Here is a 60948-nt window from a genome sequence, read left to right as displayed (position 1 = left end):
TTTAGGTTAAATGGAAGTTCATACACTCTTCTTAGAATCTACTCATACGATGATGTTTTCTATATTTTCTTCTTGATTTCAAAGTGAAATCTATTAAAAAGTTTATTTTTTTAAAATAACTAAGGGTTCTACATGGATTTCTCTTTGAACGGGAATAGGACCATGTGTTGTAATGTTCTTTATTTTTTATGGGTGCCATCTAAAATGACAAACCTGAGACCTAAAAAAAGGTGCAAGATGCAAACTTTTTCTTAATGTGTAGTCATGGATACTGTACAGTTAGAATTTGTTTTTATCTGCAATACGATTGTATTATTTTATCTGTCTATTACATGGTGTACTCATGTACTGTATGATATGTGTGCCCTTTAATGGCCCTTGTTCAATATACATATAGATTTTGGTTTCATAGTTCATAGCACTGTGCATGCACTGGCAGACTTGGATCAATGGGGCAGAAGGTCAAAAAACATTAATTTATTTTCAAGTGCTATAGTTATACAGTAATGTGTAAGCAATCTGTAATTGTTAGTTGTTTTTTTAAATATCAGAGAAACATCAGAAGACTAATAAAAGTGATATAAAAACTTGATAAAAACACTTCAGAAAGGACTCTGATTGCATGAACATAATTAAAATTACTATGGTATATATAGCATAATGACCTTTGCTATAAAGTGACATGAAACTTAAATGCTTCTTTTTGAAGAATAGAATTTTGTAATGTGAAAAACTTTATAAACTTAGTTATTTAATCTATTGAAGATATCACCATGGCATTACAGCCCCCAGAGATCCAAAACAGCTCTTATTAGCTTTGTGGGTGTGACCTGACCACATACTGGAAGGGGGTTGGGAATAGCATAACTGAATGGCAAATGGAATGTCTCATTTTTATTGGGTAGGAGAGTATATACATCTTACAGATTTTATAGATCTTTCTGCTTTAAATAAATATTAATGCAACAAAACTAAAATGAAGGACTCATAACAATACATAAAAACCAACATTGCTTGGGGGAAAAAACAAGGCTGGTTACATGATTATATTTAGGCTTAGACTACATATGTAACATTACTCTTCTGCAATTTTAAAGATTTGTGGAAATATATATACAATGATAACAATGCAATGGTTTAAGTTTGTGCATTACAGGAATAAAAATTTCAGTAAACAAAAATGATCATGCAAATTATGTATATCTTATATTCACTTAAAAAAATGTTCAGAGACCATGACACAGATTACAGACACCAAAGACTGGAGTGTTTACAATAAAAAGATTTATTTCAATAAGGCTGCCTGTTAAAGGGGAAATGCTGGTATTTTAGTATTGGTGACATTAGTGGACTAACAACAGCTGAAACAAATGCAGTTCAGTGCAGTAGTATAGGAATTAAACAAATAAGATGTGGAAAAAATCATTCAGATTTTCACTTTTTTTCAAACATAAATAATTCGTTTTAATTGTCTTAATTTTCTATTGTACATTTCAGGGACATTTAGTCTACAGTTTTATATTGCACATACATCGACACAATTATGTTTTAGAGACAGAATTAATTGAAATAATGTCAATTTGTTTAATCCTGTGTAAAATCTATTAGCATTAATCTTTCTTTTGTTACTTGTGCAGTGTAAATAATTTCCTAATGCAGCTTTTAGTTTAAGCATGAAGATAAACCAGTACTTTGCATTAATTTAACATGAGTAAATACACCATTTCACAATAGAAGCACTAAAAAATCCTACATCAATTAGATTTATATAATTTTACTAGAAAAAATTGGGTTAAACAGAATTTAAATGGCATACCTCTTGATAGTACAATTATAGTACATAAATTATAGTGTATAAACCCCATGAATGGGGTTCAGAAAATAGGAATACAGGAAAATATAATCTTTGAAATAAGGAGATAAATCACAATTGACATGACTGTGCACATACATTCAGAGATTTTTAACCACATCACTCCCTGATGAACACTTTTTAAACATGTAAGCATGCACAAAAAGCTGAGCTTTTGTTGAATTAAACTTAAAGCTCTTGAAACTTAATAAAACAAAAACATTTGTCTACAATTCACAATGTCTTCCAAAAAAAAGTTTATTGAAAGAGAAGTTATATGATTTTATTTATAGATAGCTTGTTTATAAATAAATAAACAAGCAGGAAAAGATAACATGCATGTGATACATTCAAAAAATAAAAACTTTCTGAACCCTGAACAGCATTTAATTCTAATTAAACTGATAAATTACTAATATATAAAAAAGAAACGGTTGAAAAAGGAAAGAAGAAGAAATTATTATATGTAATGCTGTACACGGGGTAATTCTGCACTACCTGACCAGTCCAGACCAATTCCTCTGGTCCAGTGTTGCATAAAGTTAATTCATTTTAAATCATAAACGATACAGTTTTCCGACGATCAACTGCAAAACTGTTTCATCTCCCATTTACTGCTCCCAAAATGGAGAGAGGTTGGGGACGGGGGCGGGGTGTTTAGGAGCCAATCAGAAACGCGTTCTCCTTTAAAATCTTAAGACGTAATAAACACACCCCCCGATCTCACGGCTCGCCTCCCATTTAAAAGTCTCTTTCCCCCATTTTGATTCGAAGAGGTAAAATCTTTCAGCTGTAACTCTTCTTGATCAATGTTTAATAGCAATTATTATGCATTCGTAAAGAGAACTGTTTAAGTAAATATGTACCAACAAAGTTCGGAGATCAGGTTTTTTGATAAAGAATGAGAACACTTTCTGTTTAATCTTGCTCATGTCAAGCCATGTCAGCTTTATTGTTGTTCCTCTCAGCACAGACTGATGCAACGTTACGAACGAAATGTAGTTCCCCCCAAATTAAAGTGCTACACGAAACAATTTCACACAAGATGATACAAAACACGGAGACAGAGAGGTGCAAAATTAAATACATACAATAAAAACAGACAATAGACACACAATAAAAATAATAATAAGGCATACAATAAACTGTACACTATAGACACAACATGCTCTGCTAAGTAGGAGCACTCTAGCCATTTTCAGGCTATATACCAAATATTTAAGTACAAATTATATTTACAGGGAAAAACAAATTGAACTGATATGCTTTATTTGGTTTCATTAATAGAATCTTAATATACACCATTAGACCATTTATTTAAAAATGATCAAACATTTGTGTAACCTAAAATGCCAAATGTCCTATTTGTATAATTAAACATTTATTCTTAACTGTTCCAACTGTCCAGGGGTTTGCCACAATGCTGCATTGTTGAAATTTCGTTTAGAAAACATATTTACAGCTTACACATCTCTCACTTCTGCATTGTTACATAACCTAATTTGGAATTAAATGAATCCTAACACACCAAATGTTGCTGAAATAACTTTAAGCTCTGCACTTGTATAAAACATTTGAACTTAGAGTTACTAAGAAGTTACTGTCACCTTCAGCCACATTTGTCTGCAGTCTATTGAGTGTGCTATATTAAACTGATATTTTTTATAGATAAATTGATAGATTTCATTTTTGTATTTTCAGGCTGTCCTGTTTTCCTGTTTTTGTACAACTTTAATAATATTTGTTAGAGATGTTATTTATAGCATTAGTTGTTATATGTGATAAGGAACTGTCAGCTCCATTTAACATTTGTATACCGCACCTCCACAGGTTACTGGAAATTAGAAACAAATGTATTAATTGATTCATTTAAGTGTATGTGTACATGTACTGCTTACCAGTGTTTTGAACTGTTAATGTAAAATTGTGTTTAGAAAATTTAATGTAAAACTAATAGTATATGTTATTTATTTACAGTACTAATATCTTAACATGCATTAATGGACCATTTTATTATGTGCTAATGTCAAAACATATGCACCCAACCACACACTTCTACAGATTAGCATAGACTATGAATACATTTATAAATAGACAAATCCAGTCGAATTGAAATTTTGGTGCATTCTAAATCTAAAATTGTTGTAAATTAAAGTTGATAGTTTGTGTCTATATCTACAGCTAACCCATGTCCAATTTATGGAGAACTATTATAGCATTTGTGATATTATTTATTAGTAGGCTTATGTGTCTTAACATATATAATTTAACAATATTTGGTCTACATGTTAACCAAGATGTAACAAAGAAACATCTGAGAAACATCACCAAATATCTTGCTAGAATTATCTTGCTAGAACCTTAAACTTTTGTACTTGTCTGATTCTAGCATTTCAGTGTTGTTTAGATGACGCCACACCATCACACACCAATATTTCAGATTTTGATTAGATTATGAACAGATTTTTAAAGCCGTTCAAACTGACCAGAGTTATGAAATATTGTAATGTTGTATTGTCTTGAAGGGTCGTTAATATGTTTCTCTATCTACTGCAAACACATAAACTACTTGGAGAATTATGGCAGTAATCATTTGTAGCACGCTTTGGTAACCTGGAGAAAGTGAAGTAGCTGCTCCCACCAAGCGGGCGCGCAAAGATAATGCAACTTCAGCAGCTCAAGCGAGAGGATAAAGAACATACAAAAGCCTACATACATGAACACACACGCACATGGACATGCTGCTAATCCGTTTCTTCCCAGCTGCATTTCATGTGTGCCAATAGTACTAGTGTTTTCGAAAGTAAACACATATCAAAACTGAAGTTTTAGCTAAATCTTTCCTCAAAAATGATGCTGTTTCATCATAATTCTGTAAAAGGTTAATCTGTTTAAACCACACATCTCTTCGTGTCTTAGTTTTACATTTCGTTTGTGCTAGTTAAACCCTTCTCACTGGACTATAGCAGTAACACCACTGGCTACAAACGAGTTCATGTTTTTCATTTCTTGTGTAAATAGAGATGTTTCGAGTACGTGTCTAGAAAAATAACCTTATACCTTTACGCATGTTATTCAAATGAATTAAGCGCAAGCGTCGTTTGAAAATGACAAAAAACTTATGTGTAAGACGTAAAAGAAGTCGGTAGGTGACTTATTTTCAGAGAACTAACAGGTTAAATAGTTACACGAAGACGTGAATGATCTAATCACCCATGCACAATTATTGTAATTCAACGACGCGATGAATTAATGAAGATACAGGTTAAGGAAACTAATAAAACGCATATTAAACTGTAATTAAGGCGCGTTATTTGCCTATATATAAATATATATAAATATGGGAATATTTAGTTAAACGTTTATAATTGGAAATCGGAAATACTACTACTATTAATGAGCACAGCCTGGTTAGGAGTGGAACCATTAGCTTGTAGTCCAGTTTGTTGCCTCTCAATGCGTAAAATGGTGTAATTGTATGTTTTGTTCGGGATACTTTAATCAGTTCACCTGTAAAACTCTTAATTTATTTGTAACTTCTGTTTGTGGCTTAGAAGGTTGTGATTGCGTGTCTGTCACAGTGTTTTGTTTTGTTTTTTCATTCTGTGCAGAGAGTTAATCTGTAGTGAATCAACAAAAACAGGTTAAGTTCCAGTTCAGATCGATTGTCAGGAAGCTCCTCCTCCCCACTGAGCGCAATTCTCACCAGTTCATAATCACACGTGAACATCTACACAGTTTAAAGCATTAAAGAGTCTTTAAAGCTTAAAGAGTCATGGTTTTGACCTAGTATTGTTTTATGCTATTTGCTGGGTGACTACATCCTTAAACAAGCAAATTTAATTGGGATTAACTTTGGTATGCAGAACGCATCTGATGATTTGATGATCCTTTTGTTGGTCAGGGTAAACTGACATCACAAAAGTCTACACATTCAGCCTGGTCTTCGAAGAGAAAAGAAAACAAATATCAATCTGTAATATCTTGCACTAGATCGTCCAGAATGATTATTGATATATGCTAGTTTGAAAGATTAATCTGAGTATATACAAAAATATGTAAACTTTCTTTACTTATTCTAAGTTATTTGTGTTTCTTCTTCTTCTTCTTCTTCTTCTTAAGATTATGATATTTAGAAAGCATGTTAATTGATGGGGCTCCAAACCCTGTTCTAATTCCAGCATCTTTGGTGTCATAACAAGGTAAAGTCTGTTTCTGTTGTTTTGTTTCTGATTCTGTTGTTTTGTATTTTATATTGTAATACACTTATTTATACAATCTCAATACAACTTTATTGTTGTGTACATTTCTCTGTTTAGACCAGTAAGTTTTGTTATTGTTAATGGCTGATATGAGTAATCTTTATTTATTTGTTTGCTTGTTTTTTTGCCATGTGTGTATAAATACTGTAGATTATAATTTGGTAAGCTTCTATGAAGTGAGTCTAACATTTTAACCATAATGTTAGTTCAATTAAAATTGTTTTAAATAACTGTTAATGAAATTCCTCATAAAAGTCCACAGTGACAGATTATAATAATATTCTTGTATTTTGTTTTATGATAATGATAAACGAGAGCTGGTTTTCTATTAGGAAAGCAAGATCTCAATAGTGAACCTGAATTTGATCTAAATAAACGTTAGAACTATAGAATGCTATCAGCTGTAACACTATCATTATATGACTCTTACACTTGTTTCAAACATTAACTTCATTAGAAGTGTAACTTCTTTACACTTGTTTCCAACATTTAACTTCTTTCAAAGACTTAGATTTTCTTTTTATTAGAGCTATATAACAGTTTAATATTAATAATAATAATAATAATAAGAAGAAGAAGAAATAATTCAGTAACCTGTTTGAAAATTAAAGTTTAAGAAATTCAGAAATTCAAATTATGCAAAACATGATTGATTTTTATTTCTATATGTTCCTATATGTACTTCTATCTATCTATCTATCTATCTATCTATCTATCTATCTATCTATCTATCTATCTATCTATCTATCTATCTATCTATCTATCTATATATATATGCAGTTGATAAACTGTTAATGTCAAACAGAACATTTTCCTTTATATATTATGGTTAACAAATGTTTAAATTTATTTCTAAATACTAATTGTATTAGTTCTACTTATGTATCTATGTATCTTAAGGAAAATAAAATCTAAAAAGATTCCTTCTGTGTGCCATGAAAAGAAAGTCTGGATAGCTAGAATTAATTTGACTAAATGAATATATTTATATATGTAATTAGTGCATATATTAAACTATTTACATATGTATTGTCTCATTATCAAACATGGGAAAATTTAGTATTTACAATTAGATAACCATTTACTGTCTAAATAGATTTTAATGTCTGCTTTCTTTGAAGTTAGACAGGAACAAATATCCATTTGGTAAAAATTATTGTCTGGTCAGAACTGGATTCAACTAGTATGTGCAAAACTACTTAAGATCCAATAAACATTCATTTTCTTTTTTTCCCCAAGCCCCATGGGCAAATTCATGGCAACGTTATTAGGAATACATGTACTGTTAAGTTTCAAAATAAGAGAAGTGCACCATATAAAAGCAAACAGTCATTTGTTTTAGTTAAAATGCAAGATTATGATGAGAAAAAATATGTCAGTGACTTTGAATGTAGCATGGTTTCTTGTACCAGTTGGGCTATTTTGACATTTAGTAGTTTACATAAAGGAGGTTACAAAAAATAAACCTTACCATACAAAAAAAATCCATTTAAAGGCAGTTCTCTAACTGCAGAAATGGTTTCTTTCTACATCATACATTCTAACAATGTTGAGCAGAAGGGTCCAACACACATGACAGTTTGAAGTAAATGGGCTGCACTCCTGACAGCTACAGTGGGCACAGGCTATTTGACTATTAGAAAAAATATCACCTGGTCTGATGAATGCTGATTTCTGCTGTGACATGCAGATGGTAGTGTCAGAATCTGGCATTACTCCAATACATGAATTCATGGACCCCATCTGCTTTGTGTCCACAGTTCTGGATCACTGCTGGTGGTGTAATGGTGTGGGGAATGTTTTCTTAAATCATGTTCATATGTTGAATCTCAAATGAATATATCCAAAATCATACCTGTGGATTCCACGTGACAAAGAAAAGATTAGGGTGGTCTGTTACTGAACAGTTGTTTTGTAGCACCATCTGCTGGACAGATTTAATAACCAACAATTTATTGTTCCTATTTTCCTCAACCTCAAACCAAACTGTTTATTTTTAAACAATCACATTGAATATTGTTTAAAAGCTTGTTTAAAAGACAACACCTTAAAGCTGATCGCTTAGGTTTAAAACCATAATTACAATCCCGATACAAAATTACATGCGGGAAATCCCAAAGATCTTGCATTTCTTACAGGAATTTCTCTACATTAGAAATTTGTACAGTGCAAGACAAAAGACCACAGACAACTTTAAACAAGGATAGAGTTAGACTTTACCAATAAAGTATGTATTTCAGGTCAATAAGACAGATTATGTACTAGAGGTCTCAAAAACGTGCGAGTTTAAACATTTTATAGAAAGGAAAGAAAGCCCTTAATTTCTTATTCAATCAACATATTTAATCAGGCTAAACATGAATAAGGTTCTTTGACTGTACAAACAAAATACAAATATGATGACTCTCCCCAACAACACACATAACCCAAATTAAGAGCTGCTGAGCCTACTGACCAAAATATACCAACACACTAAGTCTCTCCAATAGCATTTAATGCACAATTAACAGTAAAATAAAGATTTTTCTATGCACAATATTTAGGTATTTACATTTAGTTGCATCAGCCTTTTTTCTTAGATCAGATAAAGCAATTTATTATGAATTCATGTCAAAATTATGACTCCATTCATAATATTCAAAATATTTTTAATGATTTAATGGATAAATGTTGAGATTACCATGAAGACATTAAGTGAACAGAAATATGCTCAGGAAACAGAGTGCTGGGTTGGTACCAGAGCACTACACTGTGTGGTGTCCTGTTCAGCTTTTATTCTACCTGTGTGTGTGTGTGTGCGCGTGAGAGAGAGAATGACCAACAGATGAAATGAATAATGGGGTAAGTAAATATGTGCTCCGATAAGCGGAGTGTGTGCTGAACTGCTGACACGCATAGCATCTCTCTCACACTCATACACATTGCATCTTCTAGTCCCATTCCTATAAATGACTTGACATCTCTTCCTCAGTGAGGAAAAGAGGCAACCACTGGCTAGCAGAGAAAGAGAGGAAAACAAACCATTCAAAAGAAACAGGAACTAGACTAATCCTGTGCTAATCAGCAGACTTCAAAACTTCTCTCAATGCTCTGTGCATTTTGCTTATTAAAAAGCGTCCAGAGGTGGAGGAAAGACAAGTGCTTTCTCATATTCTCCTTGTGCCACGCTATGGCTGGGAGCTGCCCTGGCTATCTGGGTCTGTTCCAGATGAGCTAGTGTCTGAATCTGAGTCTCCGTCATTGTCCTCAGGAGGGCATTTTTCACGCAATCGCCTCTGTGTGGCACTGAGACGTGCCAACAGACCCTGGTAATCAAAACGGCCTCTCTTCTCTCCAAAAGGATCCTGGGAAGAGCAAAAGCCAGAATTGTTATATGCAAACGTTTGCATACCTTTAAGACAAAATGAAGGTGCTTATACCAACAAAACATTTACATTTTTGTAGATGTTCCTTAACTCTCACAGATTAATGATTAAATAGTATATGTTTTATAAAGAAACAATAAGATGCCAGGTTTGCATGTGATAATATCTAAATCTGAAATAATATTGTTTAGCTATCCATTGCTGTTACATCTGCAACCTTGTTTTGTGTCATCTAAGTTGAAATATTTCCAAGATTCTTCCTGAGATTTCTGCTATAATGCTCCCAGAAGTCATACACTGCCTTCTACAAATCAGTATAAATCACAGCAAAAAAACTTTTATTTATTGAGTTCTTGATAGTTGTGTGGTTGAAAGACAACATTTACATTAATTCATTTGTAGCTTGTCTTTTTTTTTATTTTTTATTTATTTATTTATTTATTTTTAAAAAAAGGGGGGTTTTCAGCGAAACACTTCAGGACATGCAAACATTGATTTCATTTTATGTGAAGATGATGTGAAAAAATAGAGACTGGCAAGGAATTGACCAACAAATCTTAAGGATGTTAAGTTATGTATGGAAACAAATGCAAAATTTAAGAGATGATGAGTGACATTAATGAGCTGCAATAAATCTTAGGGCAGCTAACTGTTTAAATATCTGTCAAGATTTGTGTTCTTTATTTAGCTTTATTCCAGCGGAGTTTGCTTCAGTGAATCTTTGCACCTTCTTTCCTGTGTTTCTTGGTATGCAAAATATGTATTTAAAATGTCTTCTTTTATGCAGAAAGCTGATCATTGTATTTACTCATATACCAATACCTGCATGTTTTGCCCTTGAAGGTGAAGACGTTCTTTGCAAACACTTTCGTAGAAGTCATAGTACTCCAAAAAAGACTTTTCCATCACACTCCTGAAAAACAGAAATAGAAATTGGGATAAGATTGCATGGTCAGCCATGATGCAATGGAGTAGAGAGGGTTAAAGGGCTTGCTTAAGGGCCCAAAAATGGGAGCTCAACAGTGCTGGATTTGAACCCCAGACTTTCTGATCTGTATCCCTGAGCATTTAACACTTCCTTTCACAATGTTAATTTCAACACTATAGATCATTATCAATATAAACACACATGTAAACACACGTACACATGCCTTTATTATAAACAATATATACAGTGTTCAAAATAACAGCTTAGAGCCTCTCTTTGCTCTCTAAACAGCCTCAATACTTCATGGTCTGGATTCTTCATGATGTTGGAAACACTGCTATGAGATTTTGGTCCATGTTGACATGATTGCATTACACAATTCCTGCAAACTTTCCAAGTGCACCTTTATGGTGTGAATCTCCTTTTGTGCCACATCCTAAAGATGTCTTAGTGGATTCAGATCTTGTTACTTGGGAGGCCATTGAAAATCAGAAGATGGGCCATGAAGGGATTCACAAGATCAGCAAAAATCCTCAGCTATCCTGTGGCATTCGAGTGATGATTGTTATTAACGGGCTCAATGTCTGCCAAGAAAACATTCCCCACTCCATCACACCACCTCCACCAGCCTGGACTGTTGACACATCATGGAATCATAACGTCACCAAAGTCTGATCCTACCATCTGTGTCTCTCAGCAGAAATTGAGATTAATCAGACAAGGCTGTGTTTGTCTATTCTTTCTTTTATTTTCTTCTTGTCTTTCAAAACATTCAAGATCCATCAAATTGTAATGGCATCTTATAAACACAGCCTGCTTCAAGTCACCCCAAAGTTTTGTTAGATATAGGTTTGGGCTCTGGATAGACGTTCAGAAACATTGAGCTTATTTTGTTTAAGCCATTTCCCTTGTTGATTTGGATGTGTCCTTTGGGTATTATGCTAAAAGGTAAAATTCCTTTTAAATCCTTTTTATATTTAGCTTACTAGCTGACACCTTGAAGGATGTGCACTAAAATTGACTGGTATTTGTAACTGTTCATGATTCCTTCCACCCTGATAAAAACCCCGGTTTTTGGTGAACAGTGAGCCCTAAAGCATGATGCTACCACCACCATGATGCACCATGGGAATGCTGAGGTGTCTTTTTTTATATAATCAAGTGGAATTATGAAATATTGTAACTTTTTTAATCATTAGACCATGACACATTTTGCCACATGGTGTTGTACTATTTTTTTTTTTTTTTAAAGTGCTTCTGTCTAGCCACTCTACCCCATCCATCTGAAGACCAGAAATATTGAAAGATATTCCTGTGACACCTTTAATATTTAGTAGTTCTCTTCACATCTTTCCCGGTAAACTTTTTCTTGTTCTTATTTTGGAAGAACATCCTGTTCTTGGTGATGTCATTGTGGTGCTCCATGTTCTCTATTTGTTGATGACAGTCTTTATGATTATGGTTATGCTAATGTTTTTGAAATTCTTTAATACCTCTGTCCTGATTTATACCTTTCAACTAGTGAGGCGCCACACATGATTTGCGAGATCTTTGCAGACCGTAGCTAGAAACAGTCAGAAGAAACCAAGAAGATGTGAAGATTATCCTACAGAATTGGCTGATTTTGATCATTTAAATATTAGATTGATTGTAATTTGTTCAATTTGAAAACAGCCAGATGCCCAATTCTAAAATGGTGTACATTTTGCCACCAGGTGATTCTGATTCTCTTGTTCAGTTAATTTGTACATGTTGTGATTTAGAAATGTTAGGTAGAAATGGGTAGAAATGTTCTGACAAGATTTATTTGTTTTCCTTTTTTTTCCATAAAAGGGCTGCCATTTTAATAAGTGTGTTTAGACATTTTATGGCCAGTGTAATTCAAAACCTTCAAAGCTTTTAACAATAAAATATTAAAATTACTAACCACAAGGCCTCTGGACAGTGCACCTTTCCTTCCAACATATCACAGACAGCCACACGCATTGTCTCATGGCGGATGCACTCATTGTAGTTCTTGCTATCTCCTGGGTGCCTCTCCTAACAATTACAGAAACCATTAATCAGCAAAATTAAACAAAACCAAATGAGGGTTCCCAAGAGGTGCACAGAAAACCATTAACACTATTGTTGGGAGATGGTGAGATCCCATCTGTGACCAAAAATCCCCTGTGTTAGACTTAAGTTAAAAATTAAAAAGTGCTTTCTAACCAAAATTAGATCAGCTGGAATAAGATTTGGATACTAGATAACTGTTTTACTATACTATTGGCCTGTTCGATTCAGTGTATGCTGCATAATGAAACTGAATCTTTTAGGCAGGAACTTGGTGATTTGGTAAGAACAGTCCAGTAGTACCTCTGTCCTACACATCTTGGTGTTTTCCTTCCTCTCTCTCACTCAGTCCCCCTAGTTCAAGCTTGCTAATCAACTAGTGAATTTGACAAGTTCATTTGGAAGCAGGTAGTAAACAAAATCTGCAAAAACAGCCTGTTTTAGGACAAGGATTGAGAAACATTGGAATATTTAATTGTCAATGGTAGATATCTTTCATAGATTTAAAAATCATTAAACATATACTCCAGGGGAAGTGAAAGATAAATACCTGCTCAAAGCCTGGCTCATTGTGGTATGGGTTCTCGGTCATCAGGGACTGGATAGAGATGAGGACCGAGGAGATGCTCTGAGCAGGGCTCCAGGCTGGCCCTGTCCATGTCCTGAATATCAAATGCATGACACAGAGAAGTCATACTTAAATTTCAAACAGCTTGATTTTATTGCTGGTCTTTTTAAACTGAATTCTTTTATCTCAGGTTTTTCTGCCTTACAGGTTCCTTACCCCAATCAACTATTCAGACCATCTGAGCAATTCCTGAACAAAGATTTCCAACATTATTAAATAACCTATCATGTTAGATACTATTATTTTACATCAAAGCTGTATACCAAAGTATTTTCATTTTACTATGCTAACATCTTATGAATCTTGGACTATTTGGTGGAGCATAAAATCTTACCCAAGAATACTCAGGCAAACTTTCCCATTGCGGTAGAAGTTTGGGTTGAAACGCACGGTGTTGTGTCCAGTGGTGATAAGTTTGACTCGTGGTGGGTGGATGGGGTAGTCAGGGGGGCAACGAAACAGGAAAAGGAAAAATCCACCCTCATATGGTGTGTCAAAGGGACCCGTGATTAATGCATGGATCTGCAGAAAACAGAAATGTCAGTGGAATAATGTTACTGACCAGTTCATAGAATATTCTTCCAAACACAAATGATGGGGTGTAAAGAAATTTAATATAGAATCCATGATTTTTATAGTTTTTAATTAAAATATTTTATAATAAGAATTCAAGTTTAAAACAGTCAATAACTTTAATGTCTTTTTAATTACATTTTAAGTAATGCAAACCTGAGCAGAGGGATATTCGGTATTCAAAGCTCACCTTAGTCATATCATGAGGATCAGGAACCACAAACATGCCAGGAGGCGGTTCCTTATAGATGGACATGATGTCTCTGCATGCAGATAAAGACAGAGATCAGTGAAATAAAATAAAGTTAATTTGAAATACATTTTCTCAGTGGCACAATGTCCATTGTCCCATCTCGGTTCTGTTTTAGGTGTCCCTTATAGACAAGAATCTCCAGAGTCACATGGTAGTGTTCAACAATAAATATTGTTCATTTATTCATCTTCAATAGATTCTTCAATTTAGGGTTGTGATAGATCTAGATCATACATATGCCAAACACACTGGAAATGAGATGCTCACCTAGAGCAATCTATTGAACCAAACTGCCTAATGTCATATCTTTTGGAGCTGGGCGGTAACCCACATGCACATGGAGAACATGCAGATAAAGAAAGACAGTAAACCGAGTTCAGGATAAAATCGGGGACCTACAGTGGCTACAACTAAAAAAAGAAAATAAACAAATAAAGAAATACAAGAAATACGTTCTAAATGAACACATATGAACTGTTTGGCTTATTTTAAGTGTCTACTTACTCAATAGTTCACACATCATCTCCATTTCGAAAGCATAACAGTCTTTAAAATGTACAATTCAGTGCCAACTGGCAAAACTGTACATCACCCTGCCCACTCTACTTCAAACTCAAGGAATTTTGCCAAGTCTACTGACAGAATCCTTGGCTGCAGCTTCCCATTTACTGCCTGAAGTCAGCATCAAGAGGATTTCTCTCTGGGGACCTGATTGCTTTCCTTGGAAAAGGCTCAAAAATATAGTGTGATCTGCTCTACTTTCACTGAGTCTACAAATAAAGCAAAAGACATTCACTCAGGTTCTAGAATTATAATTTTTAATTTACATTTATTAAAAGTGCATCACAGTGCAAAAATATGTGGATAATATGACAATATGTGGATCACTGAAATGTGATTCACATTGTAGAAATCATCATTCAATATAATTTTATAAATAATGCATGTAATATTATTGTAAAGTTTAAACCCCCAGGTTCCAAAACTGTGCAACCCATAGACTACGATTTATATAGAGAGCATGCTGACCAAAAGATGAAAAATTCTAGATTTATTTACGGTTGAACAAGCAGTACAATTTGTTCATAACATAAAACCTGTTTGTAGCAAACAGATATAAACGCACTGCAACATATGGATACAAGATTTCTTCATTTGTTGGACACTTTAATTCAACGTGATTCATAACGTACGCGCTGGTGTTTGAATTTCTACCTAAAGACCTAACATCTAAACATCAGGAATTACATATAATACATGTATTCCAGGCTGTTGGCAGTGTACCGTCTAGTTCAGTTGCAGAAGCAGATTTTGCCCAGGGTGTTTAGCTATAGCCGATCTATAACATCTAGGGTAGTTAGTAGAACTTAGAAGGCATATCTAAAGACCTCACTATTTAATTCAGTTTTCCAGTATGGAATGAAAATGATTATTAATAAATTTATAATTACACATTTATTTTCCCCCCTAAAGACTACATTACATTGTATTTACATTACTCTACATAACATTTAATTACAATTCTAATACTACTTGCTACATTTAGTCAGTTCATGCCAAAATCACATCATATCAAAATTCATATCTACAAATACCGCATTATCAGAACTGTCAGTCATCACATCATCCGTATAGGTTACACACTACTACTGCTGCATATTGTCATTCTCATACTTTATGTACATAACTGATCAGTCATATATTCTGTATTCATATTTAATACTCATACTGTCTATATTGTATCACATCGTCTGCATTGTCTTGTATAGTATAATGTTATTTATGTCTGTACTTTTGAGAGTCACAAACAGCTGGAACCAAATTCCTTGAGTATGTCAACACACTTGGCCAATAAACCTGATTCAGCACTAAATCGGGTATCCTGAAGCTGTGAACTCAAAGGCTGTGAACTCTATATAGATTAAATAGCGACAGTATTTAAATAGTAAATAAATGCGTCACATTCTCGGATGGGTGTCAGTACCCTTACTATTTCAGGTAGGTCACCTCAAGAGACTTTTTCCTTTACTTGGCTTTCCAAAGTAAAACTTAAGCAGCCTGCTGAATCAAATTCATTGTGTGGAATCGGCTCTTTTTTGGAGCGATTCCCAGTTTCACTAAATGATTCAGTGTTAGCTGCGACAAAACATTCATTTAAACTGCGTGTTAATTAGCTTCTACCTTGTTAAACGGAAGCGGCTAAGAGGCTAGCTGGGAACCAAAAGTTCAACTTGTTCAGAAAACATGACTACTTTTATTACATTACTTTTATATTCGAATCATGTTAATAGGTAAAAGAAAATTGTACATGATTTCAGTTAAACTCATATTTACACTCATCTATCATAAGGACAGGAGAATTTAAATGACATTCGGGTCTTACTTTACATAAACATTGTTGGTAAGTGAGACAGAGTTTAGAGATGCATGATGTTTTTAGGAAAATATTGCAATTGTATTGCAATAAAACATAGGGGTAATGTGACACCCATTACTAAGTAACATTAGTAAACAGAACTTAAGTTTAATTACAAGCATCCCAGCTCGGCTAGCTAAGTTAGCATGCTAACGTTATGCTACCTCTTTATCCGCAGAATGCACTGTTGCGAAGCTTTCTCGTTGTCCCAGTCGGTGCTCAGTGTAGGGTCCCAGGACGTGGCGTGAATCTGAGACAGAAGACCTGCTCCAGCCAAATTCGCAGGAGCCCCGGTTAGTCCCAGGCCGATGCTCGGCGGCAGAGATGGCGGCACGGCTGCTAGCATCGAGCCGGTCGAGCTAACAACACCGCTCTCCTGGCTTTCCATGTCCGAGGTGATGTGGTGCGCTACACCGGGGGATGCTGCGGCCAGGCCGGTCTCTGCAGCCACTGCGGGAGGAGGGGAGGACGGTAAAAAGTGACCTAAACTCGGTACCAACTGAGCTCCGTTACCGTGACTGGACGCCACGGCTTCTTCTCCAACGTCGTCCGCCATCGTTTATCGGTTCTGCCGTGGATGGCTCTGGGATTTCGAGCTGTCAGTTCAACACTATTTCCTCTTTTAGTTTCTAATTTCTCTTCACTCAAGAACCTGGCGTTAATCTACAACAGCACGAAGAGAAACCATTTCTACGGCATCATCCCTATTTTGTTTCCTTTTGCATACCGTCTCTCTGAATACAGTGTGTAATAAAAGAGTCACTCTCGGTGTTCAAGCAAATAAGTTTAAACACGCGTACAACATGTTGGGAAAGCCACACCTTTCCAGCTAAAGACTCCAGCGTCGCTCTGTATTCGGCTACGGATGTCTTTTCGTCGCTGTTGTCGTATACTTCCTTCCAGTAAGGAGCAATAATAATAAGAATAACGCCACCTATTGACACACATTTTCTAGTGCACTTCAAAGCTTGTATCGTGCTTTTAATTCACACCCTATGTAGGGCACTCACACTAAAGTGTAGGACGTCATTATGGATGCAGCCACTAAAAAAAAGTCTTTCTGGGTAAATTTTCAGAATCATAATCAGAATTAAAAAGAGCTTTAATGCCAGGTATGTTTTCACATGCGAGGAATTTGTTATAGTGACAGAAGCTCCACAGTGTAGCAGAATGAAATATACAATATAGACAAATTGTATGTACAAATGTACATGAAACTGTAAAATAATGGCACATTCTTATGTACTTGCAATAGGTCATGTCAAATATATATATAAAAAACAATAATAAAAAACCAAAAAGATTTCTCAAATTCAAACTAGAGCTTAAATTTCTTGTTTTGTTGAAAGCATACATTTTGCTTTTAGTCATACAATTACATCAGTGGATATGAGCAAACTATATAAAAGGTGTAATTCTGGAAAATGTTCTTTTATTTATATATAGTTTATCCTTGCGTGTATCAACACACTTGGCCAAAAAACCTGGTTCTGATTCTATTTCTCATTTACATCAATGCCGCCATCTTGGCGAGGGCATCGAGCCAAGCCGATCTTCTTCGACATCTTGTTGGTTAGCTGACAGAAGGTGCAATACCCCCTTCTAGCGACCAGGAGAGTGGACTGAAACTTTTTTGGATTTAAAAAAAAAATTATTCACTAAACTTGATTTATATATTTAATTGATTTTTAGTGCGGCTAGTAAATATTTATATAATCTTACACGTAGAGTTCTTAAATGTGCTGGATCATGTGTCTTTCCCTGATGGATATGCTGCAGAGTAGTGTGTTCTGGGGATGGAATTTATGGCTCTTCCCCAATTCAGACCATGTGGTTCAACTTATTAAAAACAACCATCTCTTTTGGCTCCATAAATGATGCTTTACCATAATTTTCCACTAAACCAAATATTTGTGATGCTACAGATGCTGATATTCTTTCAATGGTTCATTAAAATTAACACCTAATTAGCAGAATAACATGTTGAATTTGTGGTCATTTTAAATAACTAAAGGCAGCTTGGCATTAAAATGGACACTAAAGTACAGAAAGCTTACATAATAAAACTACACATCTACATTCCCCAAGTAACACCTTGTACCACAAATAGCTTGAACTATTCTGATTTCAACACATGTAACAAACCGTTTACTGTGACCTGTAAATTACCATCAAAATCTATTTTACTAAAATAGTTAATGCAAACGAGAGCTTTTATACAGGTTTGATTAGTCAAACTGCACCCATGAAATGCCTGAATGAGCCAGAACAAGTCTAGAGGACCTCGATCAGGCCATCCTTAAAAATATGTTTGCAGTAAGTTTATTAAAAAAAAAAAAAAAAAGTACAATTTTGGTGATGGTGATTACGTAGGTATGACTTTACACAAATTATAATATCGTGACGTCACTGACTGGGTCTTCAACCCTTCGGGCACATCATCGCAAAACTTATTTTGATGCTGGGCACAGTTTTTCCAGAACTTCCTGCCATGTTAAAGCGGTGTCGAGCTGATTTAATGATTTTTTAAAATTTTTTTTTTTAGACGCATTATGGTGCCCGAACTCGTTATTATTATTATATTGCTTTTGTATTAGTTGTTTGAAGAGTAAAAAAAAACAAAAAAAAAAAAAACAAAAAAGTTAAAAACAACAAAATCGGTCGGTCGGACTTAAAGCCCAAAAAAAAAAAAAAAAAAAAAAAATTGAGTCGGTCCTAAATTGACAGGGTCGGTCAGGTTATGGCAAACAAGAACATTTAAGGATGGCCTCAGGGAAATATTAAAATCTTCATATTGGTAAATGTATTTAAACTCACTTTCTTTGATGGTGGGATTTAGGTTGGTACCTGTCGGTCCGGTTTGAGTTTAAAAAAAAAAAAAAAAAAGAACAAATAAATAAAATAAAAGCGCTGATCACCTGGGATCTCTGCATTGCTGTTGGCTGATTAGATGACTGCATAAATCTGCAGGTGTATGGGCATATTTATAGTTTCAATATAATCATTGTTCACAATGGATTAAACAGGAACCTTTGTAGTATTTCATTAATTCTGGTTTTGCCAATTTACAGCAGCATTCAAAAGTGAGTTTAGACACCTTATTTCCAAGAAATTGCATTATTCAAGGGTGTCCAGTGAATATTTTTGGCCATCTGTTTATTAAAAAGACCAGATTTCTGGGCTATTTAAGAGCTTTAACATAACATGAGTCAAAAGGCAGATAAGGTTATCCCACCCATTTATTCAGACAGATTGTCCCAAACTGTAGTGAGAAATTACATAAAAACCTCATGGAGGAAAGGAAGGGGAGAAAGACGTTTCTAGTAGTTTGTTGGAATGGCATGGCCTTGTGAGCTTTGCTTCAGATTCTGATCCCTGGATGGACGGTCAAGAACAGGATGACAGGTCTAAATTACATGGCAAACAAGATAAGGAATGCCACCATCAGACAAAAAAGACCCATGGCCTCAGACAGGGCAAAACCCAAGATGGCATAAGAGAAAAGCTGTTGTTTCAGGGAAGGATTCCTGTCAGAATGGAAAAAAGCAAAAAGAAACAGACAATGGTTAAGAATATGGTTATGAGGAGACCTGAGCAAGTATACATAGGTTTAAAAAAAAAAAAAAAAAAAAACCCTATCCAAACACAAAAGGAAATAATTTTTCATTTAGATTAATAATAGATATAATTAATTTCTTTCCAGTACAATGTACCTGGCATAGCCAATGATTAGGCTACCGAATACTGTCCCAATCCCAGCTCCTGATCCAGCGACTCCCACTGTAGCAGCACCAGCACCAATGAACTTGGCTGCAGTGTCGATGTCTCTGGAAACAGCACTGGTCTGGAAGCTCCGGCTCACGTTCAGAAAAGATGCCCCATTCACAGGCAAGAGAGGTGCCTAAGGAATAAGCAACATTAGTGACTAACAATGTTTGAATTCCTTCTATGAACTTCATACAGCATCAGAAACCTTACCTGCTCAGTTCTGGCTTCAGGTCTGTTGAAGACAGACACAGAGACAGGCCGTGCTAGTACTCTGGAGCCTCCACGGAGCTGAGATGAAAAACAAACAAACTAAGCAGTAAGTACGAGTAGTGCTTAGATGGAATTGACTCATAACATACATGACATTGCATATATGACTCCAGATTTATTGGCAGCAAACAAGGAAGGCATAAAGCAAACACCACATGCAAGTAAATGTCAAGAGCTACATCTTTTGAATCCTTTAAAGTTTTTCTTATGCAAGATGTCAAATTTATCTGATTGGATAAAGAAAAGCTCAGCATTTGCCTCTTCCTGTAGTTGACTGGATTGTTATATTCTTACGTTTGACCAACTGTATTAAGTCCACTCCTTTTAAACAAGTCAACATTTAGAGACAACTTTGGCATTCCTGCAACTTCTAAAGGATTTGCACCAAAAGGTTCTGGCACTTGGCTCTAAAAAAATGCCCTAATATGCAAGAATGTGTGAATGGTTGCCTGAGCTGGAATGGCCTCTAATAAAGGATGTACACTGTTTTCTGTCTAGGTCTAGGGTTAGAGGATGACAAATTGTTTGCATTTATTTTAATTGTTCATTAGTTGTATCCACTGTATATGCATATCCTGCATATTAAAGAAAAAAAAATTTCCCAGCTTCCCCAATTAACAATAATTTGATTTCCTGTATAATGCTATTTTATGCAATTTCTTGCATTTTCTTGTAGTGAGGATCACAAAAACACACAGCACCCTGTTGCATTCTCCATACTAGTCCCAACACAAGCACATACATTTTAAATGATCAAACATTGAAGTGCTTATTTAAAGATTACACCAAATACATACCACAGAGGGAGCAGTGACAAACTTGGCACAGGCATACATGACCGAATCCTGAAGAGTCAATAAAAATAAATAAATAAAAATAAGACACTGCTGTCAAATGGTCAAGAACAACATGAAGAAAACAAGGCATGTGGTAGCAAAGATAATACCACAGGACACAGAAATATAAAACAAGTATTTGGGATAAAACTGCATGCGTGTCAATGCAGAAGTTTTTGAAGACCATGTCAGTTGGCTCTGTAAATCAATGCGTGTTGCATAGATTAGCAGTATAGAAGGAAGATGAGAATAATAAACTGATTTACTTCACCCTCAAGGTGTATAACTTGCATGCTAATTTAGCTGCCATTATTCTATGCTGCTAAAATAGATTCATGATCATTATTCTGTCCTTTTCCACCCCCTTCTTGTGGTATTTGATACAAGCACATAATATAGCTTACTGGTAAATGTGCTTTCAGTATGGCAATCATTACCATTCAATAACTGGCACGTTAACAGACATACTACTTGGGTAGTTCTCATTAGATACTTCAACCCTGGGCGTCAACGATGCACCAGGATACCATTAGATGATCAGTGGCTGAATAAGTCAAATTGACAGACTTACAATGTGTATCCAAGACACCTCTGACCCTGTTCACACATGTACTTAGTGTAGCACTCTGCACTTGTGATGGGATCACCCATGATAAATGAGGGTCCAGCTGGACAAATAATAGGAGCATGCAGAAATTGCTTAACTGCCACAGTTAACTATCACAAACATTGAACAAATGTCAAAGAGCAGACAAATTAAGCCATGTGGGTTAATACATTAACATTATTCAAGCAGTCAGATCGATATGAAATAATTAATCACTGCTAAACTACACAAAAAACTGCTAAACATTTTTTTCTAAAAAAAAAAAAAAAAAAAAAAGTCAGATGTCAGCAGTTACATACACCTTATGCAGGTTACCTGAACATAAGGGTACACGGATTTTAATTGACATTACTATGTAATTATAACAGTATCTAGAGGATTCCCTTTAACTGCTTAGGAAAAAAAAGGCCAGTCACATTGTACTGATACATTTTTAATAATACAAGCAATCTTGAAAAGAAAAAAATCTAGAAAAACTAATCCTATATTGATGTGTGCAATTATATTTCAGATATGTATATAGACAGAGTTTCTGGTTTCCACAAATGTTTATTCAATTTTAACCATTACATTCCAGTTAACACCATTAAATGGGTATAATAACTAAATATTGAGGTCTTTAATATGCAGTGATAAGATTTTATTTTCTAGATCCAGGTTATTAAAATGGGATCTGGTGACCCACAAGGGTTCAAGGATACCCTGGGGTTTTTCAACATTGGAACAAAAGAATTAAATCAGACTTCCAGTTTGTCCTTCAGAGACCTCTTTGATCTTCATGGGTGTAGAGACACCAATACCAAAATCACAGCAAAACTACATATTAGACACAAGGCCGATCCTTACTTAGAAGAGAAGAGCTCAAGATGGCCCGTTATTCAGGCGCTCAAGACACTCATAGCAACGAGTGAAGGTCATCAATCCTTACATTTATTTTCCCACTGAAATGAAGAAATTATATATAACGTGCTTAAAGAAGTAGAGGAGGAAGACGTTGTGCCCTTGATCATCTTGAACCCGGCTGGTTGATTATCTATTGGATGTGGAGCAGCAGGGCTTAACACTAGGCCTGAGAGATTAGCAGATACACATTTTACAGGTGTCAAATGAAACCATAGCTATGTGGTCACAACTAAACTCCTAAAACACATAGCCTGTAAAACTATCTGCACACACTTGTTTATTTGACACAAAAGTATTAAACCTGTTTAACGACTTTAATAAGCTTCATAGCTAATCGGCTAATCGGCTAGCCGCCTGTGAATGGTTGTAGTAGTCATTACATGTTCTGGCCAGTTACAGAATTTAGGCGAACTAGGAAATACTCATGCTAACACCAAAGTCAGAAAAACATATTGCCCTTTGTACCATGCATCAAGCCAGTACCCAGAACCTTTAACTCACCTATTTAATACACAAGCACCAGGAGACAAACTTGAAGCTAGAGTCAATGAGCGCCGTGTAAAACTGTCACCTTGTCATTTATAAGCTTATGAACTACGTCCTCATCTGTGATTGGCTGTAAGTCATGTCAAGACTCGGTGAAAGGACCAATGAAATAGCGAAGAGGCAGAAATTAGCTATTTTGGTTGGCTGTAATTATTAAATAAGGCGGGACTGTTTACAGCTCTCATTTTAATTGGATGATATTGCCGGGAACGCGCGAACATATGTCCTTACACATGAGGAATACTGGACACGCTGACGGAAGTCCCGCCCCTGGTAAAAGAGAAGACGAGTACCTGCAGTATATACCGAATACCTGCAGGGGGAGACATACCCATAGATCTACATTTACATCATTAGGCAGACGCCCTTATATCATTTATTCACACAGCTGAGTGATTGAAGGCCAAGGACCTTGCTCAGGGCCCCAGCAGTGGCAATTTGGTGGATTTGGGATCGAACTCACCTTCCAGTTGGTGGCCCAACACCTTAACGACTATGCTGCCGCAGATCTAATCAGTATATTGTACCAATACTTTCCTACAGTATAGAGTTTCGTAAATATGATTGTATTAACAAACAAACAAACAAACAAACAAACAAACAAACAATCTTTATTCTATCTATTTAATTTTGGATAAACTTTTGGAGCTGAATGGGACTATGTATAGTACTGTCCTAAATGTCTATGACTAAAATGCTGCACCATCATCTGAGAACCTTTGTCTGCCTATATTTTTATTTAATTACATTCTTTTCCTTCAAATTATTACTGCGAAACAAATTTTATTTTATTTCCTTTTTTTTATTCTCAGAGGTGCATTTCCTTGGCCATTGAGTGTACAAGGGTCAAGGGTACATCTTTTTTTATTATAAGTATGTACTATTATTGTGTCTTGTATTTGCAAAGTTGCATGATGAACAGTGAAATAATTTCAAGATATGATGTGTGATATGCTATGATTTCAAGGTGTTCCAAGTTTTCTACAAGAAACCACCCCAGCGACAAGGAAAAATACATTGTGTATGATGTACTGTATATGATGAGTGTACAATGACAAAACAAGTTAGTAATTAATAATGTCAACATTGGTGGGGCATCAAGTTATAAAACAGGCTTTTGTCTGTACATGAATGTTAATATTCTATACTACATACTATTACTAATATTATATACTAATATACTGTTTTATAGCATATACAATTATTAAATACAATTCAATGTAATGTGCATTATTCATTGATTTTCCAATAAAATGCCACTTTTCCTGCTGTTCAATTTAACCTAAGGAAGGAAAATGAAAATGAAATAAATATATGTAGGTACATACATACCTTACATACAGTACACCAAGTTATATAGTAATACATTTTAATGCAGAAGAATATGTGAAAAAAATGTTAAAAGAATAATCTGAATGAACACAAATGTAAGTTATTTTTCAGTGCTAGCATTAAGTAAATAAGCCTCTTTATTCAGTTTTACCAAATATTATATTGCAATATAGCTGATTAAAACATTGGGTAGTGCCCCTCATATTTGATTGATTAATTATACAATTTCTTAAAAAATGCAATCAAAGCAATATAAAGTATTTGTATAAAAAAATCCCCATTGTGGTTATTTGAAGATTACGCTTACCTAGTGCTAATCGTAACCCTGCAACATTCAAACAAGATAAAATATATAATTTAACAAGTTTCACAGTTCTTGTCGTGCAGAACACTGAAGAGGCCACAGATAAAAATTCCATTCAAGATAGCCCAGTGTGAACCTTGTTAAATGCCTGCTGAATGTTGACTCGCCAAATGAGGATAATTTTTTTTTCAAAGGATGATCAAGTCATTCTCAGAAATGCCTTTAGAGTTTAGCACACAGATGCGGTACACCCAATGTCAGCTCAAAAAACATGTGTTACAGCATCTTAAGTAAATTAAGTAACACCATCTAGAATTGACTGGTATGTGGTAGCCGTTTGTTTACAATTCTCAGCGTTTTTAACAATGACTGATAGTTCAAACTCTTCTGCAAACACACTAAACATTTCAAGCACCTGTGCTCGACTCTCCAGTAATCAAAGTCTGAATAGTCCATGACATAATTTAAAGTTCCATGTGTTCTATTCCTTATTACAGCTTAGTATAAGATGCAACTAATAGCAAAACTGTTGCAGTAGTACAAATCTGCATTTGTGATAGTATCCATATATTTTCCACCAATGCAAATATGTCATAGACCTTGATACAAAATGAGTTAGAATACATCATGTATTTTAGTTTCTCAAGCTGGACAAATAAACCATGATTTATTGTTACTAGATTAGATTATGCTTTGAAGTCTGTAGTTGAAGTTAACCATTTATCAAATGTGTCTCACTTGTGCCGAACTGCTTCAGGTTGCATGTGGAAGCAATAAGAAAAGAAATGAAACTAATGAAAGCAAATATAGGCAACAGAATCAAAGCAACTATATGTAGTAAATTCTTGTAGATAAATTCTTTACATTAGAGATTAGATGTAAATATAGTATTTACATATCCATTGTTTTCTATAGCATAATACAGTATAGTCATAGATTTCACTGTCAATTGAATATAATATAGAATAACTTTATCCAGTTTGGTCATATTAAGTAACACATATTTTTTTTTATTCTATGACCAATGAAGAAAATATTTTATGAGTAAGCCTACAATTATGACAAAGGATTTAAAATTTTATTATAATCTTGAAGTGCAGCTCATAGACTAAGTTAAGCAGTGTGTAAGTTTTACAGATGACAGGGGCAATAAATTATGATGCTTTAAAGACCTGGAATAAGCAAGATCCATACTCTGTTTGAATAGGGGCCAATGGGCTAAGGCACCAAATTTGATATCTCTATAATATAACAAAAATTTACTAGTTAAAAATTTGTCAGACTTTGATCAATCTTATTGATAATGCGAATTTTTATAAAAGCACATTACACAATGAGATTTAACTGCTGTATTATCAACTTAAATCAAACTCAAACAAACAAACAAACAAACAAACAAACAAAAATCCACAAACAAATAACTAAAAAATAACTGTTGGTTTAAAATAAACCAACTCTTCAGAGTATTCTCACCATTAGCTGTTATTAATCTCAATAATAATGATTCTTTGTGTAGCATCACTGTATCCTACAACAACACCAATTCACGGATCTCACAGGAAGGCCACTGATTTTGTGTAGAAGATTTCACCCAGTTTTACAGTTTGTACAGACTATTTGAATAGTCTGTTGTGTGTAATAGGTCTACATAGACATAAATCTAATTGTTAAAATAAGATTTTACCTTGTCACTTAAGCCTTCAAATTAATCACAGCAACGATGGGAAAATGGGAAACTTTTCACCTTTCACTGGAAACACCTTTAATTTAATTTGCAATGAAATGTACTGTATAGTCTGCACGGTAGTTGGTAGTCATTGTAATGTATTCGATTTAAACACCTCCCTCAATTTGTACACCATGGGGCACATTCAGTGTTGTGGTATGTATAGTATAGTATATAGTTTATAGTATGCTTTATGACACATTAACTTATAAGATTGACTTTCTTTAAAATGTAAATCATTTTTATTAAGAACCATCTACATATAAAATTCAAAACATAATTTGACATGCTATTATAACACAATTATGCAAAAACAAATGTTTTTAGCAACAGATCTTTTTTTTGCATTCTTTTTCGAATTACACAAAAATATAAATGTGTTTACACAGTATACACTCACATATGCCGGTGGCAGAAGGGAAACCAGACTGGACCTTGTAAATTGCCTTTGGTTTCCCCTTTGCAAGTAAAATGCAGCCACCAATAAATGTATAATGGGGACCAAAAAGACACAGAGGTTGGGGTGGGGGGTGGGGTGAGGGGGGTGGGGGGTGGGGAGGGGAACAGAGAGCAGGTGCCAATTACAGAGTCACATGTCTTCCTACTGACAACTGATAACAATTTTTCATAGAAGTACCTTTATTGGAGTTCTAGGGTCAAATCATTAACTGAAGCATGTCTAGGGTTTGTAAATATCTGAAAAATTGGTTAGAATATGTATGGGTGGTTAGATGGTCTGGGATATATACTGTTGATCAAATCCTTTCCGGAAGAATGTAATGTTTAAAATTATGATAAAATGATAGGGAATCTATGAAACTGAATGACAAACTGAATGATAAACCATTTTTTTAGACCAGTCCATAAAACAGCTCTCTTTCGAGCACCAGTTCTTTTTGTATTTATCTGATTATCACTTAATTATTGTAAATATAAATCCAGCTAAAATGTCACTCTCATAAAGAGTTGCCTTTTACCTGGTTACAAAGGCAAAGGTGTTAGCAAAACCCCAGGTTTTCTTAATTGTTTTGAGACATTTTTATTTAATTTAGAGAGAGAGAGAGAGAGAGAGAGAGAGAGAGAAAGAGAAAGAGAGAGAGATAGAGAGAGAGAGTTATTGTCTGTTATAAGCTCAATTATAAACATGGCACATTCTAATAACCTTTTGAGACAATAAGTAGAATCATTAGGAAATTTGATGGTGTCAAATCTTAGCGCATAGATGTAAATTGCTGTAACTTGGTATATGCAATCAATTTTTGTATTAGTCTGAGTTCTCTGGACCTCTTCAAAATATAACATATTTTCAGCTGCTAGAAGTGTAACCAGCAGTAAATGGATACAGCATAACCAGCCCCCATCCAGTCCCAGTGTCAGTTTTGTGAAGCTTGAGAATCTGCTGCTTTTTAATAGGCTGAAAAGGACATGAGGATTGTCAGCAGGCATTCATAGTGTTATTTCACTCCTGGGTTACACAGACCCTGGTACCTAGGCTGGCAGAGATGAATGGCATGGTGGAGCAGCAATTAATAATGTTTTTACAAGAGCAATGGAGGCACACAGAAGCTGTGGACAGATCAGGCGCTGTATTAAAATGTGCAGGTGAATTGATTGCTCCATTGGATTTTCTGTAGAAATCATTCAGATTAATTGAAAGCATGGGGAGGAGAAAGCAGGGAGGAGGGAAATTGGGAGACCCATGATTTATAGTCCCTGCTCCAAGAGGAAGACAAAATGGCAACCTTACAGCTGGAGACATGAGGGGGCGGGTCTCACCCTGAATGTCATTCAACCATACTTATTGCCACTACAGTTAGTATTGGCAGGCAGACAATCTCATGGCCTTAGAATAAAAAAGAGCATTGTGAAATAATAAATCACACAATGATGCTCATTATCAAAAGAACAACATAATCCACCCAATAAATTAATGTGTGTAATAGGATTGTCCTTAATAATTGTTTAAGATACACAGTCAACTAAACTGGGAACCAGAAAATTATACCATGATTGATAATATTGCATAAAATGTAAATGAAAAGTATGTTCTGTACTACATGTTTTTGTTGTAAGGATTTAAATAGAATCAGAATAGCATTATATACAATATATTTGTAACCAATGCTATTTATTTACCTTTAAGGACTATACTCCAGTATTATTTTTTTTTATCAAATCCTAATCAGAACTGTATTGTTGCTGAAATTTAAATAATTAACATTATGTTTAACTAGTTAGCCTAATGTACAATTTTTGGATAATCTTATTACACTAAGAATTAGTGAAACTAAACAGATGACATACGGTCCCTATCCGATTGTTTTTCAAGAGGTTAAACGTTACTAATACACATTTTGGAAATTATTTTTGAACTATAATGGAAAGCAACATTAGCCGAACTACACAAAAACTTCAATGCCCATTTAAGTTCAATGCCCATTACTGTCTCTCTTCCCACAAATAAGCAAAAGTGATTGTAGGTCATAGTTAAGGTCATGTCAAAATTAGTTAATAGTATAGGCCTTTTTTTCTTGCTGAATTGAACATTTAATTTATTCTATAGATTATTTTGTGAGCTTTTTATAGAAGATTTTATTAAAACTACTTAGAATAATTGTTAACATGACTTAGACTTATCAAAATTAATTATAATTTTAAATTAAAAGTTAAATATAGCTAGTAAACCTACATACCTTGCAAATCAATTTCATATAATGTTTTAAACATAAGATACAAGTAAGTTTTAGAAGTAAATCTTTATATTCCTAAAGAGCAAGCTAGATGCCACAACAGCAAAGAAAACTATCATTATTAAAAGAACAACAGGGATAGAGAACTCTGGAAGGATGGGTTCTTCTTAAGCTTTCTTAGATGATATAAGAAGAAACCTTAAGAACCCATCCTTCCAGAGTTCTCTATCCCCAGCCAAAAATGTCTGCTCAGTTTCCCAGATGTTCCTAAGCCAACTGTAAGATATAATCTATCCAGCAGGTCTGTGGTCTCTGCTCATTGGGATGTATCTGATACAGCTCTAGCATGAGCTGGCTGTGGTAATCTTTATATGGTGCCCAAAAAACCCCACCTGACCCTTCTTCTATTTGGAGTGGCAGAGACTATACTCTAGCATCTTTACCCTATCAAAAAGAATAAATCCAGCAAACATGAGGAGCCTTGGAGCCCTGCCTATAATTTCAGTCATACCTGTTTACCATAGGTGATCAAGATGAATCAGACTGAACAGTAAACATAAAACACTGTCTAAAAATGAGTTTTCTCTTCATTAACACAGTAAGTTGACTATAACACTGCTGTTGCTGATCCCATCTGTTTTTTATTCTAATACTTAGTTTGTTCATTACATGTAAAAAAGTATAAAATAACATTAATTTGCAAAATAAGACATGTTAATATATTACAGATGATGTAGGTAGTCTATGAATGCACTCATTATTTCAATATATTTGTTTTCCTGTGGTCTGTATCCTATATAATATTAGTTGTTATTACTATTAAAAAGGTAAAAAAGGTCAATTTAATCACCACTAGAAACCTTTGGCAAGTGTTTTCAATAGTTGATGTATTGCCTAATGCATGTTAAAAATTGCTGTGCAATGTAGAAAAAGGTTTGACTTCCCTGCTGTCCAAATGCTAAGGCTTTAATACACAGTGTTATGGCAAATAAATACCATCAAATGCTTTTTTTTTTTAAAAAGCACACGCTAACCTGTGAACACAAAATTCTATATAGGTAGATCATAAACTTGTTTACAAAAGTGACAACATATACCAAGTAAACTACTACTACTATATATTCATTGGGTCATGGTATGCATCTTATTTTGTATGTAATTACACAATATATTGTATGGGCTTAGACTTAGCCTTTTTATGGTATGTCTGCTATTCTGATGAAGAAAACAGTTTGTCTGTAACATTATATGAATTTACTGTAAACAAAGATTTTAATGACATTTCCAAATCTAGGCCTATGAATGATAATATTCAATATTTCTATTATTCATTGTATGGAATATATCACTTGAAGACTTCTATTTTGTGCAGTAATATAAGAGTTTTGTGTCTTTGTGTGTTAAAGATTAACCCATAATGGCACCAGTCCTTCAATAAAACATAGTTGTCTTCCGTGACATAATTTTATATCTTAGATAAGGTACAGAATGTTGGTCCTGTTCAATATATTGAATAGTCTTTTAAGCAATGCTTGTTATGTATGTATTATGAGCTTGAGATTCTGTAAATATTGTCTTAAAAGGCTACTATTATGTTGGCACTATTTCTGCTGCTCATTAACCAACTCACATCTGATTACATAATGGTATGGCTTTAAATCCCGTTAAAGTGAGGATTAGTTGTTAACAAGGGTTCTGTCTTCCCTGAACCGGCATTGGCTCCAGCACCTGCACCAACATTATGAATTGGTATCTACATAATCTCTTCAGTCAGAGGGCTGCAGCATGAGGGAGGTCAGGAGCAGAGGGTGGCGGGCTCTCAAGCCTGAAGGCAGTCATGGGTTATGGGCAGCTGCGTGTCTGTAAAGACAGTGGGGAAACAACGTGGCAGGCAGCACCATGGCTCTCCGATTACAGTACCTGTCTATAAAAACCACTCCTGCAGCAAGCATCTCTCTTGCTGTTGACCTCCCAGGGTCTCCTGAACCGTGTGAAAGATCTGGGGCCTGCTTGACTTATTAGCTCACTTTTGATGTCTGCACCCAGTTAATGGCTCACTCACCCAAAACAGACTGGACATCTACAGGGTGGCACATGAAGATTTGACCTGAAAGGTGTCAGCTTAAGGAAGAACAAAAAAACATTTACAGCATTCATCTTAGTTAACATAATTTATTGGTGAAATGCAGTGTATTAAGAGTAGTTCATTCACAAGAAACACTATACCTAAGTATTATATCTAAAAAATATCAAATTAATCGTATACCTATTGAATGATATACAATACAGGTTTCTGTTTGGTGGTGCCAGTCTAATAAGGACTGCACCTCATTACACTGACTGAATTGAAACTACCCTTTAAAATTTCAGACACGCTATATGACATTCAGGGGCTGCTGAAGGACTCAGAGGAAGTAAAGTCCAGGCTCTTATGTAGCTCCTGCAAAGTCTGTTTTATTGCGATTTCTTTACTGCATGGTGTGGTGCACGCCTTTTTTTTACTGTTCAGAGAGAAGTTTTAACAGTCAGGGAATAAGTATTAAGCGCCATATGAAAGATGCAGGTCTTTCTCAATGAGCTTCCTCTGATGTTGTTTACAAGATGCAGACCTTTTAAAGAGTTGCTTCCCTAACCACAGGAAGTCAGAATGCCCTCTGCTTAATTATTGTCAGGGTGCATGATTTTTACAGTGTCTTGATCATAATATAATACACCAAACACTTTTATGTTGGCATGTTTTTGAGTATAGAATATTCCTGTGCACCTTTCATTTTTCCTAACTGCCATAATACCTTTCTTATAATTTAGTTGGTCATCTTAAACCATATAATTCAATAACCTCTATAAATGACTTCATTAATTCACCCACACTGAATCCGAAGGTATGTAAGGGCACATACAAGAATAAGGAATGCAGGTGTAGACCCACTACTGACTATTGGGAGTTGAGTACTTCCTCGAAACATTTATATGTCCCTTTCTGCACCTTCCATTATGTAATGTTTATTTGTTCACAGCCATCAAGTTTCCTTGTACATTACTATAATTTGCCCTTTTTTAGTATAGAAAAAACATGCTAGGGATTAATTCTGCACACTGATTCTGATCTTTGGGCTTCATTTATAAATACGTGAGTACAAGATTTTCCTAAATCTCAGCAGTAGAATGTTAATCGTAACTCAACTTAAAATCTTTCACTCATGAGCAAACCCATTGACTCATTCCTGAGAACGCCCCCAAATAACCTTAAATGGTGGAATACAAGCAATGCAAATGGAAGGTTAAGTAATTAGTCATGGTAATTTCTTTTTAAATGGCAAGTGAAGTCTGACACTGGAGCAAAAAGAAAAAAATTAGGCAGAAATATGGGAATCGTAAAGTGCTATGGGTGTGCTAAATTTGTTAGATGACCTCGTCAATGGCGCATGACGCAGAAAGGAGACAACGCGTTACGCAAAATTGGTTAGACTTATTATCCCAGTAGGTAAAGATTAAGTAGTAAGAAAAACATGATAATAAAACATAAATAACAATATAATATGAACTATTTTAATAATTAACTTAATAAAAATACATTAAAAAAGGTGTTTGTCCAGAATCCCCCCTCTCTATCTGCAAAGATCAACATACGTTTAGTATTTTTTAGTATCATACTAAAATACTTGTAATATTTATAACAGTATACAAAACTTTAATAACGAATTTAACAGTTTTACTATTAAATATCCTTGATGTGCAAATGCAAGAACAAATCCATGATCCAAACTGATATTTTTAAAAATGAGGCCTCTCAACTCAGGTTTGTGAAAAACTCTCTTATGGAAGTTATTTCAGGAAAAACACTTATGATATTGGCCAGTAGGTGGCACGAGAGACACGAGCATTGAGCAAAACCATTCTTTTGAATGAGGTTCCATACGGTGAACATTTTAGCCACGCATGCACTGACGGACTTGAATTAGTTATTGAGTGTTTGAAATTTTTCACTGTGCCTCCAGTTTCTCTTTCTGTGATGCCTCTGACGAAGCCGTTGTTCATTTGTTTTGGAATTCTTCTTTCACAATGACATTTTGGCAAGATGTACTTGTTTTTTGTTTTTGTTTTTAGATCTAAAATGGATAAAAACAGTGTTTTATTTTGCAAGGATGTTGTTTTGACCTCTTTTTGCTGTTTTAAAAAAAGAATCTATGCAATACCTTTCATTAGTTATCACAGAACAAAAAAGCCAAAAAAGCCTTAAGAATATGTTTGTGACCTTTACTCTTTTTTGATGACTTGTAATTCTCTTTGTTCTTTTTAAATTGTATTTGACATTTCCCTTATGTACTTGTTTGATTGCCATTTTTTTTACTATGTTTCCTTTCTTTTTCCCCTTTTGCTCTTTTTTCAGTTGCAGCGTTTTGATATTATGTCTGCTTGTCTAAATGTTGTGCACTACTTTCTGTTTCTCAAGCAATAAAAGAAAAAATAATATTGATTTTCACTGTGGATATAGTGTATTGTTTTAGATAATTGCTTATCTAGGTATAAGGTATTATTTAACATTATTATTTTAACATTATGCTACAACATTCTCTCAAGTAAAATTTTGATCATGTTCATTCACAAGTTGATAGCAATAACATATTATTATTAGAAAGGTCTCAAAATCCCCAGCCATTGTGTAATAGTTCCTTATAGGAGTCATCATGAAGCATAATTCATTCTGTTGACTGCAGAGGCAAGGAAAGCATGAACGGAGAGTGAAACAGAAGCCTTTAGGACCTGTGAAGACCCTGTGTGAGTGGAGGCCAATAAAAGTATAGCATGTCTCATTGGCAGGATAAGGGTGCAGACTGGCTGCTCTGTATTCAGGGCTAGTAGCATGCATAACTTAATGTGCCACATACACAACTGAGCTCCCCTGCTATTTAACTGCATGTGGTAATGACATGGTAGGCATTGTACTTTAAACTGCACAAACACACAACACTTATTAATACTTCTAACATAACATTACCAATAATATTTAGAATCATCTTTTGCATTAAGAAAGCTAAATTGCAGTAACAGATCTGATTTTAGGAGACACTTGGACTATTTGGTCTAAAATTTGTCCTCACTGTTGTGCAAGCATTATCAACAGCTACTGTAACATTGAATTTAACTCTGCTAAAAAGGGTTCTAGCACTTCCTAATATGCGTTTATCTGTGATTTTGAATTATTAATCAGCATGAACACATTTTCTAATTCATGTTATAATAAATAATTTGCTTTTGACATTACAACAGGAGTCTGGGGAAGGTCCTCTATTGTTTCAGGATTTCAAGGCCCATGTGATTAATGGAAAGTTTGTAAAGAAATGATTTGTAGATTTATGATGATTTAATTGGATTTGTTTTTGGAGAACTTGACATCCTTGCACAGAGCCCTGAACTCCACAATACAAGTATAATGCCAACATTGAGTCAGACTGTATTACCCAATTTCAGTGGCCAATCTCATTAATGTTCTGGAGGATGAATGGAAGCATATGGAGGGTGCTACAACAGCAGTAACTCTATATGAAGCACATAACAATCAGTGCTGTAGCAATACAGTACACACCACACAATATGCATGCTTCTGTAACTAGCCACTTTGAATATGTTGACTTATAACAAATAATTTCTGTACTAAATAAGATAAAATGAAGAAAATTTTGTTTATTTTTTTTATAAGCACAAACCATAGCATTAAAAGTGTATTAAGTGGGAACTTAACGTATCTTGGAAGCGATCAGGCCTAAATTTGAAACCTTACACAAATAAACAAAAAAAGCAGTATTGCACACGCCTAGTGCCAGATCAGAGAGGAGTATAAGTATTGCCACAAAACTGTCTTTAGCATTATTCTAAAAGAGTACAGATATAAAGAGAACAATCACTGTGCAGACTTAAAGTTGTGCTTAAAATTGTGCTTAAAAACAACCACAAACAAAAATGTGTTTTAGTAGGATTTTATGTGATAGACCAACACACATAATTGTGAAGTGGAAGGAAAATGATAAATGGTGTTTAAATTTTTTTTTACAAATAAATATCTGAAAAGTGTGGTGTGCATTTGTATTCAGCCCCACTGAGTACTTTGTAGAACCACCTTTCACTGCAATTACAGCTGCAAGTCTTTTGGGGTTTGTCTCTACGAGCTTTGCACATCTAGAGAGTGAAATTTTTGCCCATTCTTCTTTGCAAAATAGCTCAAGCTCAGTCAGATTGGATGGCGAGTGTCTGTGAACAGCAATTTCTGAAAAGTCTCGCCACAGATTCTCAATTGGATTTAGGTCTGGACTTTGACTGGGCCATTCTAACACATGAATATGCTTTGATCTAAACCACTCCATTGTAGCTCTGGCTGTATGTTTAGGGTCATTGTCTTGCTGGAAGGTGAACCTCCACCCCAGTCTCAAGTCTTTTGCAGACTCTAACAGGTTTTTATCTAAGATTGCCCTGTATTTGGAAGATCAACTCTGACCAGCTTCCCTGTCCCTGCTGAAGAAAAGCATCGCCACAACATGATGCTGCCACCACCATGTTTCACGGTGGGGATGGTGTTTTCAGGGTGATGTGCAGTGTTAGGTTTCTGCCACACATAACGTTTTGAATTTTGGCCAAAAAGTTACATTTCGGTCTCATCTGAGCACCTTGTTCCACATGCTTAACGTGTCCCCCACATTTCTTGTCGCAAACTGCAAATGGGACTTCTTATGTCTTTCTTCTTGCCACTCTTTCATAAAGACCAGATTTGTTGAGTGCACGACTAATAGTTGTCTTGTGGACAGATTCTCCCATCTGGGCTGTGGATCTCTGCAGCTCCTCCAGAGTTACCATGGGCCTCTTGGCTGTTTTTCTGATTAATGCTCTCCTTGCATGGCCTGTCAGTTTAGGTGTATGGCCATGTCTTGGTAGGCTTGCAGTTGTGCCATACTCTTTCCATTTCCAGATGATGGATTGTACAGTGCTTCGTGAGATGTTCAAGGCTTGGGATATTAATTTATAACCTAACCCTGCTTTAAACTTCTCCACAACTTTATCCCTGCCCTGTCTGGTGTGTTCTTTGGTCTTCATGATGCTGTTTGTTCACTATTGTTCTCTAACACACTTCTGAGGGCTTCACAGAACAGCTGTATTTATACTGAGATTAAATTACACACAGGTGCACACTATTTACTAATTAGGTGACTTCTGAAGGCAGTTATATATAAAATATATAAAATATATAATACATGTATGTACACTATTTTTTTATCTTAAACACTTTTTGACCTTAAGAACTCTTTTAAAAGTTTCGAATGCTTTTGAATAACCTTTATCTTTAAAAGGATGTTCTCTTTAATTTAGAGGAGAAAGGCCCACATTTCTAAAAATTTTCTAAAAATTTTCTTAGAAACTAGTATGTCACTAGTACTAATTCTTGGGCCCTGATCATTATATCCATATGTGCTCCTCCACTCTTCTGGAAAGACTTTCCAGTAGGTTGTGGGTTTGGTGATTTGAACATTTAACCACAAGAACATTAGTGAAATTGAGCTTGTTCTTCCACACCAACCTACTGTAGGTAAACAATCTATTTATGGACTTCACATTGTGAATGGGGGATTAGAATACTGGAACATTTTTGCCCTAGACTTCTTAGTAATTCTACAGCAAAGACCTTCTAGACAACTGTCCCACATTGTGGCAGCAGTTTTTCAGCATGACCAGATATGGTGTGATGATGAGGTGTTCACGTATTTTTGGTCATATTCTGATTGTGCTGCTAGTCAATCGTGTTGTTTGTACATGATTTAGTAACTAACACTGTACAGTCTAATTTGACCTAGGGAATGAGTTGTTACATTAAACAATTCTATTGATTCAGTCACAGTAAGGACACATTCATATGCATTACAGGATACATAGACATTATCTGGCTGTGTGCAATGAATATACAATGACTGTCTACTTTAAAAGGAACACATGTACACCTGCTCATTTATGTAGTTATCCATTCAAGTCAAGTCACTTATATTGTCACAATACTTCATCCCCGCTGATCTTCAACACTGGTGCTCCTCAGGGCTGTGTCCTCAGCCCACTCCTGTACTCTCTGTACACACACGGCTGTGCCGCCACACACAGCTCCAACGTCATCGTCAAATTCGCTGATGACACAACGGTGATAGGCCTGATCACTGACAACGATGAGATGGCCTACAGAGAAGAGGTGAGCACCCTGACTACATGGTGTCAGGAGAACCACCTCTCACTCAACATTGACAAGACCAAGGAGCTGGTGGTTGATTTCAGGAGACAGAGGAGTGAATACAAACCAATCACCATCAACAAAACACCTGTGGAGCGGGTGAGCAGCTTTAAGTTTCTCTGCGTCAACATCAGCGAGGATCTCACCTGGGCCATACACACTGATGCAGTACTGAAGAAGGCACATCAATGCCTCTTCTTCCTGAGACGGCTGAGGAAGTTTGGAATGAGCCCCAGCATCCTCAGAACATACTACACCTGCACTATAGAGAGCATCCTGATGGGCTGCATCACTGCCTGGTTTGGAAACAGCACTGCTGGCAACCGTAAAGCTCTGAAAAGGGTCGTGTGAACTGCCAGCCACATTGTTGGAGGTGACCTTCCCTCCTTCCAGGATATCTACACAAGGCGGTTTATAAGAATGGCCCGGAGGATCATCAGTGACTCCAGCCACTCGTCCCACAGACTGCTCTCTCTGCTCCGCAGCATCCGATCCCGCACCAGTCGACTGAGGGATAGTTTTTTCCCTCAGGCTATCAGAGTAATTAACAGTCACAACTAATACACCCTACAGCATACTTCTACAATATGGTATGCCACACACTTAACCTTAACTTCGGACTATCCACTGGACTACTGTATACACTCACACTGCACTAGACACACTGGACTATACATACACACTGCATTTAATGCCATAATCCATCTGTTACCACTAGATCCCATCCGATGCACATCCTTGTCACTTCTGTATCTGTACAATCTGTTTTGCACCTTATAGTATTTTATATATATTTACATATACAATCTGTACCTGTACAATCTGTTTTGCACCTTGTACTATTTTATATATAATATATTTACATATATTTACACATATACATATATAAATATATACTGAATATAATGTGTAGTGTTACTGTAAGAATGCCCAATAGTACACTGTGTGTACTGACACATATGAGCATATTTCACATGTTCATTTGCTGATTCCATTATCTGTTTGTTAACTGTACATATTGTACACACATTGCACCGGCTATATATATGAGCATACTGCACATTTCATCTGTTGATTTCATTATGGTTGTTAATTGTACATATTGTAAACACATATTGCACTAAATATATGTATGAGCAAATTGCACATTTTCACATGTCAACTCATTATCTATATCTTTATCTGTATATCTGTACAACTGTTCTGCAATTTCTGGAGTTTGCTCCTAAGAATTCAGCCAATCTTGTGACAGATGCACATTGCATAAAAAAACAACATTGTTCACAACAAACATCAAAATGAGAAAGTGTGTTTCATACTGTAGCATGGTAGCTGTCAGATGGGCTGGTATTTTGGAGAATCCAAAAAAGATTTTTAAACACAGTAGTCTGTAGAGTTTACACAAAATGGTGCCAAAAAAAGTTACGCAAATGAATGTTCTGTTTGGTGGAATACTCAAACCAGCCGATCTGAATGAACAACAGTTCCACAAATAAAGTCACAGAGAAAACACTTTTTCTTCATGCAATGATTTTATGCACTGTGGCAATGCCATGACTGTCTGCTGGATAACAGGATAAATGAGCAGGTGTACAGGTGTTCTTATTAAAGTAGACAATGAGTGTAGCTACCAGATACATGTTTTTCAGTTATGAGAAATTACCTCTTTCTCCCAAATGTTTAAACCTAGTGACATTTCTAGACTAAATGTTTAACACTTCAAAATAATACTTTGGATGCAATGGCAAAAAACTCTAGTTTTTTATTTTAGATAATAATTACTGTTAAATCTATCTATCTATCTATCTATCTATCTATCTATCTATCTATCTATCTATCTATCTATCTATCTATCTATCCGTCTGTCTATCTGTCTGTCTATCTATCTATCTATCTATCTATCTATCTATCTATCTATCTATCTATCTATCTATCTATCTATCTATCTATCTATCTATCTCTCTCTCTCTCTCTCTCTCTCTCTCTCTCTCACTCTCTCTAAATATATACACAGTATTTTATATAGAGACATAAATACATTACACCTAATACATACACATATTTGTGTAAAATATACCATGCAAATACATTCTGAATGTATGCTATCAGAAATAATTTTTTAAAGCGGGGACATGTGGCTGATTTAGGATTCATGCCAACAAGACCATCTCTTAAGTTCCTCAGGGCCAGGGCTGCCTTCGCAGCAGGATGTTGTAAATATCACACTGTGGTGTTATCTAGACAAAAGAGAAGCTTTTACTGCATTTAATTCACCCTCTCACTTGCACTAGAAACAAGACTTTTTACAGTCAGTACCAATAGTCAATATTCTCACAACTTACTTAAAGAAAAATCTTTTTTGCTGTCAGTTCCCACCCAATAGCTGTGCTACTGCAGATGTCACCTGTTGAGCTATAGTTTAGCTTAGATAAGAGAATGCTGTAAACACTATAAATAAACTATAACAGGTAATAAAAGATCATATTTGTCTGTTTTCATGTATCAAATATGAGTGTAAATGAAAAGCAGATATTCTGCAACAGTAAGTGACAACATGCATCAAAACATTACCATGTGTTTAACTGGAGATACCATGCAAAAGCAAAATTGCATTATTTTAACATGTGGAACATTTAACACTATGTATTTATTCTTTAGCTTGGTGAAATTCTTTTATTTTTTATTTCTTCTGGCTGCCACTCTTTTAATGAGAAATAGACTTCAAAGACAAGTAAGCTATTAAGCAATTAACCCACTTGAGCTTGGATTAAATCATATACCTTATTTTCTAGATCTTTACAATCAGATAAACTTGGTGACCTATAAAAGGAATATTAATCAAACACAATCTACCCAACCAAAGAGGCTCATTTTAGCCTACCTACAGAGGAATAAGCTCTCCTGAATTATAACCCACCTGCAACAGGTGGAGCTCAAGTAAGAAAAAACACCTGGACGATGGCTGGTGCTCTAATCCATATTACTTTCTGTGTGATGTGTTAGTAGTTTGGTACCTAGGTATTACAATTTGAATTGCTTTGTCTATTTTATGGCAAAATGTGTCCAGGCTCCATTCTGGAATGATTATGGCATTGTATGTGTAGTTCCATATTGTGGTTGTGCAAAGATTTCAGAGTAGAAATACATTTGTGTCTAAGTGAATAAAGCTCTTGACATATGATTTTGACTTGGCATTAAATAAAGCACAGAGCCTACCTTTGGGGATTTGTGGTCTCAGACTGTCCACCTCCTGTTTTGTCTGGTTGGTCCCTGTATTAAGGCATGTTGCACCGTGCTATATTGGATTATGTGTAGCATGAGCTATAATGACAGGATTAGCATGGTGTGGTATGGTGTCTGTAATTTTTAAAAGTGTCTCTTTTCATCTCTCTGAGTTGATGAGCTAGAATGAAGAATACATTAAAACACATTAAAAGGATTTGCTATAGATCTTTTATAGATTTTTTAGAGAAATGTATTTTTAAAGAAATACCTGACATGGACATCATATTTAATCAAAATGTCTATGTTCATTCTATCCTCTTTATCCTAAGGCAAAATTATAATGTAACAGAGAAATTTCCCCATTGTGGGATAAATAAAGGTATATCTTATCTTATCTTATCTTATCTTATCTTATCTTATCTTATCTTATCTTATCTTATCTTATCTTATCTTATCTTAATGGAGCTTGAGACTGTCCTGTCAACACTAGCCACAATACAGGAACTGAACCTGGATTGGAGGATAGTCCACCCATTCACTCATTCACACCTAGAGGAAATAGAACCACCAATTTAATAAGTGGGGAGTTTTTGGGAGGTGGCATTAAAAAACAGAATGCAGAAACTGAGATCTAGACTGGAAGAGCTTGTCAAAAGGTCACAACCAGAGATTAACCCAAGCTCAGGATCAAAAAGAGGTCCATAGAGCTGAGGGGTGGCAATATTATGCCACTGTACTAACCAGAAAATCTAGTTTTTCCCTTTTACATTATACATTTTATATTTGAGATTAAAAAAATAAAGAAATTAAGAAATTGTTTCATAAATATTTTAATAGTCTTGTTTGTCATAGAACATTTTATGAAATTAATATATTTACAATAGTAATTTTATGACAGCAATTTGGAGCAGCAATGTTTTAAATGACAAGAAAAAAACAAATCATTACTTTTTAGGTCTAAAAACATTCTTCATTAAAACTAAAAACTGGTTCATCATAGTTTGGTCTGTGTTATTTATTTATTTTTTAACATTTCAATAATTCATTTATTGTGCAGTTGATTCCTGAGGAATCATCTTTGCCTCTGAAAATCTTTTTCTAACCTTAAACCAATACATGTCTACTCAAGAATGAGTAATACATAAGGCTTACTATTAAATAAAGCAATTTCTTCACTGGGGCAAATGTATTTCTTCTCTACAATCCAATATTGCAACTGAGGGTTCTGAGCTACTAGGTAAACTCAACCCCAAACCAGCTCCAATCCTAGCTTTGTGTACTTGTTCTGGTGGAGACCAGTGAAGACAATAAGGGCAGGGACATGTTTTAGGATGCTGCATTGTGGGCAATGGAGGGTAGAGGACCGGAGAATGAAGCCCAGCAATCCTAGTGTAGGGTGAGTGTGGAAGTAATACAGTGTTCATTGGTCTCACACAGCCTGCACTGTAGGGACTAGACAGACCAGTGAGATTTGGCATACCCAGATGAGAGTAAAGTTGCAGGGGAATGTGGGGCAGCAGTGGGTATGGCAGCCCTGTCACTGTCTGGCTCACCATAAAGGCACACAGAGTTGGGTCCAATGGGTGAGGCCAGCTCAGACTATGGCGCTGTCGCTTATCCTTCATTCTTCTGTTTTGGAACCATACCTGCAATTACATGGAGGAATGAATCTAATCTCTTCGGCCACCATTCATGCACATGAGTGATCTTGGACCTAGCTAGTAGGTCATATAGTTAAATTTTATAGAACAAATCTGTTAGAATACAAAACAAATTGTCCATTTGGATGACTATATTTTCAGTAACGAATACCTTTATGGTAGTTTCTGGAAGGTTAAGGGCCGCCCCCAGTTCGCACCGTCTGGCTCGTGACACATAACTCTCTTTGCAATACTCCTTTTCGAGGCACGCGAGCTGCTCCCGTGTGAACGCTGTTCGGTGCCGCCGACTCTGGTCCATACCGTTTAGCAGGGCCATACGCGTGCACGATTCCTCCTCCCCATTGTCACTATCAGCATGAGTAATGGAAGAGACGGGGGACTCTCTGCCCTCTGCCACTGAAAAGTAAAAACAAGTAAAGTAGATTGTAATAACGAAATTATTATATTTTCTGCTTTAAGTATAGTCTAGTATATTCACGATTATATAACCAGAGTATTGGTCTTTGACGGGTAAAAAGTCGAGGTCTTATTAATTTTTGATGTAAGAGACATTGCATGCACATAACATATAGTCCGTGCTGAGAAATCCAGTTCACCGATTACCAGCTCAAAAGAGCTCTTTTGCTAACTCAAAAGTAGAGGTAGAAAAAGAGTTTCCGAATGACCAACAGTACATCGTATTTAAGACAATCCGAAAATTATTTGTTGATTAACTTAGAAAACGACAAAAAATGTCAACCAGCTTGATTAGCTCGGCCTGTGTTTTGACTTGGACTGGATTTGTTCAGCTGGGGTGTAATATCTGGACTCCAAGTACATGGGTGTATAGTAATATCTAAACTGCATGCGTAGTTTTACAGTCTATTTACATTATAATGATACCTACTGATTGAGATCATGTCATTGAATCCAGCAAACATTGCTGGCAACCATTAAAAACCCCCGTCCTTAGCTACGGAGGTCCATACCACGTGAAATAGTTCACTTACACATTGTCTTCGATGGATTCCCGAATGAACTTCTGTACAGAACTGAGGAGATATTAATCCAGATAGCTCAATTCCGAGGTGGTTCCAAATTAGGTTTTTTGTCATTACAGTGCCTAATTTAGCAAGTAGTACTTGTTGCGCCCCACATCACGGAAAGTACCCCTGTAGACCCGAGCCAAGTTTGTTTTAAAAGGTGAACGATTGAGAACGATTGTTTTGTTGCGTGTGACCACCCCTCCCTTTATCTGTGCTCTCTCTCCGCCTGTCCTGTCTTCCACCTAATGAGAGACGCGCTTCAATCCGCCGCGGCGCCGCTTGGTCGCGCGGACAAGAGGAGGTGTAACATTTTCTTTGGTCTCCGACCTGCCTTTGTACTTTTGTTATGGAGAATTACGTTCGACCTCCCTTTGCTTACTGTCACAGTTGCTTCCCCGGAGAGAGAGGCCAACTGTGATTGTTCGCAGCTTTTGATGTTTATAATTTTGGAAGTCAGTCATTAGAATCCTAATGTCCGCGTGGCTGGGGAGACATACAATCTATGTGTTTAGCATGACAGATAGGGTACATGAATGGGATATATGAATTGTAATTAATAAAGCTGCAAAGAAACAAATGAACATAAAACATAAAAATGAATTACATTTTTTTTTGTTAATTTCCGTGCAATAGCTCTTTCTTTATATTGCAAAATCAGACTTGGAGGTCATGTGACCTAAGATTTCAATTGGCTTTTTGGTTTTGCAGACATATCAATGCAAAAAAGTACGAATGGGAAAAAACAATACAAATTACTATTAAGAATAGGGTTTTTCTTATACGTGCTATTGAATCAGAATCAGAATCAACTTTATGTTTTCACATGCGAGGAATTTGTTTTAGTGACATAAGCTCCACAGTGTAACAGAATGACATATACAGTATAGACGAAATTGTATGTACACATTTACAGGTGTGAAATGTGCAGTTTAAATATTCATATGAAATATAAATATACAAATATAGACAATTTGTATGTACAAATTTGCAAGTGTGAGAAATGTGCAATTGAAGTCTACAATATATACAATTTGTACACGTGCAATTGTGAAATGTGCAGTTGAAGTAAACAGTAAACATTTAGACAATAAGTATGCATGTATGTACAAAGTGCAAGTATGAAAAGTGCAATAGAGGTATACATAGTACAAATATTAGGTGTTGTGTGTGCCATGGTGTTAATTGTTCATCAGATGGATTGCATTGTGTATAGCATCAAACAACATTTTGAAAAACTGTGATGATTGTTACCAGATTTTGCTGAAATGCTTTTTCATTACTGAAGCTTATTAAATGCCCTCACGTTTTGAGGCTCTTATAATTATAATAATAATTAAGACAGAAAGACCCCATGCATTACAATATGTACATACTGGATTAATTGTTTTAGAAATATTTTAATGCATTCTTATATTTGTAGATGCTACCATAGGTGTTCTCAGTTGTTCACGGACGTCTGTTATTAAGATTATATTGGCTGACAGTCTGGAAAGACTGAATAAGATCAGTCATAAACAATAATTTTTATATATTTTAAGTCTCGAAATATAGGAAGTGCTTTTGTCTTAGAAATGTATATCATTATAGCCTGCAATTGGTTCCGTCTCTAAATTAAAGTATATATCCAACCTCTAACCGCTTCAGTTAACTTGGCAGTGAGTCGACCATGCCATGCAGCAACAATAGATCTTCATTATATGACTTTATATAATTAATCAGTGATCATGTGTTCTGTCCTTAAGAAATGCAATAGCGATGTTTCACCCCATCACAGGATTAAGTATCAGATGCTTACACTGTTCTTTGTCTTATAAGATTGGAACAGATGGTGCGCAATGGTGATAAAGTGGCACTGGCGCTTTAACAATAGGAGACGTCTCATTTGATCAACCTAACCAGGTATATATTTATAGTTATATATTTCTCTGTGTTTTATGATTAAAGCTAACACGTTTCAAGTGCCGTGCTATGGCTTAGGAAGCGTGGCTTGTGAGTGATACAAGACAGAACCAGGACTAGAATCAGGACTGCACACCTATCAAATACCATCCGCTCAGTCTACCAGCAACATCGGCGTAAACGCTTTCCACAAGAAAAATGAAAACAAACGGACTGAGTAAATATGGGTGCACACAAGTCAAGCTTAAACGGAAAAAAGTTAGTGAACGCTTTTCTGACAGATTTTCTGACAGATTTGAAAGATCTTCCAAATGTTTTTTTTTTTTTTTTTTTTTTTTAATATTGCTCCAGCCAGTCTAGAACAAAAAATAGTCACACCTCGCCGATCATAATTGCCTTTCTGACAAATCACCATTCTGGCGCTACAAAAATCATTAATCATCGATCTATAATTAATACAAATGACATTTTGTTAGAGATAATTCTCGTCTTTTTCTTGCAGTTGCCACAATGTTAGTGGATGAATAATCAGTGTGTCATTACTCCCAAAACCCATACCTCTGCCAATGGGAAAGGCGATTGGCCGCCTCCCACTAACTACTTTTGTCCCTTTCTGACCACCCTGTCATAATGGCCTAATGGCAACAATATCAATATCAATAATCCCCAAACACTGTCTTACTCATCATGATTCCAAACTTGTGCTGTAAAAATCGGAATAAACTTTTTAATAATAATAATAATAATAATAATAATAATAATAATAATAATAATAATAATAATACAATATAAATATATGCTTTTTTATTTAAAAACAAGCAAAAAACACTAAGAAACTTCAAATATTTTTGGCAATAGTACACTCATAGAACATGGATTCTAGAACACTGCTTATATTGTACTTCATAAAATATTTAATATAATATAATATAATATCATATCATAATAATAATAATAATAATAATAATAATAATAATAATCATACAATATAAATATATGCTTTTTATTTAAAAACAAGCAAAAAAACACTAAGAAACTTCAATTATTTTTGGCAATAGTACACTCATAGAACATGGATTCTAGAACACTGCTTATATTGTACTTCATTAAATGTTTAATATAATAATAATAATAATAATAATAATAATAATAATAATAATAATAATAATAATAATAAGAAGAAGAAGAAGAAGAAGAAGAAGAAGAAGAAGAATTTAAAAACTAATTGCACGCTTGCATCTAAGTGGTAAAATTGAAATCTCAATTGCAAATCTGTTCCATTATACCTAACTTATCATACGAACTTACAGAGGACATTGAAAGTACTTTCATCAAATTCAAATTCAAATTTTATTTGTCACATACACATACAGAGTACGACATGCAGACAAATGCCATATTGTCATATCGTTCATATCGGTCTTACTCTTATCTGATTATTCTATACTTGTAAAAATTGTCATCAATAGAATATGGAAAATAATATTTTTTTCTATACAATATGTTATTAGCAGCTAATTCATATTCTTGTTTGATGGCGTATCGTTTGCTTTTGATTTTCAAAAACTAAATTAAATATTTTATCCAGTTATTTTGAAAGAATCCTTATATACAGATCCATTACTATATTTTCTACTTTACGATATTTATGTAAGTGTTCGTTAGGCTCATCTGAATACCCAGAACAAAATCGTGTCGTTACTTTGTAAAATTGAATGACTGAAATAATAACATGTACACTACTGAATATTTGACTAAAAGACGTTCAAATGGAAAATCAATCAAGAATGTTTGGCTCAGTGCAAGAATACACCGTGGAAGAACAGACATACATGTGGACATACATGCCACAGTCACACTCTTAAACACCTGTAGGCTACATCGAATAGTAGTCCATCTACTTATAAGTTTTTTCTTCAGATGTAGAGGGATCCGAAAAAAACCCAACAATACGAGGACGATAGTCGCAGTCCGTAAGCTGAGCAAAAAGAGTGCCCTAGTATCACCCCAAAATTAGTTTCTACAAGCCAAAACCTCCACACAAAAAAGAAACAAGCTTACATTATTGTTCTTTAAAGATGAGAATTGGAAGCCCCTCTTTTATGAAAACTGTTATTATTCAATTCAAAACGGTTTGATACGTTAAACATTAATAGTTTAAAAAAGAGATAGAGAGATAGAGAGAACGAGAGAGAGATAGATAGATAGATAGAGAGATAGAGTGAGAGAAAGAGAGAGATAGATAGATAGAGAGAGAGAGAGAGAGAGAGAGAGAAAGAAAGGAAGAAAGAAAGAAAGACAGAAAGAAAAAAGATAGATAGATAGATAGATAGATAGATAGATAGATAGATAGATAGATAGATAGATAGATAGATAGATAGATAGGGAGGCGCAGAGGCCATTTTCGTACTTTGATTGTTCTAATTAATCAGATGCATTTAATGTTAATGATCGATTACTTCGCTATATAATACATATACTAATATTTATAGTTTGCTTCAATTATTCATTTAAATACAAAAATCGCAATGCAAAACAGTGTCTTCTTTGTATTGTAATTTATTTTATCTTGAAAATACGTACTTACTTGACACAGGTAGTCTAAAACAATTGGCAAACCGTGTCAGGATACATAAAGAAGTATAGAAACCGCTATGAAAATGTAAAAAACCTGAGTTAAAATTTGTCTGGTGGTGACACCTGCACAATCACTACAGAGAATTAGTTAGGGTTGTAGACGGGACGCAAGATGTGTGTACAGGAAATTGTTTCATAATTGTATATGTATCTGATAAAACTGTACTGTTGACTGCGGTACTGCGAATAATTAATAATAAGTGAATTCAATTAACAAAGGGAGAATAAAAAATTAACATTACAATGACAATGTGGACATGTAATAATAATAATAATAATAATAATAATAATAATAATAATAATAATAATAATAATAATAATAATAATAATAATAATGTGTATTGTATGGTATTTTATAGATTATATTATTATGATTTTTTTTTATATCTTCAGACTTCAGGTAATATAAGAAATAGTTTGCCTACCAATTTTGGTAAGAATGCTTCCGAAAAATGGTCGTTAATTATAGAACATGCTTAAGATAACGTTAACAAAGTAAGGTAACTATCACTAAATTGGCCATCTCGTTGAGGCACAACGAATTGCCGGTTTGCTAACAAGTCTCTAATTAGCTCCTCTCCTTGTAAATATGCGTCAAAGTTCTTCCTACATGTTGCAAGCCGTTGCTTAGTACCTTCAACGTTAAAAATCGTTAAAAGGTTTTAACGTAACTTAAAAAAAACGTAATTGTATACAATGCAGTGATAAAACAACAGTAATATCTAATTTACTGTTAATTATAATTGCATAGACAAAAATAATAAATATTTGCTTCTGTGTAAACTGGACTAAATGTATGCCGGTTATTCATAAATTTACCGGTCAGGAAAGTTTTTGGAAAACAATGAACGGTAAATAACTGTCGCACCTGATACTGCAACTGTTTTACATGTCACGCTGTCACGTATTATATGCTGTCAACTGCAATAGTGACGTAAAATACTTAAAAATTAGAAAACTTTTTTTTTTTTTTTCCTTCATCAATTTATGACGTGGATAATTAGCAAATGTTTTCTTTGGATATTATTGCTACGCTTCACACGCTGAATAAAATTTAAAGTAGATCTGTTCACACATGTTCTGTGTGAATGCGCTTAGAGAGCTACAAAGAAAGCAACCGTGGCATTGCAGTGACAAATACTGACCTTTATGTATCATTCTCACCCCACCCTCGACACACACACACACACACACACACACACACACACACACACACACACACACACACACACACACACACACACACACACACACACACACACACACACACACACACACACACAAATATTGCCGGCAAGTATGAATGTGTGCTATAATGTAATTTCTCTGTCTATTCTCACCCCACCCTCGACACACACACACACACACACACACACACACACACACACACACACACACACACACACACACACACACACACACACACACACACACACACACACAAATATTGCCTACAAGTATGAATGTGTGCTATAATCTAATTTCTCTGTCTATTCTCACGACACCCTCGACACACACACACACACACACACACACACACACACACACACACACACACACACACACACACACACACACACACACACACACACACAGGTATGCATATATGCTATAATATGATCTCTCATATTGGAGAAAGAGGGAATGAAACCATTCCACAAAAAGAAAGCCAGTACAGAAAAAAAGCTTAAAAAAAGTGTTTATCATGCGGGAACAATTGCTTTGCTAATCCATGTCTTAAACTAAAATACAAAATACTATTGATTTTTACAATAAACTGCTGTATGGCTTCATGTAGAAACAATAATATTCCTTCCTTGTGTATGCTAAAAAGGTAGGCTATTTTTGTTACCCTCTGTTACAGCGTCTGTACTGGTAAAAGATAGTTTCCCTAAAAACATTTTTAAAGAAATTAAGTCTTATTATTTGGCAATGATAGGAAAAATAGCTATCTGCTCCTAACAATATATCTTTATGCAGTGCGGCTTTATCACTGAGACAAGCAAAAACGCTAGCTTGGCTTTTGGTTTCATTTGTGCACTAAAGCTATTCAAGCAGCTAACCTTTTTTTTTTTTTTTTGCATCTATTTGCATCTTCTATTGGCGGTCTATTCCTCATAAAGCAGATAACAAACCTTCTTTAGCTCTGAGTTTTCGAAACTTTTACTTCACTATTAGATTTAAGTTAGTGAGATACAGACCTATATAACCGAAAAACAGAAAGTTGGATAATAAGAGCATTAGGGTTTTTCTTGTCTACAGTAGCTGATTTACGCGACCCAAGCAGGTCAGTGGCAGCTGTAGAAACAGAAGGTCTGAGCCAAAGCAAGGATATATTTTTGTTCTGTAAAGAAATAGCAGGTATGGATTAAAACATTGCAATTTTTTTCGGTTTTTCGGTGTCGGTCATTTTAACTCATTGAAATGTTCAACTGCATTTAATCTATATTACTGGCTTCAGTGCATATGTTTGTGATGACAGGCACAGAGCAAAGGCCTTGAACTTGGAAAGTTTGTTTAAGGAGGGATTGCGTCTATCCTTGCTTTCTGAATAGGCCCTTCAGGGAGGGCCAGTCTCGTCGGTTTAAACTTGGCCTTGACCTTGAAGGCCCCGTCGGATCTGTAAACGTACGTGTGTGTGTGTGTGTGTGTGTGTGTGTGTGTGTGTGTGTGTGTGTGTGTGTGTGTGTGTGTGTGTGTGTGTGTGTGTGTCTGTGTGTGTGTGTGTCTGTGTCTGTATGTGTGTTTGTTTGTGGGAGGGGGTGGCACCTGGAGGGCTGAGCAATGGAGGAGGGATGGTCCCACATGAACACATGAAAAGTTTTTAATTTGACGAAATCATTTGTATAATAGAATAGCTCACTGTTGTTTGACTTTCACATGTAACAATAAATTAAAATTATTTTACGGAAATTATGATTAAAATAGATCCCTAATGATAATTGAAAATTCTCGAAAAACTCAAAATGGAAACCCATTTTCTGACATCATTGTGAGTTAGCTTTAAGCCACTACAATAACAAGAACATGCATACAGGGAGAAGGCAAGCAATACTACACATATAATATTTGGAATTTGGAATGTTATTCGGTAAGAACCGCATCAAGCTTATGAGCATTTTTATCCTGAGCACTGATGCTGATAAATGGTCCTATCCACGGTCCTATCTTTCTCAACATTACAGCCGTTAATTCAACAGGCTCGTTTTAAACATAGCTTTTGAAAAGATTATTTTGTCTGTACAGAGCATATCACACTGTAAAGGAATTACAGTGCGAGACAAAAGACATACAATCTTTAAATGTGACATATCACACACACGTGTGTGTGTGTGTGTGTGTGTGTGTGTGTGTGTGTGTGTGTGTGTGTGTGTGTGTATATATATATATATATATATATATAGATAGATAGATAGATAGATAGATAGATAGATAGATAGATAGATAGATAGATAGATAGATAGATAGATAGATAGGTAAATTTTTATCACTTATCACTTTGCATATAACTAAAGATCCATCCTTGCGGGATATATGCGGGATATATTCTATAGTTCTTAAGGACAGTAAGGCGACAAACGAAATCTGTTGTTTATTCGTCAGGGTCAGTTGTCAATCACGTGACATGTTTATCGTCCAATCAATGCGCGCCAGTTCTGACTTTACTCCATTGCGTCAATGCAGCTACGGCGATGTAACCTTGTGTCTTGCTCTGGAGCGAGGTCTTTGAGCGATATTTCTCCGTCCGAATGGTACGCGTGCTATGACCACCTCCCTGGTCCTGAATCCTCGTTGGGCAGATGCTGTAATGTTTGTGTATGAAAATAACTTGGATGATATTAACAAGAACATGGAGGGTCTGGTTGGTAGCAGCAATTTCGCGGCCAACCAGTGCAGAAATCTGATAGCTCACTCAGCCCTGAGCAGTCACCCTTCCAGCCTTGTGCATGGTTCCAGCTACTCCTCTGTGGACATGAGTACCTCGAGTTCAGGAGAAACTAGTAAGCAATGCACTCCGTGTGCATCGGTACCTCAGGCTTCGTCCACGGGGCCTATACCTTATGGTTACTTTGGCAACAGCTATTATCCCTGCAGGATGGGGCGGGGTTCACTCAAGACTTGCACGCAACCAAGCGCACTTGGCTATTCTGCGGAGAAATATATGGACACCCCGGTCACATCTGAAGAATATCCCACAAGGGCCAAAGAGTTCGCTTTTTATCACGGCTATCATGGACCTTATCAGTCCATGGCGAGCTATTTGGACGTGTCCGTGGTACAGACATTAGGGACCAGCGAGCCACGGCACGATAGTCTCCTACATATGGACAGTTACCAACCTTGGTCTCTGGCTAATGGATGGGGAGGTCAAATGTATTGTTCCAAAGACCAAAGCCAAGCCGGCCATCTGTGGAAATCTGCATTGGCAGGTATGAATATCCCGTTATGTCAAAAAAAATAGCAATATAAATAATAGATAGCAATTTGTAGTAATTTCTTTAGATAAAGTAGTAGTCATTTTAGGTAAGTTACAAGGGAAGGCTCGTTTTTCCTCTCAAAGCGATATTCCAATTCTGCAAAAAAATTATAAATCAAATATATTCAACCCATAAATGTGGGAAAATTGATTTAGGGAGTGTTCGGACTTGTCTTGGATTGTAGAATTAAAAAACCGCTAGCAAGCCCATAAGTGTTCACCATGTTTGTTATTCGTTCCAGATGTTGTTGCCCACCAACATGACGGGGGCTCTTTTCGCCGAGGTAGAAAGAAAAGGATACCGTACACCAAAGTGCAACTAAAGGAACTGGAGAAAGAATATGCAGCCAACAAATTCATCACCAAAGACAAGAGGAGAAAGATTTCCGCGGTAACCAACTTGTCCGAGAGGCAGATCACAATCTGGTTTCAGAACAGGAGGGTAAAGGAAAAGAAATTTGTTGCCAAAGTTAAGAACAGCACTCCATAATGGGCATTTGTGCAACAGGACATTTTTATATCTGTGACTCATATTACAGAAAAAATCAACTTGACTTTACTTTACTGGGTTTGGTTGTGCTCTGTTTCTTGCGTATTTTAATCGCGAACTGAGGAATGACATAGGGTAAACAATTACTGTTATAAAATAAAAAAAACACAAATATGCCAAAATATGTCTTTGTGGCATTTTACAAACAAGATAATGTTAGAACTTTAGGCATGTCGATGTTGTTAGTGCAGTAGAAATATAGCTTATTAAACTATATACTCATTAATATTCTTTAACATACTAATGCGACATGTATTGGATGTATATATGTAACAATTAAAAAATCACGTTAGTCTTTTAAAGTAATTAACTGCCTTAGCTAATTTTCATAATAACCTAATTTGTAAAATTGTGCTATTAGATTTGTCAAGTGTTGTCCCGTAAACGTCTCATTTACATTCATGTTAATTTCAAACAAATTACAGTCTTGTTGGGGCGTCAGGTTGTCTACTTGTCAACTTGCAACGAGTTTATGAGCACTTCTAAGTTTTTTCATCATTTTCTGACAATCCTAGACACGGGACTTACTTTTCTTTATGATACACCATATTGTAAATATCATACAAATTTACTTGGAGCAACCATTTAAAATAAAACTTGTGTAAACGTATCGTGCTTTGCAATGCGTAAATAAAAAAGAAAAGAACTGATAGATGAAGAACTGAGTGTTTCCTTGTCCTTTTGCGGGTGAGGCACAAGATGTTTCAATGAATGGGGGAGATGGGGGAGAGACGGACTTGTAGACAGAGCAATTAAATCAGCGCTTAACCTTGACCTTGGAAATCACATGTACTTAAGATAAGTGTCGATATTCCATTCATGAACGCACAAATAACTAGCATCAATATAACTCTCAGAGATTATGATATAATCCTTTCTCGATCTCTATATCGATTTTTTTTACCTCATTGCTGCCATTGTTGAAAAGCAGAATTTAATCCATTTGTTTTTGATTAAATTAAATGTTTCAAATTTTGTTTGTGGCAATAGTAGGTCGTAGGATTAAAGAATTTTTCTATCCATTTTTTTTTTGGAGAGAGTAGCCTTATTGTAGAGAGCTACTGCGCTCCAAATCCTCGACTGAAAAACATAAATATCTTCCTTCTGGTTGTTACATTTCAGGTAAAACAAAAAGTGCACTCAAATGGATTAGTGGTGTTACTGTTAGCTTCACATTATCATCTTTATATCACCCTGTTTACTTCGTGTGCTTTTGCTCGCTCTGCGTCCACTGTGCGCCCACCGTGCGTCCACTGTGCACAAGTAGTACACAGAACTTGCCACAAAGAATTCTATCTGTTTACTTATATCAATTGCCTCAGTTATTCAGTCTGGTCCTAAGTGAATTCCTGTAAACACCTTATATACTTATAAGAATAATAATCTTGGTGTGACTTGTTTGTAAAGACTTAGAAAAGTCTTTCTAAAAATTTTAAAGGCATTAGGAAGTTGGAGCTTGTAGACAATAATAAGCAATATTTATTATTACTTTCATACTAACAATGAACTTGGCAAAACAAGTCTAAAAACGTTGCTTATTTGTTGTGTTTAGAGATATGACGGTGGATCTTGTCTTTTCTGATTCTAAGATATCACCTAAATTTGTGGAAAAATCTAGCAGGATTCGATTAAACTCTAGTCGTCCGTCTTTAGCTGATAATTAACCTGGGTGACGATAAATTATGAAAAAAGGGGCAAAGCTGTTTTGCAGTCGTTTACCTAAAGTCCTATTTATCAACTATTTAACGAAAGATTTGTAAATAGTTCTTTTATTGGACACCCACACGAGTCTAGTCAAACAATCGATTCACAGACCACTAATGAAATTGATGGGTGAATCACCTATACAACAGATTTAGACGCAGACAGTATTTACAATTAGAAGGCGATAGATGCAATTGTAACCAACAATTTACAGCAGAAATTTTAGATGTCTTGAAGAGCTTCAATTAATAAGGGAACATGTGTTTCTTGAGACAATATATAGTTTACAAAAATGTTAGACTTACTGATCAAACCGTGGTTCAGCTTAAACTAAATATACTTTAAACAAAATTATAATCACTAAAAAGCGAAAATGCAGTCGGCCAGATATAAGATATATATAAATATATACTATTCTGTATAATTCACATTGAAACAGGTAGTTGAGAAATAGTTGAGAAACTGCATTTTTTGAGTAACGAATGGATTAATTTTCTCTTGAATGTAACGTACTAGTTACGCTGTATTTTTCCCTGAATATAATCAATTAAATTAAAATATAGAAAATAGCCTTTGTTACGAGATGTTATTCGGTGCTGGTGTTTGTCACTAATGAGGGCCTTTTCAGTTCAGATCTACGTGCGTTTTTTTTGCATTTTGTGACTCTGGAATCACGAGAATGACCTTACACCGGGGTGCATATGTGAAGTGGAGTAAAACCATCACCTCGATGAGAAAACTGTATGTAGGACGTTGTAGGTAGGTGATAGGTGCTGTTGCAGACCTACCCCACTTTTCACAGATGTTTGGTCTCAATTTTGCATTAAACTGGGTAAAATAATTTTATTTTTTCCCGTCTTTCAGGAATGGGTAGACACCTAGGCCTGGACAGGAAGAAGTTTTTAGTAACTAAAGGACTGTAATATCTTGAGTAGTATAAGTTAAAACGTAATCTATTACTTTTGACCGATACTTAAAAATAGAGAGAGCTATTTCTTTATATGACAATTGAGGCATTGTACAATTAAACAAAATGTTGGCTGAGCCACCATAACTAATAGCTACCTTGTACTAAGTTCAACCTTCTCCACTGACTTGCAATAAAAGAAAATGTTCAGTACTTTACTAAACCAAAGTTCCTACTAGCAAATAATAAGTAAACGGAAACAGAGATTGTATTCGCCTGTACTCACTAAAATTAAAAGCGCCGGTGCATTGCTTTAATTACATAATGGTTTACAATATAATACTGAATAAATAAAGAATAAGTAATACATGTAGTGTAAATGTACATGATTTTAGACATTGCAGAAAAATACTAGTGTTAGTAATAAGCTGATCGCTTTCAGGTTTTAAGTTAAGGCCCTTTAGTTTTATATTTTTGAAGGCAACTGTTTGTTGAGTGGCAAGTGTCCTTATAATTAGCCCCATATTTTTTTTTTTTACATAATAGTACAAATAATATCTAGTAATGTTATTTACATATAATATAGTATATACATATAATGTACAGTTAATCTTATTTAATAAACCGCTCAAGGTTAAGCACTTTACATTTTTCTTGTAGTTCCTCAAACGAGTTCAATTATTTAATAGCTCGGTGCAGTTAGATGTTATGATGTAGACACACAGTTTATGTAAGCATAACGTAAACATATTTATTTTGGTCACTACTGACTACGCTATGTCTAAAGTAAGGGTATTTTAAAATACAATGAAAGTTTTTTTATTTGACGTTTTATCAATTTATTGATTTTGTTTAACCAGGTGAGTTTGTAGACTGTATCAGTGAGTGATTGCACCTGGACAAAAGTAATTAAATGTTTATGTCATCGTTACCGACACATGTAAATTTTCTAAAATTCATCTACTAAATTCTGAAAACAACAGAGCCAAAGGGTTATCTAATGGTATGGTGAGAATCAGTGGTGTAGTCTAATTTTTTGTAGTGAGTATACTGTGATTTTTTTCCACCTCCCAGCCTCATACACACCCATCCTAGAGCGACACCCCATAGGCACCACCACACTCACTAATGCATAAAATATGCATCTACATGTAATTTAGAGCATTATTAAAGACTGCATATGTGTTATCAACATTCCAAATTATTATAAGCAACAAAAGACAGTCAGCTGATAAAACCTGTGCTCCAGGTACCATTCATATTCATATAACATTTAAGGCTTAATGTAATCAGACAGTTGGCAGCACCCTAGGTGACGTCAGATTAGGTCACAGGCCACGGAAGCCCCAATAATCCAAAAACGTTAGTGATTCGCAATCACAACCACAGTCTGTGTTCGCAACACAGAGCGGGGTGAATTTATGAATGAAAGTTCTGTCACAAAACGATATTGTTACGTATCCTCATGCTTTTTAAGTGGGTATACGGAATTCCTTGGCCTTTCCTAGTGGGTATACGTCGTATACCTGCGTATCACGTAGACTACACCAGTGGTGAGAATGACATTGAACAGCTTACGTTACTTAGCTTGTGGTGCTTTTTATTTGTGAAATTTAAACAATTTTATTTACTTTCCTGGCTAATTATCCAGGTACTATAGAAAAACATCAACAATTGGCTATCATAGTAGAAGAATATGATGGCATGAATGTGGCTTATTGTACGTAAAAATAAATAAATAAAACAAATAAACTAAGAATGATCGATGTTAGTGAGTCGGCGACTTACTGGCACTGCACAACTTTCATTTGCAGTATCAGGAATGCTGAGGACAGTGTTTTCAAGTTCATGTCCAACTCCCCTCCCCCATGTAACCCATCAGTCTCACCCCAAACCCCCTCTATGTATTACCCTTTACTTTAGCCTCGTCTGCTTGTGGGACTGGCTTTTGTTACGGACTTTGCTGTTGAACTTGAGACATCTTGTAAACAATAAGTAGTCTGGCCCCTGTCTGGACAGAAGTGGTCAGCGGGATCAAGCAACATACGTAGGTAGAGAAGAAAAGGTTTTACACGGAAGGCCCCCAACGACGCGTGGAAATTTTTTCCACAGCTAGAGTTGACCATACCAACGCAAGAATGTGGATCCTTTTCAGTTATGAGTTTGGAACACGGTCGAATTTACAGCGTTACCAAAAACCTTTAGGGAAAACAAGTAAAGTAAATAATAAATTGAAACATAAAAGCGTTTATATATTAGCCTAACAAGTTATTTTGCATATTTAAATCTCGAACACAACGTGTTCACTTTGGTTTCTCAACCACTGATGTAATCCCTAATCATAGAATAGAAAACGTTTGACAAGCATCTCTTAATACACATTATGCATTACTATGGCGTACATTCAGTCAATTATGGCTAAGAGCAATTTAAAATTATTGTTTTAGAATTGACAACCTATAGATTTAAATAAACGACTGTCACAAATGTGGATCACGTCTCTGTTTTTTTTCACCACCACCACCACCACCACCACCACCACCACCACCACCACCACCACCACCACCACTACTACTACTACTACTTCTACTACTACTACTACTACTACTACTACTACTACTAATAACAATAATAATAATAATAATAATAACACAATAATAATAATAATAAATTACAACTCTTTAATGGTTCATGTAGTATATTAAAGAGTTGGTCTAATATGGAAATCATAAAAAGCAGAATGAGAGTTCCTTGACGGGGTAAAAGTCGGAGCTAGAGAGAACTGTAGACCACCCATGAATAATGCCATCACGTGATTCAACTAAATAGCAGCCAGCTTCAAACGACATCAACATAACTTTAGGGCATTGCAATAAAAAATGTATTGGTATGCAGCACTCAAGTCATGTGTGAAATTTTACAGGGCGCTACATTTATGTTGACCTTATAAAGTTGAATTGTTTTTGGAATGAATTTGGCTTCTGTTATTTACCGACTCTTAGTTTTTAATTTTTTTTGGCAGCGGTATTCTGATGTAATTTACACACACCCTAACACACACAAACACAAGCACCCCCCCCCACACACACACAAACATTATTTTGATTTTACTTTATTATTTAGCTTGTATCTCTTATGAAGACATTCAATGCATGGACATGTATTTTATGAGAAAGTTTTTTTCTGTTAGGAACTGTGTTGGGAACATGTGAGGTCAATGGAAAAAAGGCATTTAAAAACTGGAGATGCTCTCTCTGTTCTGTCAAAGTGTACCTGGCCTTCTAACTCTGTCCTCTGTCCTATCATCTCTTCTCATCTGATCCTTCTCTTGTCTGTGTCAAATATAAGATGCACAGTTATTCATTTGTTAACTCAGACCCTGATCCTGCAATTAGTTGACAAGGATAATGATGTTTTAGGCTCACCTGTAATTAATGAGCAACATAGATGTAAGAAAATTTCCTCTCCAGATTAACACAATAAGCACTGTTTAACTGGTATCATTTCTGTTGCCCTGATATGATAACTGCAGGTATCCTTGTTGGCAGGTAAAACCATGACATGTAGGATTTGAATCATCTGAACAATCATCTGAACAACGTATTCTTGTTCTGTACACCTAAGAATTTCTGCTGTAATCTTAAAGACTACGATAGTCCCCCTTTCTCTTTGTCTCTTTTTTTGGTGTTACCTTCTATTTTATTCCATGCATTCATTTTTTTAAATTCATTTTATATTTGCATTTATTATTACTTTGAATTGTGTGGCAGTAGCCAGATTTAGCGCATCAAGCTGTAATCTGTAGTGGTTATTGTACTGTAGCTACATTTTGAGCTATCACTGGGCTAGTGGTTATTATGAGTGTTGTATCGCTGGGATATTAGAAATGCAAATTTATATAAGCTATAGTCTTTGACCATTAAATATGTTACATTTTAACCTCACTATTTATTCACTGATTATATTTTTACACTTGATTGATTAAGCAATTGTGCAAATATTTGACTACAAATTATATTTTATACAACTTTCTTTGTGGTAGAATATCATGCTTATGCCTGGATCAGTTTGTGAATTAATCGTATATATTTCACAGTTGAATTTTTAAAATGTGGTTTACAACATATTTTTTAACTATCTGTATTATGTGGTAACTGTTTGTCTGTTTTAACAAGGGCTTACTAGAACAGCTTATTTAACGTGGTGCTTGAATGAATAAAATACTATTTGATTGAAAAAATATCTTTAAAACTATTGTAACAGATCTTCTAAAGTATTATGTATATCAGATACATGTCAGAGGCTTATTCTTGGGTTTTCGACCTTCACAGATAAACAAGGTCAAATTTCAGAGACATCTTCTGATTTGAACTGGGTTAGCCTATAAGTGACGGCACTGGCTGGAGGTTTTACAGGAAGTCACTTTATTGAATTGTTCTCGCTCTGATAGTCACCCAGGACATTGTTCGTATTATTTGACTTAATTGTCTGTTGGCGGGCTGTAAAGTGTCTCTGAAATATACAATAATAAAATAATTCACCCATGTCCAGTGATAAAGGTTGGCTGTGCATTTTCATAAAACTAGTAAAATATAAAACTATTTAAAAATTCTGTTTTATTGTTTATTTTATTGTAATTTTATTATTATACTTCCCAGACCCGGTGCATCCCAAAGCTCGAATAGTTTACTGCATATGGCACGATAAGGCAGGAAGACACAATGAACATTTAAAAGCAACGAAAAATAAAAATACATTTTTACCATTTATTCAACGGCTCACAAAAATAAATCAGCAAAACAAATTTTAACACTGTAAATTGATTAATTTGGCGACGACGACGACAAGAACAACAATCACAACAGTGATAATAATTATTAGAAAATGAGTAAAAATAGGTATCACGGCTGGTTCATATACTGTCATAAATGTTGGCATTAGTAGCTGTGCTGAAAGAGCAAGGATATCAGAACTTTCTTTTCGTGTGTTCTTGTTGCTTGCGTGCATTGAACAACACCGCCATCTAGTGACCAATTCAAAGTATAACAGCTCAAAAAATCGCATGCGATTTCATTTATAACTTATCTCGAGGAACTCAATATTATCCATACATATACTTAGAACACATCATCAATATATTTTTTTTATCATTTTACTTTTCTGTATAATTGTTATGATCATTAACGTTTTACAATATTAGAAGGACCATTAGTTTGAACACGAGCAAACTGTTTCCTTGGACTTCATATTGTTTTTTATTTTTATTTTTTTGCATATTGTTTCTTC

At 35.2% G+C, this 60948-nt stretch overlaps 4 protein-coding genes across 5 annotated transcripts; 1 reads left to right on the top strand and 3 right to left on the bottom strand.

The window, feature by feature from the left end:
* Window positions 1-8310: 8310 nt before the first annotated feature.
* ube2z (ubiquitin-conjugating enzyme E2Z) lies at window positions 8311-17359 on the bottom strand. Its single transcript, XM_027139129.2, has 7 exons — window positions 16497-17359; window positions 13854-13926; window positions 13425-13612; window positions 13013-13124; window positions 12335-12447; window positions 10302-10392; window positions 8311-9458 (listed from the first exon to the last, which is right to left on the bottom strand). Exons 1-7 carry the CDS (start codon window positions 16886-16888, stop codon window positions 9282-9284), a joined length of 1146 nt encoding a protein of 381 aa, XP_026994930.1. The 5' UTR covers window positions 16889-17359; the 3' UTR covers window positions 8311-9281.
* Window positions 17360-19553: 2194 nt separating this feature from the next.
* Window positions 19554-23330, bottom strand: atp5mc1 (ATP synthase membrane subunit c locus 1). Of its 2 annotated transcripts, none has more exons than XM_027139194.2 (5): window positions 23218-23330; window positions 21168-21215; window positions 20311-20388; window positions 20046-20233; window positions 19554-19859 (listed from the first exon to the last, which is right to left on the bottom strand). In XM_027139194.2, exons 2-5 carry the CDS (start codon window positions 21204-21206, stop codon window positions 19745-19747), a joined length of 420 nt encoding a protein of 139 aa, XP_026994995.2. In that variant the 5' UTR covers window positions 21207-21215; window positions 23218-23330; the 3' UTR covers window positions 19554-19744. The 2 variants fall into 2 exon arrangements, with proteins under 2 accessions (XP_026994995.2, XP_026994996.2); XM_027139195.2 differs by having other exon boundaries at window positions 21168-21224; window positions 23218-23320.
* An 18286-nt stretch (window positions 23331-41616) lies between these two features.
* Window positions 41617-43946, bottom strand: eve1 (even-skipped-like1). The gene is made up of 3 exons (XM_027138941.2): window positions 43453-43946; window positions 42615-42859; window positions 41617-42448 (listed from the first exon to the last, which is right to left on the bottom strand). The coding sequence occupies exons 1-3, from the start codon at window positions 43454-43456 to the stop codon at window positions 41975-41977; spliced, it is 723 nt and encodes a 240-aa protein (XP_026994742.2). The 5' UTR covers window positions 43457-43946; the 3' UTR covers window positions 41617-41974.
* Window positions 43947-51550: 7604 nt separating this feature from the next.
* hoxb13a (homeobox B13a) lies at window positions 51551-53701 on the top strand. Its single transcript, XM_027138939.2, has 2 exons — window positions 51551-52454; window positions 52744-53701. The coding sequence occupies exons 1-2, from the start codon at window positions 51788-51790 to the stop codon at window positions 52989-52991; spliced, it is 915 nt and encodes a 304-aa protein (XP_026994740.1). The 5' UTR covers window positions 51551-51787; the 3' UTR covers window positions 52992-53701.
* The last annotated feature ends 7247 nt before the right edge of the window (window positions 53702-60948 follow it).

Source organism: Tachysurus fulvidraco, chromosome 15 (genome assembly GCF_022655615.1).
Source record: "Tachysurus fulvidraco isolate hzauxx_2018 chromosome 15, HZAU_PFXX_2.0, whole genome shotgun sequence".
Classification (NCBI taxonomy): Eukaryota; Metazoa; Chordata; class Actinopteri; order Siluriformes; family Bagridae; genus Tachysurus; species Tachysurus fulvidraco.
Note: the sequence above shows the minus strand (reverse complement) of the source record. Positions and strands in the feature narration are given on the sequence as shown.

Bases quoted from the DNA above. Each gene is read 5' to 3' on its own strand.
- hoxb13a (XM_027138939.2), top strand. From the start codon at position 51,788: ATGACCACCTCCCTGGTCCTGAATCCTCGTTGGGCAGATGCTGTAATG. The intron at 52,455-52,743 runs GTATGAATATCC...TATTCGTTCCAG, and splicing joins GTGGAAATCTGCATTGGCAG to ATGTTGTTGCCCACCAACAT.
- ube2z (XM_027139129.2), bottom strand. From the start codon at position 16,888: ATGGCGGACGACGTTGGAGAAGAAGCCGTGGCGTCCAGTCACGGTAAC. The intron at 13,927-16,496 runs GTAGCATAACGT...ATCTGCATGCAG, and splicing joins TGCATTCTGCGGATAAAGAG to AGACATCATGTCCATCTATA. The intron at 13,613-13,853 runs GTGAGCTTTGAA...TGTTTTCTGCAG, and splicing joins ATCCTCATGATATGACTAAG to ATCCATGCATTAATCACGGG.
- eve1 (XM_027138941.2), bottom strand. The intron at 42,449-42,614 runs GTATTCGTTACT...ATGTAATTGCAG, and splicing joins TTCCAGAAACTACCATAAAG to GTATGGTTCCAAAACAGAAG.
- atp5mc1 (XM_027139194.2), bottom strand. From the start codon at position 21,206: ATGTATGCCTGTGCCAAGTTTGTCACTGCTCCCTCTGTG. The intron at 20,234-20,310 runs GTAAGGTTTCTG...CTTATTCCTTAG, and splicing joins CTGAAGCCAGAACTGAGCAG to GCACCTCTCTTGCCTGTGAA. The intron at 19,860-20,045 runs GTACATTGTACT...CCATTCTGACAG, and splicing joins CTAATCATTGGCTATGCCAG to GAATCCTTCCCTGAAACAAC.